Raw genomic sequence first — 72,089 nt, 5'->3', positions numbered from 1 at the left:
CTAACACACCGCGGCATTCATCTTGAACGTAGGAAGTCCATCATACCCGTTTTCATTCACCCAAATAAGGATATTTTTGATCAAACGACAAAGACTTGGATACTCCAACAACATACAACACGACAACTCAGATTTTTCAACAACAATCACTTGTCCCTAAGAACTTTGAAAGTCTTAGATGTCCATTCTAACCTTTGATAACTCCGTAAAAGATGGTTAGGTCCTCGACCTATGCTCATCAGAAATGGTGAATCAAACTCAACACTTGGAATGTGTTTGAGATGTATATCGATTTCCCTCAGCACATTTACTCTATGTGTCAGCCCATCTTACTCCACGAAGTCTGGCACTCCACACACCAACACTTCTATCCGGAATTCTGGTGCTTCTACTCGCATCGACACTTCCTCCCTTGAAGTCCAGTGCGACTTCCACCCTCTTACATGGGTAGCAAGCTCTCGTCCATCATGTCTCTGAAAGGCTTGGACTTCATCAAGCACTTATTGGTTATCTCTTCAATGGTAGTCCCCAAAATAATGTTCATCTCCCTTGCAACATCATCAACAAACTGAATGGCCGTCATGGTCTTAGTCGCTCCCTGACTGTCTCGAAACAAAGGCACAATACATTTCCGTCGGGAGTCCAAGATACACATGACATCGACAAAAGGAAAGACAAAAGCCTTCACACAGTCAAGGAAACCCAACCCGATGACAAAGTCAAAGTCATCTAATGGGATCACCCTAAAGTCCTCATTACCGCTCTAGTCACCAATCTGCAGCTCTATCTTCCTGGACACTCGTAATCTCTTTAGAATTGACAGTCTTGATCACCCCCTTCGATGGCTCGACTTTCAAACCAAGATTGTCGGTAGCCTTCTTTGACATGAATAAATCGGTTTCCCCTGTGTCTACTAAGGCAATTCTCAATTATCCCGTAACATTGATGTTCACATATATCAACCCATTCTGCTTTCGTCCTCCACTTGTCTTGGTAGAACTCAAAATCATTGAGCCAAGTCTCACAGCCTCATTGACCCTGTATTCACTCCTGTTCTTGGGTAACTCAATCCTGGGTTGGTCCATCTTCTCGGACGACTCAGCTTTATCCAGGCAAGCTTGCAACTTCTGTGGCCCCTTACTTCGGTGACCCTCCGTTTGCTCATTTCTTTCCATCGTCTTAAGGCACCTTACATCTTTGCTTGTGCCAACTTCACACATGTCTTACCCAAACTTGTTTTCACCACTTGAACGATCAGTGCTCAAATGCTCATCATTCAAACAAACTTTACTTGAACAAGAATCACTCGAAGAGCCTTGCTCCTCATCATTTGACCGACCCTCATCTCGAATTCTTTGGCTACTACCCATGGCTTTCAACTTCGATTTGGATGTCTTTTTTACTCCAAGTTCTATGATGGACTCAGTGGCTATCAAGGCTTTAGACAACTCCTTGATTCCTCCTTTCTCCATCGTTGTCTTTGTCCATGGCTTCAATCCATTTATGAAGGTAAAGAATGCTTCTTCTTCAGTCAACTTTGGGACTTGGAGCAACATTGGGTTTGGGCAACTCATCCTGCTTCTGGTTCTGACTAACCTTGGTAGAAGTAAACACCACTGAACCAAGCGTGGAAGGGTTGCTACTCTCGGCCTTGTCTATTCCCTTGGTCTGCTTGATTCAGTTTGGGTATTCCCGCACTATGTATGGACCTTTGCACTAGAAAAACTCCATTTGCTCTTGTTTCTTTACCCTCAGCTTTCTTGCTTGGCCCTTGGCTTTCGCACCGAGCTTTACTTCGTTGGTGTAATCTCGCACCTTGTGTTTTCCTCTATACTGGAAACACTTCAATGGCTCTCGCTTCTTTACCCTCGGCTTCCCAGCTTCGTCACTAGTATTGACACTGAGCTTTTCTACATTTGGGCAACTCCTGGCCCTATGTGCTCCTTGACATAGGAAACACTTCAGTGGATCTCGCTTGTTTACCCTCGGCTTTTTTGCCCTACTAGCATACACACCGAGCCTCGCTCCTAGCTTGACTGCTTTGACTCCTACAGTCACACCATCTTTGGCTACTTCCCCTTCTGACTTGTCTTCTCCTCTGACAATGGCAGCAAGGCGATTCTTCTTGGGAAATCCTCTTATCATGTGAGGACCATCACAGAAATAGCATTTAAGAGGCTTGCTACTCACCTTCTTCTTTGATACGGACTTGGCCTTGCCATGATTCCCCGATGGATTTATCTGACCACAATCAGTAGATGCCACTTCTTGGCTACTCGAAGAGCTTTCTCTGCTATATATCCACTGTCCATTGTCATGGACTCCCCCATTTTCACCACTATCTTCAAGCATGGGTTTAGACGACTCATATTTGGTTGGCTTGACTTCTCCAAGCTAACACCTTGACTCGGCTACAGCTCCGGCTTCCAAACAACTCTGGGCATCACCTTGTTCACTAGAAATCATCACCCCTAGTCTAAGTCCTTCGATAAAGGTCTTGAGCACACCGCCATCACTCATTTCTCCCTTTCACATGAGTAGCTCACTCTTGAGCCCATCCATCTCTTCCCTCAAGGCCATCACCTCGACCTTGAGTGAATTACTTATCTCTATTAATGTCCAATCGTAGAGACTCTGTTATGCCACATCCTTGAATCCATCCCTCATAGATTCTAGCTGTTCAAGACAGGACTCCATAACTCCTTGGACCTCATTAGCTTCCTCCGCGAAGCTTTCAAGGTTCTTGATCTTCATCTCCAACGATCTTGGGATAACTCCCGCGCTTTGTTTCACTATCTCAATCCCAACACCATGGCTCTCCACGCCATTCTCTGTGGGAACAGCTCATCTTTGTTGTGCCACCATGCTTTCTTTCCACAAACTTAACTGGAACACTCGTTGAATCCACAACAGCTTCCTTTAACTCGCTAAGATGTTTCTTGTAACAAGACAAGATCGGATCACTGTTGAATCTACAACACCTACACTCTGACTTGTTCTGACTCACTTTTACCAAACATGTACAAAATGATTGTTGTCTACCTGTAACGACTTGCTCTGTCACTTCTTACCACAAAATCTAATTGGTACACTCGTTGTTACACCAACAACTCGTTCTGACACCACTTGAGGTGGGGCTACGGCTACAGCTACAACTACAGCTACAACTACAGCTACAGCTACACTCTGATACCACCTGTCACAGGGCTAGACATCTGCTAGTCGATTCGTGTGGCACTTAGATGATTTTCAGGTCGAAATCAAACCTAAGTCAGCCTTATCCACGTCCTTATGAGTCTTTGGCTCACTAAGCGACGAACAAACCACAAAGGCACCTGGGTTAAAGTGGATCTCCAAAACACGATCACTGTGGGAACTTTCTAAGTTACCAAGACTTGGATCACTTTGGCACTTTGAAAGAACTCGAAAGGAACACTCTCGAGGCTATCTCAACCCTCACGCTCGGTAACACAAGCCACAAAGGCTTCAGCTCAAAGGAGAACAAGCCGACAAGGCTAGAAAGCTAGCAAGCTAGAAACTAAAGAACTCAGAGAGTGTAAGAGTAAATGCCTGAGTTTTATTACTCTGAAGAGAATGGAATAGATGGAATTTGATGGAATGATTACAAATGAGGGGAGGAGCTCTCTATTTATAGTTGAGGCCCTCAAGATCTAACGGTCTAGATCAAAGTACATTGATGAATTATATTGAATCCTACTTTATTCAGAACTCTATCTCTAAGTTATTTGAATTCAAATAAGACATTATCCATAATTAAATCCTTAATTATTGGATAATATTATCCTTTCTAGAATCTTCCAAGGAACGAGTCGGGTCTGATGGTTCTAGGCAAGCCCGACTCTCTGTATTATTCTCCTACAGAAATCTGTGCATACATGTCTCGATTCGAATCCATGAGCCTTGACAAAATTGCTCCCATCAAACATGTAACACCCTCGTCACTTCTCTCAGACGCCTCGGATTTGATCCTTCATTGACTTGTAAGCATTCTCCAAGAACAAGGCCAACTCATCATGCCCAATAAGACCAAGTCTGCACAATAGAACCCCTCTTATGAACATTTACGCCATTGTCAGTGGGCCCAAAAGTTTAGTACGTGACACTTGACTACTCTTTCATTAAAAATGAAGGGATAAACTATATGCGTAAAAGAGGTTTGAAAAGGGTTGTATTTTAAATCAACTTTAAGAGGGCCTATGATACTGTCGATTGGCATCTCCTGATAAGGGTGATGAAGGAAATGGGCTTTGGGTAAAGGTGGTGCTCCTGGACATCAAAATGTATCTCTTCTGCCTCGATATAGGTTCTTGTGAATGATTCTCCTTCAGAGAGTATTTCGATGGCTAGAGGAATTTATCAAGGGTGCTCCCTAACACCACTATTATTTAATGTTATTGGTGAATTACTTAATCGCATGCTCTCGAATGCAGTGGAGTTGATACTGTTCAGCGAATTTTTTATCGGTAGGAAGGACAATTCAATTATGTTATCTCATCTACAATTTGCGGATGATTTAATCATTTTCTGTAGTGCGTCACTTGGCCAGATCAAGAATGTCAAAAGAATTCTTTTTGTCTTCGAAGTTGCCTCGGGTTTACAGTTAAACCTCACAAAAAGTACGCTCTTTGAAATTAATATTGAAAAAACAATCTTGGATCTTTGGGTAACGACTATTGGGTGCGAGGTAGGTTCTTTCCCCACAACATACCTCGACCTCTAGCTTGGCCCCAAGAAAAATTCTCTCTCGATATGGGAGCCTATGATTCAAAAATTTCATACAAGATTGTCGAGTTGTAAAGCAAGCACCCTTTCTATAGTTGTTAGACTCGTTCTCGTTAAATATGTTTTTAAATACTTGCCGATATGTTTACTTTCTTTGTTTAGAATGTCACAGAAGGTTACTAGGAAGTTGTATTCCTTGATGACAATTTTTTATTGAATAGTTTTGAGGCGAGGAGTAGGACCCATTAGATAAAATGGTCATCGATATATACACCAAAGGTGAGTGAAGGATTAGGCATTTTGAATTTCCTAAACTGTGCCTTGCCTGGTAAATGGGTTTGAAAATTCACAAATGAAAGAGAAAGCTTGTGGAAGGGTGCAATTTATTCAAAATACAATATGGATGTTGGGGCTATTTTTTCGAAGAATTCACAACCTTATTATGTTTATTGGTTATAGAGGGATATCACTAAATATTTTTTCAAGAGTATGTAATAGGGTGTTGTCTTAAAGACAATTTCCAATTCAGGTGGGTAATGGAGATTCAATTGTGTTTTGGTTTGACTATTGGTTATGCAATGTCCCATTAAAAACAAAATTCCCAATTTTTGCTCTTTCCAGAAGTAAGAATGGTAAAATTTTTGAGTTTGGAGTTAAGAATTTGTCGGGCGGGGAATGGATCATTCCCTTACACAGAAGATTATTCGATTGGGAAGTAATTCAATGGAAGGATTTATATTCACTGGTGAATGGCTTCAAATCAAGCAATTCGAAGTCTGACTGACTTTCTTGGTTCTCTTTTTTTCAAAGTTGAATATCAATCCACCCTCTAGAGCAAGTTTATATGGTTGAGATTGACCCTACCAAGGGTGAAAATTTTTGTTTAGAAAGTGGTGCATATGAGAGTCATTGTCAAATCCGAGTTGTTAAAGTGAGGAGTCACTGTCATCACGGGTTCTATTTGCCCTTTGTGTAGGTCTGAACCATAAACCATTATTCATCTCTTTATCAGTTGCAAGGTTGCTTTAGATCTATGAAACATGTTCTTTTGATTCTAGAATATTTCATCGGCTATCCCAGGTGACATTCCCACCTTCTTAATTTCATGGTTTGTTACTGCCCCTCCATCGGAATCAATATGGTATTTTGTTATGTATGTTGTCTTTTGGTCGATTTTGGAATTATAAAAATGAAATATTTTTCGTCAATCGCTCCTAACCAAGTTCAAGCTTGTTTCTTGGTTCAAAGCCAAAGTTCCATCATCTTCTATCCAGTTTGATTGCCTTGCGTGTGATCCATCGCTGGCTGATTCAATCTCATTCAAAAGTTCTTCGAGTTCTATCCCAACGCCTTGGTCTCCCCCATTTCCTGATTTTTTAAGAGTCAATGTTGACGAAGCAATGAAACGTGATTGGAGTTTTGGGGGAATATGGAACATTCTTCGTGATTCAGATAGTAAATGTTTGACTTCATTCTCTAAAGTTGTCGGAAAATGACCCCCGTTCTGGCAGAGCTTCTAGCAATTAAGCTCGACCTTATGTTTATTTGGAATTCAGATGTTAGTAAGAAGTTTAGGTTGATTTTGAAATGTCCTTGCAAGATAGTTCTAGATTGGATTGCCCACCCTTCTTTAAGCCCTGGCCGTTTCATTAATCTTGTACGGGATATTGAAGTTGTTGCTAAGGCTCGAGCTGTTATTCTTCACCATGTTAGTCGGTGTACTAATTTCAGGGCAGATGGGTTAGCCAAGCTAGGAATTGGATAGTGGGTTTAGTTTTCACTACAGAAAAATGGGTCTTTAACGACAGTTTTTGCGGCGTTTACAGCTGAAACGCCATAAAATGGTAACAGTAACGGCTTTGTTGAACAAACGCAGCTATAATATCGTACTTTAGTGGCATTTTTTCTAACATGTCCGATATAAACTCGTACTTTAGTGGCGTTTTTCAAAAAACACCGCAATAGGATATATAAATAATGGCATCTTTAGAAAAACGCCACTAAAGACTCGTACTTTAGGCATTTTAAAATAAATGCCGTAATTTTTTAGTACATTAGCAACATTTGTATGGTAAGCGCCACTATATCGCGTACTTTAGTGGTGTTTGTTTAGTAAACGCCGTGGTTTCACTGTACTTTAGTGGCGTTTGTTTATGAAACACTTCAATTGTTCATTCGTTTATCTCCCCCGATTCCAAATCCTTAATTTTTCATCCCCTTTCTTTTAATTTTACTCCCTAACTCACGACCATCGACACCGCCCAACCAAGCCAAGATCTTCCGTGACAAGGTCAGGTGGTGTTACTGCATCGAAGGTGTCAACCATCTCCAGAAGTGTCTCCACCTCGTCCGCCAGTACCTCGACGCCACCCGCGACATCGATTGGGGCAAGGATGGAAGCCTTCCTTCACTCCACGGTCCCTTCATTCTCTTTAAAATTCATTTACAACTTTTAGTTTATATATTTTCAACTCGATTAACTGTCATTTTTGTTATTTTCTCTTCGCTTCCTCGATTCTAAAAAAGATCAATGTTTTCGCATTGTATGATATATAGTTTTTCTATTATTTGTGAGGATTGTTTCTTTTCTAAAAGTTTTTAATTTGAGTGTAGACACCCGTTTTTGTCCGGGTCTTTTTTATTAGTAATAATTATTATTATATTGTTATTATTTTATTATTATTATTATTATTATTATTATTATTATATTATTAATATTACATTTACATTTTTGTTGTAGGCCAACCCAGCAGCCCCAATCTACAGGCCCAATCCTGGAGCCCAATTACAACATCCAGCTTAACCCGACCCAGTACTAGGCCAAAACAAAGGACCCAACTCAGCTAGGGTTTCACCCTATTCTCCCTAGCCGCCTTTAACCCCATCCATTAGATCTGGAGGAAGATCAACGGCCCAGATCATCCTAGATTAGGGTTTTTTAACCCTAATATATCAACATCAGCTGCCAACACCAGCTTAGCCACCAACGCCAGCTCAGCCGCCACTCAAGATGAACCTCTCCATCATCGACCGCCTCTGACGCTGCCGTCGACAGTTTTGACCGAATAGTGACATAATAAGCACTAATCAGTCACAGATCAAAGCAAGTCAATTTGAAATCATAAAAACCCAATAAATAATGAAAAAAAAATCTAAATAATATCCTAAAGTACATCTAGCCTCTGTCGACCCTATATTATCTGGCAACAAAACCATTAGTCACGCATCAACATAAAAGAGAGAAGCAACGATGGAAGGAGCATTCGGTTGGGCTTGAAAAAAAAACAGAAAATAGAGAGAAAATACGGAGGCATTCGGGTTTGGGGAAAACAAAAGCAAATAAGAAAAAAAAAGGAAGGTAAAAGAAAATAGAAACATACCTTATAGATCCGACTGTGGAGGCTTCATCGGAGCCAAACGTCCCTCACCGAAGGTAAAAAAGAACTTTTCTCTGTTTTGGGGCTTGTTGGGTTCGAAACTAAAGGGTTTCTCTGGGTTTAGGTCAGCAAAGAGGGTAGCTCTAGGGGCGAGAGAACCTTCTCTAGGTATGGGTTATTCCCCGTGGCCACCGTTCTACTGTGGCAGGGGAGTTAGGGCCTCTGTTTTAGGCAAAGGGAAGAAGGAAATATGAGAAGGGGGAGGGGTATCCAAACGGTTAAGAAAGAGAGAAATGAAATATTAGGGTTTTCTAAACCCTTAAGTTGGTTTATAAATGCTCAGCTGAACGACATCGTTTGTAAGGAGAGGGTTTTAGCATGTTTAGGTTTGGGGTTTACTACAAGAATAGTCCTTGTAACTTTGTAACCTCACACCCTTGTTCTTGATGTTTGGGGGTAAATCACATTTTGGTCCCTGCCTTTTGTAATCTTACCCATATTTATCATTTATTTTCAGGGTAAATCACGGTTTAAGTCATTCTCTGTTTGTATTATTTTATTCTAGTAATTAATGAAATTGTGTGATATTTTATCTCGAGCACTTACATTTCAGCATTTATATTTAAGCCACTAGTTTGTTTATTTTACCATGTTTGTTTATATCAGACATTGGTCATATTAATTGTGATTACTTCATTCTAGTCACTGATTTAATGTGTTATCATATTTTCTTAATATTTGAATTTAGCTATGGTATTTGTAAATTTATTATTTTAGTCACTATCCATGTTTTATATAATTTTTGTCTATATTTGATTCTGGATTTAATATTTTCGAATATTTTAATTTGATCATTAATTCCATGTATTTTATAATATGTCATTCGAATTTGGCCACCATATTTGTAAATATTTTATTTTAGTCACTGTTTTAGCATTTTTGGTGTAATTACTTTTTAATCCTCCATGTTTTTGTGAAATTTCATTTTAGTCCTTTAACTTTCTATTTTTGCTATTGTAGTCCCTTATTTTCTTATTTTTACTTTTTAGTCCTTAGGTTTCTGTTTTTTGCTAGTTTAGCCTCTAAGTTTCTGTAATTACTATAATAGACCTCTAATTTTCTATTTTTGTTGTTTTAGCTCTTTAAGTTGTTATTATTACCATGTTAGTCCTTGTAATTATAAATATTTACTTTTTGATCATTTTATTGGGTAATTATAATATTGATTTGGGTTTATGTCAATCCCTTTTGTTTGTACATATTTTTACATTATGTATTTATTTACATCATATGTGAATAAATATGTTTAACTTTATTAGTTATAAATATTTTGTTTCGCATATTTTATTTATATTTGTTTCCATTGTATTTCTTTATTTAAATATTGTATGAATATGTTTCCAGATTGGTATTTGTAGAACGGGCATAGAAAGTATCACTTGATCGAAGTGGTACAATCTAATACGACGTTCGAACTAAATGTAACTTGAAATAAATCATTTTTTAGTTTTTTAATTGTTAATTCATTTTTATTTTACACTAAACAATGCAAGTTATGTATTTTATTTTATTTTATTTTGCACAACTGTCAAATTGCAATTTATATTCGATATGCATCTTTTACATATTCGATGATAGAATATTCTTTAAGAATGAAAAATAGTTGAAATAGTTTTCCCGACGGAGGATTGCTAATTTCAAGATTTTTTATCGAGTTAAAAGATTTTCTTTAAATAATTAATTTGAAGCAAATTAATCAATATTCGATAAATAAATTGTATTTTAACTTTATATTCGATTTTTAATTTCCACCATTTACGACAATGTGTAAGCAATTTCAGTACCAATTTTGGGCATTGTTGGGGTGCTTATCCTTCCCCACACGTAACCGACTCCCGAATCGTTTTTAATCGAATCTTTAGTAAACGCGTACCATTTTTGTCTTAAAAAATGATTTTTCTTAAAATTGTTTTAAAAGACGTTTTTAGGTATTTGACCTACCTAACCCAAAGGTCGATGGCGACTCTATTCATTTTAATTCAAATTAATTCCAAATCACCAATTTTTCCAAATTAAAGTCATAATCATTTTTTAAAACAATAATTAATTGTATTACCTCAAAGAAATGGTTATGACAGCTTGGCTACTCTGCTGGGGACCTTTTTAGAGAGTCAAGCTGTAGGTCGCTTACACATTGTCGTTGTGATCGAAATTATGAGTTTGAGTCTTTAGTTAACTTCTGATTCGTTTATTGAAGTTTTTAATTACTTCATTTTTATCTGTCATACTAACAATTTAATCTTTGTTTTCAGATTCGTCAAGGTTTTATCAAGTTTTTTTCCTTGTTTCGTTTTCCTTTTAAGTCGACGGTAGGTACGTTCCTCATCACACACATCACGTGCATTTGCATAGTATAAGCTCTAGACACGAGCTTCGATCCAAATTAGTTGGGGTGATTGCTTTACTCTCATAAGAATTTATTCTTCGTACGAGTTTTAGCAAATAACCCATGGGATACATACCTTATACCTTCGTAGGGATTTATTCCTCGTATGGGTATAAGGAAATGAATCCCCTAGAATTAAACTCGTTCCGTTCGAAACCTATAATGGGTGAGGATCGAGGGTCTAGCAGTCCAAGGGGGCACCGACATCAAGGACAATTCGAGTACCCTTTTTTTCTGTTAGAGCTGAAACCATACATATAGTGAACCTTAGAACTGTCACCATAGGTATAGTCATACCGAACCTCTGTCCGTCAGTAGGTACCCAACTTAGGTGTACACAAAGAAGGAGCATTTCTGAACATTTCCTTTTTACTTTAAATTTTGTTGAATAAAAGCATGCGAACTAGATACCATGCGGTTAGGATTATTTTCTTGAATTAATCATTGTGGGTAGAAAGCATGTCCGGGGTAGGATTGCTATTTAATTAAAGCATGTTCGGGTAGATATCATGATAAGGTAGGTGTTATATTCATCTTTGAATAACATTTTTATCTATATCTATTGTCTTACCTGTACTAACTGATTTTTTTGTTTGTGTGCACTAATTTATTTCTTCTCTTTTGTTTGTGTCATTTTTAATCATTCTTTGCATTGCATTGCATGGTCATGACATAATGCGAAAGGGTTAATCCACAAGGTTATATCCATGAGAAAATCTTCTCAATAACAGATACAAGTTTTCAATCAAGCAGTCACATATAAAGACATGTATCGAGGGCTTAAAGAAGTTTAGAGTACCAAAATAGGACTTGCTCGATGATCGTGCAACATTCCAGACTGAAATAATGATCTATTGATCTGATGTGTAATCCAACAGTAGATTTTTTATCTACGATCCTACCAATACAAACCACTAAAGAGTGACGCACTAATTTCAGCACCTCTGTGGCATTAACGGAGTTTAGTTTACCAAGCATTGATGGGCATCAATTCCAAATACAAAGATCCAAGATGAAGTAGTGAGCTCGAAGATTGTGCAACATTTGAGATTGAAACGATGATCCATTGAGCCAAGGAGTAATCCTACAGTAGATTCTCATCTACGAACATTCTATCCCTAACCATCAAGGAGCGACGTATTGAATTCACCACCGTTGGGGCAGTAACGGAGTTAGATTACAAAACGCTTAAGGGGCATCATTTTCGAGGACGAAGATCCAAGACGAGGCAGTGATCCACTTCAGGCTCAACATCTAAGCGAAGGCATGTTTGTGAAGTGGAATGTCTTGTAATGTGAAGGCTTTTATTTCTTGTGAAAATTATTCTATGATATTCATCGTTGGGATAAACATTTTTGCATCTGCATTTGTATCTTTGCATTTTGCATATACATTTCATTATTCATAAAAACATGGAATTAATCAGTGGAGGATTCGATGAAGTGGTCCTAACCACGTGACACTACATAGAAGCAAGATTATAATAAATCAATACAATGGAAGCATATTTACTTGGTTGTATGACTGAGCCTCCTTCCAGGATGATCTGAGAAAGAATCCCCCATATCCTGAGGTCTATGATGTTTATATAACGTAGGAAGCTCCAGATATTCAGCTGAAAACTGTAAGGCACTAAAGTGCAAGATCCATAACATTATGGATTCAAGAGCATGGACAATCGAAGAAAGATGGGGGCATTGTATCTACTATTTGCATCCTTAAAGATCATTTTGTTTGAACTCATTTTTTTTCTATCTTTAATATTTTTAATCTTAATGATTGAATTTATGCTGCTTTCTAAGGTGGAATAATTGAACATTAGTTCTTTGAATATCAAATGAATTACGGATTCTTTTAATTCTTCAAGAATTATGGATTTTTGACATATGGCAAGATTAGACCTTTCTTATAATGTCTAAAAACCCCAAAATAAAATTTCTCGATTCTTTATCCGAAATAATTCCTGGTCACTACCAAAGAACTATTTTTTTGACATTCCCTCTCTTTGATACATTGAAACATTCTTTTCAAATTTGAAACATTGTATATATCCTTTCGATATACAAAAATCATACCCATATATTTTTTTGAGCCAATAAATTCACATCATCGTCTTCTTAGACGTCAAACCAACATTTTTCTACCGATAAGACCTACAGACATTGAGTACAAGGTTGTTCACTTGAACATGAAGCTTCCTATAAAAAGACAACATGGGGCATATCACATCAAGTTTATGAAGATGAGTTTGTAAAATTGAGGCATACTGGGAGCAAGAAGAAGAAAAAGAAATAATTTTATCATGCATTAATTATTTTTTATGTGAATATACAATTAATCCTGAAAATCTATCCCCCTGGGGATACCTCTTCTGTAAAGACTTCTGTGTATGAGATGATGAACAGCTTTCTTTCTTTATCCCTTCACAACAGGAGAAAATATATATCCCTTGTGTCCCCCTTTAAGCCTAAATTTTATTTTCTTTTGATTCAACCCTAATCAAGGATCACCCTCCACACTAGGGGGTAAAATGGAGGAAATATGCTCGTATGAGTGAAGACATTGATTCAGATGAGATACCGAAAGTTGAACCAAATGCCAAGTGCAAAGATCAAATCAAAACAAAGAAATACAAAGAGCAAAGAGAAAAAGAATAAAAGAAAAAAAAAGATGACACAGAGCACAGACAATGAGTCCCTCGACTCAAATGATGCATCGAGCTTCAAATCGTGAGATTGATCAAGCACAATCACTCCAGAATCACTTCACTCGAAGATCATGAAACATCAAGAGAAAATAAAGAACTCATACGAGCAGATCCAAATCGAGCAATACCATATTAAAGGCATCAGAATGAATTGATCATTGGTTCAATTACCCTGAAACACTTATTTGGGCTTATTTATCACTTTCTTTCATAACCATGAACCATGGCCTACATTACGTGCCTAAAAATTCCCTTCTAATCATACATGGATTTCTAAACAGAAGAGACTATCTTTAGATTTCATCCCGCTCATCAGGATTAATCTTTTATTTTCAAAAGGTTTTCTAAAATCTTTAATGCGTGGTAGATAAACAATAATAAATGGGGGGTTCAAGACGTAAATTCTGAGTAACGTCTTGAAACCAAAGGAGGATTCGAGTTGAAAACCTAAAAAGACGGCTCGAATATGAAGACAGTGCAACTGTTGCATAGGAGGCGATCACACAAATCCCTTGATAAGGCATCGTACAACCAAAATAAGATCATGAAAATATATGAGAACACCATACCTTTGACCAAAGACAAAAACCTGAGACTTTTTTATCCTTTTCTTACTTAACCATTTCTCAAAAATAGCAATAATCTTGACACTTGTCAAATAACTATAAATTATTGAAGGATTAACAGTGTAATTAATTCTTTGATATCCGATGAACTTTTGTTTTATGATATGTCAATTATAAAACCTCGAAAGAGGCAATATTTTGATTAAATATTTTTTGCAAAACTCTTTTAATTGATATTTTCATACTTTTGAAAATAAAATAAGAAAAACGTTTTTCAAACAAGACAATCTCTGGAGTGGATCTTGATAGTTGACATATGGCTCTCAGACACAAAGCTCATGCTTAGAATCAGTGCTGAAGCAAGAAACATTAAATGTTGGGGCATCTTTGGAGATTCACATCGAATATTGGAGGCATATCTTGGAATTCAACGAAGATTTCTCTGAAGTTCAAGATTGAAGCTGGGGAAAGAAAAGACAAATTTAAGGGGTAAATTTTGATGGGGCAATGAAAATAAATTGTCTCAGGTTGAGGTTTGCAAGAGTACACCATAGTGGAAATACAAACAAACTGAATCAATTATACAGTGAAGACTGCTCTCGCAACCATTCTCCTTTTAGATCGAGAAAATCATACATCAATACATACATACATATATACATACATACATGATACATAAAATTTGCATCAAACATTTATCATCACGTGTATTAAAAACATTTTTCGCCTCACTTGAGGACAAATCAAATGAATTTCATCTTGACATCCATCATAATATTAAAGATTAGTCATCCATAAATAAATCATTTTGATCTTTCAGGAAATAAAAGCTCGAAAATGACCAGATGTCTCTAACTTGAAGAAGCAATTATTTGACTTCATGAAGTCAACAATCAAGACATTTCCTCAACATGCAGGAACAAGCAGACTTTCTATCACCTTTGAGGGCGTTTTTCATTCGAAAACAAATTATGTCTCCCTTGAGATATTTTTCCACAAATTTTGAGAAGTTTAAAACAATTTTTTGTCTCTCTTGAGACAATTTCTTTTGGAAAATCATTGATTTTGTTTCTTTTGAAATAAAATTTTGTCTCATTTGAGATAGTTTCATTCGAAAACAAATTCTGTCTCGCTTGAGATATTTTTCCACAAATTTTGAGAAGTTTAAAACAAATTTTTGTCTCTCTTGAGACAATTTCTTTTGGAAAATCTTTGATTTTGTTTCTTTTGAAATAAAATTTTGTCTCATTTGAGACAGTTTCATTCGAAAACAAATTTTGTCTCGCTTGAGACATTTTCCCTTTGAGATACAAATTTTGAGTTCATTTCACATTAAACAAAGTTGATCTCACTTGAGACAATTACTTTAAAAACAAATTTTGTCTCGCTTGAGACAATTTCTAAAAACAAATTTTGTTTCGCTTGAGACAATTTCTATCAAAACAAATTTTGTCTCGCTTGAGACATTTTTTTTCTTTCTCTAATATACAAATTTAAATTTGTTGTACTTGAAACAAAATTATTTCTCACTTGATATCGCTTTCTCAAAAAAAAAAAAAAACTTCGTCTCATTTGAGACATTTTTTTTCTATGAAATAAAAATTTAAATTTGTTGTACTTGAAACAAAATTAATCTCACTTGAGATTTTAAAATGATTCATCTCGTGTGATACAATTTCCCCTTTAAACACAAACACCTTGAAATTGTTTCCCTGGAAACAAAATAGACAATCTTTGAATCTTTTTCTCTTGAAACAAATTTTGTCTCTCTTGAAACAATTTCTCTAAAAGCAAACATTATAAATGTTGTCTCATTTGAGACACTTTTCCAAATTATGAATTTGTTTCACTAGAAACAAACCATCATCTTTGAGTTGTTTCTTTTGAAACAAAGAATCTTTGAGTCATTTCTTTTGAAACCAAAATCTTTGAGTTTGTTTCTTTTGAAATAAAGTTTTGTCTCTCTTGAGACAGTTTTTCTTAAGAAAAATCTTTGAGTCTGTTCCTTTTGAAAAATCTTTGAGACTGTGTTTCTTAACAAAATCATCTATGATTCTATTTTTTTAAAAACAAATTTTGTCTCCTGAGACAATTTTTAATGAAAAAACCAACCTTTGAGATTGTTTCTTTTGAGAAAAATCCTTGAGTCTGTTTCTTTGGAAACAAAATTTACAATCTTTGAGTCTGTTTCTTTTGAAACATCATCTTTGAGTCGGTTTCTTTTGAAATCATTATCCCTAAAGATGGCCATAACTCTTCATCACGTATGAGCAGTGTCATCTCCTGACCATATCTCTTCATCACTTAGGAGTCGTGTCACCCCTAGATAACCAGCCGTCCTCATCGCGTAGGAACCGAGTTATCACCCTTCCTAAAGATGTCCAAGAACTCTTCATCACGTATGAGCCATGTCATCCCCTGACCATACTCCTCATCACGTAGGAGTCGTGTCACCTATAGATAACCAGTAGTCCTCATTGCGTAGGAACTGAGTTATCACCCTTCATAAAGATGACCAAGAACTCTTCATCACGTATGAGAAGTGTCATCCCTCGACCAGATTTCCTCATCACGTAGGAACCGTGTCACCCTTAGACGACCCGAACTCTTCATCACATATGAGTAATGTCGTCCCCAACAACTAACATTATCCAATTTCTAAGTTTAAAAGGGAGAGAACCAGACAAAAACGTGATGTTTTTTCGTCTTTGCCCTATTCTTGTTAACACAAGAATATGCAAAGAGGGGCAGCTGTAGACACCCGTTTTTGTCCGAGCCTTTTTATTAGTAATATTATTATATTATTATTATTATTTCATTATTATTATTATTATTAATTTATATTTACATTTTTGTTATAGGCCAACCCAGCAGCCCCAATCTACAGGCCCAATCTCGGAGCCCAATTACAACATCCAGCTTAACCTGACCCAGTACCAAACCCAAACAAAGGACCCAACTCAGCTAGGGTTTCACCCTATTCACCCTAGCCGCCTTTAACCCAATCGTTAGATCTGGAGAAAGATCAATGGCCCAGATCATCCTAGATTAGGGTTTTCTAACCCTAATATATCAACATCAGCTGCCAACACCATCTTAGCCACCAACGCCAACTCTGCTGCCACTCAAGCTGAACCTCTCCATTATCGACCGCCTCTGACGCCACCGTCGATAGTTCTGACCGAATAGTGACATAACAAGCACCAATCAGTCACATAGAAAAGCAAGTCAATTCGAAATCATAAAAACCCAATAAATAATGAAAAAAATCTAAATGATATCCTAAAGTACATCTAGCCTCTGTTGACCCTATGTTATCTGGCAACAAAACCATCAGTCACGCATCAACATAAAAGAGAGAAGCAACGATGGAAGGAGCATTCAGTTGGGTTTGAAAAAAAATAGAAAATAAAGAGAAAATAAGGAGGCATTCGAGTTTTGGGGAAAACAAAAAGCAAAATAAGAAGAAGAAAAAGAAATGAGGTAAAAGAAAATAGAAACATACCTTATAGATTCGATTGTGGAGGCTTCATCGGAGCCAAACGTCCCTCACCGAAGGTAGAAAAAACTTGTCTCTGTTCTAGGGCTTGTTGGGTTCGAAACTAAAGGGTTTCTCTGGGTTTAGGTCAGCGAGGGTAGCTCTAGGGGCGAGAGAACCTTCTCTGGGTATGGGTTACTCCCCGTGGCCACCGTTCTACGGTGGTCGAGGAGTTAGGGCCTCTGTTTTAGGCAGAGGGGAGAAGGAAAGATGAGAAGGGGAGGGGTAGCCAAATGGCTGAGAAAGAGAGAAATGAAATATTAGGGTTTTCTAAACCCTTAAGTTGGTTTATAAATGCTCAGTCGAACGACGTCGTTTGTAGGGAGAGGGTTTCAGCATGTTTAGGTTTGGGGTTTATTGTAGGAATAGTCCTTGTAACTTTGTAACCTCACACGCGTGTTCTTGATGTTTGGGGGTAAATCACATTTTGGTCCCTACCTTTTGTAATCTTACCCATATTTATTATTTATTTTCAGGGTAAATCACGGTTTAAGTCATTCTCTGTTTGTATTATTTTATTCTAGTAATTAATGAAATTGTGTGATATTTTATCTCGAGCACTTACATTTCAGCATTTATATTTAAGCATTTATATTTAAGCCACTAGTTTGTTTAGTTTACCATGTTTGTTTAAATCTGACATTGGTCATATTAATTGTGATTACTTCATTCTAGTCACTGATTTAATGTGTTATATTTTCTTAATATTTGAATTTAGCCATGGTTTTGTAAATTTATTATTTTAGTCACTATCCATGTTTATATAATTTTTGTCTATATTTGATTCTGGATTTAATATTTTCGAATATTTTAATTTGATCACTGATTCCATGTATTTTATAATCTGTGTCATTCGAATTTGGCCACCATATTTGTAAATATTTTATTTTAGTCATTGTTTTAGCATTTTTGGTGTAATTACTTTTTAATCCTCCAAGTTTCTGTGAAATTTTATTTTAGTCCTTTAACTTTCTGTTTTTGCTATTGTAGTCCCTTATTTTCCTATTTTCACTTTTTAGTCCTTAGGTTTCTGTTTTGTGCTGGTTTAGCCTCTAAGTTTCTGTAATTACTATTTTAGACCTCTAATTTTCTATTTTTGCTATTTTAGCTCTTTAAGTTGTTATTATTACCATGTTAGTCCTTGTAATTATAAATATTTACTTTTTGATCATTTTATTGGGTAATTATAATATTGATTTGGGTTTATGTCAATCCCTTTCGTATGTACATATTTTTACGTTATGTATTTATTTACATCATATGTGAATAAATATGTTTAACTTTATTTGTTATAAATATTTTGTTTCGCATATTTTATTTATATTTGTTTCCATTGTATTTCTTTATTTAAATATTGTATGAATATGTTTCGAGATTGGTATTTGTAGAACGGGCATAGAAAGTATCACTTGATCGAAGTGGTATAATGTAATACGACGTTCGAACTAAATGGAACTTGAAATAAATCATTTTTTTTTGTTTTTTAATTGTTAATTCATTTTTATTTTGCACTAAACAATGCAAGTTATGTATTTTATTTTATTTTGCACAACTGTCAAATTGCAATTTATATTCGATATGCATCTTTTACAAATTCGATGATAGAATATTCTTTAACAATGAAAAATAGTTGAAATAGTTTTCCCGAAGGAGGATTGCTAATTTCAAGATTTTTTATCGAGTTAAAGGATTTTCTTTAAATAATTAATTTGAAGCAAATTAATCAATGTTCGATAAATAGATCGTATTTTAACTTTATATTCGATTTTTAATTTCTACCATTTATGACAATGTGTAAGCGATTTCAGTACCAATTTTGGGCGTTGTGGGGGTGCTTATCCTTCCCCATGCATAACCAACTCCCGAACCGTTTTTAATCGAATCTTTGGTAAACGCAGACCATTTTCGTCTTCAAAATGATTTTTTTTAAAATTGTTTTAAAAGACGTTTTTAGGTATTCGACCTACCTAACCCAAAGGTCGATGGCGACTCTATTCAATTTAATTCCAAATCACCAATTTTTCCAAATTAAAGTCATAATCATTTTTTTTAAATAATAATTAATTGTATTACCTAAAAGAAATGGTTATGACATTTCGTCTATGTTTGTTTTATTAGCTACATTCTGTTACTTGATAATTAGCAAAGCGAGTTGTAGAAGTAACAAAAAAGTTGAGCGTTGAATAGTTTTATTAACTTCTAGTTATTTGCGGGAAAGAATGGCTAACTGTCCAATCAATTTGGAATGGGCTATATATGCAATGACGTGTGCACTAGGAGCAGAAAATATATTTATAAAAGAGCAACTTCAACAAATACAGTTTTACTTGTGTTCAATATTTATAGATTAGATTTGTGCTGGTGGGTCAGATAAGTTAGTTTATTGTCTTAAGTGTTAGGTTTAAGGCTGATTTCCAATCTTAGGTTAGTTGAATTTAAAGGAAGAATAAATAAGTTGCATTTCTGGATCATGAGATTCAAGATATAAGCTACTAAACTAAACTTCACACTTCTGGCTGAAGTTCCTGGTTTGACATGATATAAGCTAGTTTCAGTCTCTCTTGGGTTGTGTCATTAATAGTCAAAATTTGCTGCTCACGAGTTATGTATGCTTTGATACTAGTTTAAGTACTCTTTTTCTCCTTCTATTGATTAAGGGATTTGTAATGTTTCATTAATCTTAAAGGTAATTTTAATGAGGTCTTCTCTTCTTATAAAAAAAAAACTCAGGAGCTCTAGGCTCTATGTTGTGCTTCTTGCAAAAGGCGCCCACTTCCTTGCAAACTCTGCAATTTCAGAGAGGGCTTCAAAAGTCAACATAGTTGAACCATCATCTGAAACATAGCAGGTTACTTTGTCCACGGGATAACCGACTGCAAGGATTGACAAGACGGTGTTTGCAGTGACAAGGGGAGGCTCTTTGACTGGATCTACAGTACTGACAAAAACATCTACAGGGGCTAGTTGTGATGGTTCCCCATCTCGGTCATATCTAGAAAATAGAGCCAATCACTATTAATAGTGTGATAACAGACAGCATAACAAACACACACAAGCAGACAGAGAGGGAGCAAGGTAGTTTGCCAGCCTCAAAAGAAATAATCCATCAATGAAATAACAGAACTGACCTCAAAGCTAGCCTGTCAAGGTAGGTCTCACGATTTATGGGATACCATTTTGGAAACTGATCTAGTAGCCATGATAAGGCAAACCAAATCTCACAGATAACAGATGTTAGCCACAATGGATATGCATCTTTCACTGGATGTGTTGCACGATATTGCAAGAAAAAACCCAAAATGATGAGACGAAGAATGATGACAACACGCTAAGGGTGCATTTGGTTCACGGAATGAAAGATTATCAGTGGGAATGTAAGATTACCAGGGAATAGGATCACTGGGAATGTTGTATTTTGTGTTTGGTTAGTTTAGCAGGAATGTAAGATTACTGTGTTTGGTTAAAAGAATAAATGATTATTGAAATGAATATTTGACCAAATTATTCTTATTATATATTTTTTAACAAGTTGAAAAATATTTATATATTTTCTTTAAAAAATTTAAATTTATAAAATTTATATAATTTTTTTACAAAATTAAAAATATAAAAAAGTTTAATGAAAGGGTAAAAAAATTTTTAACCCCTGAACTTCATATAAAATTTTAATTATAGAATTTTTTTGTAAATCTAAAATAGTTTAAGGATAAATTTGTAATTTAACATCGTAGAATTTTTATTATTCAATGACAGAAAAATGATATTTAAAAAAAATTTAAGGGTATTTTAGTCCAAAAATAATACCTAAAGAAATGGAGGTAATGACATTCCCGGTAATATACCCCAAAAATCCACTATTGGTAATCTTACATTACCGGGAATGAGATTCTCGAGCAAATCAAACGGGGGAATGTGGATTTCATTCCCATGAAAATCCCACGTTCTCCCATCCAAACACACCCTAAGGGGTCAGGTGAGAGGAAGAAATTGGCACCACACGAATCAAAGGTTGACGAGCATCGTCAGCTCTGCAGAACAAGAACTGTTAAACTTGAAAAAGAAATGAAAATGTGAAATGCATAGATGACATCAACTGAGCAAAAAAACATATCAATGATGTCTAGTCAAAATGAATTAACACAATTTGCATCTAGAGAAATATGACACTGACAATACACCAAAATCAAATTTAACCAAAAAATATGAGTTAAAAAAAACAAAATTGAAGATGAAAAATATAAACTTAATGAAATTTATAAGGTCCTAAAGATATATACAAGCACTCAAAGGAACATAGTAAACTGATTTAGGTCTTATTCTAGTCAAGATAAACTTACATTTGCAGTTCCTCTCCATTTGAACCAGTTCCTCTCCATTTGAACCAGTTCCTTCTAGATCTCCCTTCTCTTCAGTGTATTTATTGTTCATATGCAACACATTTTTATCCTGTTTGAGTTTCCAACTTTCAACCCTTTCCTTCCAATCAACATTCCCAAGGCCATAAGAATTCAAGTCCTTTGTTGGATCCACAATTCTCACAGGAACTACAAGAACAGATGCATTAGCAATTCAATAAACCCTTCAGGGGGTGTCTTCTAAACAAACACAATAACGTAATTACCTGGTTGCCTTGGGTCAACATAAGGTGACGAACTAACATTCTTTTCAGAAGGGTCCAAAGGACCCGATGTCATTCGCACGGATTGATTATCAGGTGTAGCAATTTCTCCAAAAACCTGAAAATGTTGACCTATCAGTTAGAAAGAAATGACCATTTAAGTAACAGAAAGCATAAATCACCAGAGACTATTAGCAAAAGCTAGTTACTTTCCATAATACAAAAAGCTTTTCTTATGATTTAACCAAAACATGTGGGGCTATACATAAGAGTTAAGTAGCTAACAAGCAAAAGAAATAGCAAGATTGCAATGCATATAACTGTTGTGAACATATGAAACGTTTTAAATGAAATTTAACAAGAGGTTAATAAATCCTACAAAACCAACCAAGCATGAAATGGTTTTATCAATTAAATATGATTAGAATAACCTCCAATGGATAACTTGATTTTTCCAACTTTGACATTGAAACTCAGGAATTGAACAACACTGCTCGATCACCCAATAGACAGATGAAAGGGTATTAAAAGAATAAAAAAATAATCACATCATGGTAAAGTTCATGCAAACTTCTTAGCATGAATAGGTACATAATAACATAAAATGCCTACCGTACAACCATTGGTTAGAAGGGGAATTGGTTGTTGAGATTCATGTCTTGAGGATGAAGAAAGATCCACATATTCACCCTGCCATTGACGCTTTGCCTTACCGTGCCCGTGAGGATAGTCAAACTTATTTTCCAAATCATCAACATTTTGTTACGGAAAAAAGTTGTTGGATAGAGCAAAATCGCAACTGATAATTTGAAAAAATAAAACTGAAGATAAAGAATACACAAAATTTACGTGCAAAACCCCTAAAAAATATAGGGTAAAAACCACGGGCAAAGGTAGAAGAATTTCACTATGAGAAAATAAAAATTACAACTTCTCTCTATATAACAAGGAGAAAACAATGATAATTATCTCTTGATAAAAAAGAGAAAACAACTTTCAAGAAACTCTCTAAATTCTCTAGTATTGGGAGAAAGCTAGAATGATTTGGGATGATTTTGAATTTAAATGGGTTAGGGTATTTATAGTTGAAGCTTAAGGGTTAATCTTATAAATATCCTAAAGTTCAGGGACTAAATGAGTAATTTCCCTATTACTCAAATTCAACAAAAATCAGCTACTTTTCGGTGGGATTTTTTTTTCAACTTTCCACAGAAAGTTTTGCACCGAAAGCAATTGGCAACTTGCTGGACTTTTCAACAATCTCTCACTTGAAGATTTGATTGGAATAATCATATCTTCACACCATTCTTTCTACCTTGTACCATTCATGTTGCTTATGTCTCTAACAGGCCACAAGAGGATCAACACCAAGTAAATTTATTAGTATTGATCGCCTTTGTTATGAAATTTGTTATGTTGTCTTTTGTATGGATTTTCTGCATATCTATCGTCCCTTCTTTCACCTTTTCACGAATGATGGTACTGAACTCGTATGTGCTTTGTCCTTGAATGAAATGTTGGATTCCTTGTTAGATGCAAGGCGCTTTGACTGTCATAAAACAGAGAGACATACTCTTGATTGAGTCCAAGCTCCTCCAATAGCATCTTTAACCAAATTGCTTCTATATTGGCTTGTGTAACTACTATATATTCTGCCTCTGTTGTGGATGTAGCCACAACTGACTGCAATTTTGAAACCCATCTTACAGCTCCACCAGCAACTTTGAACACATATCCTGTAGTAGATTTACTTTTATCCAAATCTCCTGCATAGTCAAAATCGACATACCATTTGATAAGTAAGTTTGATCCTCCGTAACATAATGCAACATTTGAGGTCCCTTTGATGTATCTCAAGATCCTCTTTACTGTATTCCAATGTTCTTTTTCTGGATTCGCCATGTACCGACTAACCACTCCCACTGCTTGTGTAATGTATGGTCTTGTGCATATCATAGCTAATATTAAAATTCTCACTACCGATGCATAAGGCACTCGAGACATCTTCATCCTCTCTTCTTCACTACTAGGACTCATACTGGAGGATAATTTAAAGTTAATAGGAAGAGGGGTAGAAATTGACTTACAATTTTTCGTGTTGAATCTTGACAAGATATTATTCAAATAAATCTTTTGTGAAAGCCAAATCTTCATATTACTTCTGTCTCGGTGAATTTGCATCCCTATAATCTTGTTTGTTGATCCCAAGTCCTTCATTTCAAATTCCCTAGCCAATTGTGCCTTTAATTCTTCAATATGATTTTTGTTGGGTCCTACAACTTACATGTCATCCACATACAACATCAATATAACAAAATCGTTATCACCAAACCTCTTGAAATAAGCACAAAGGTCTGTGTTAAGTCTGTTGTATCCAAGACACATAATGAAGGAATCAAATCTCTTATACCAACATCTTGGCGCCTGCTTTATATCGTACAGAAATTTGTTCAACCTGCAAACCAAGTTCTTCTTTTCTTTTTCTTCAAAACCTTCAGGCTGAAGCATGTAAATCTCTTCTTCAAGATTTTCATGAAGAAAATCTATTTTAACATCTTGATGCTCTAGATATAAGTTCAATGTAGCACACATTGCCAAGACTACCCTAGCTTTTGTTAATAAAACCACATGAGAAAAGATTTCATTGAAATTAATACATTCTTTTTAAGTATATCCATTGACCACCAGTCATGCACGATACTTCTCCACTTGATCGTTACCATTTCGCTTGATTTTGAAGATCCATTTGTTACCAATTGGCTTCCTTCCTTGTGGCAGTGGCAAAAGGTCCCATGTAATATTTTTATGAAGGGCTTCAATTTCTTCTTGCATCACCATCATCCACAGTGAAACATTTGAGTTGTTTATTGCCTCCTGGTATGTTGATGGCTCACCGTCCTCTGTTAAAAGGCAGTATGCAATATTTCCTTCTATAACATAATCTGAGTGTCATTAGGACGTCTTCTCACACAATCTGATTGACGAGTTGTTGGAGCTTCAGAACTCTCTGGTTCTTGTTCATCATGTGATGGTTCTGCTTTAGAAGAATCTCCTTGCTCAAACTCTTTTTCCACATGTATATGTGTAGTCTCTGTCTTTTCAGCGCTGCCATCATCTTCTTTTCTTTGTTGTTTATATTCTACAAAGATAACATCCATACTGATGATTACTTTGCGAGCAGTGGGATCCCACAAGCGATACCCCTTTACTCCATCAATATACCCCAAGAATTTACATTTCCTGGATTTTGGATCCAACTTTGAAAGTTCTTGTGAGTTGTACATCACTTACACAATACTTCTAAATACATGGAAGTTTGAATAATTAGCTGGTTTACCAGTCCACATCTCCATTGGCATCTTCAACTCTTTTGCAGTTGATGGAGCTCGATTCACCAAATAACAAGCGGTATTGATTGTTTCTGCCCAAAATGACTTTTTAGGTTTGCAGCCCTCAACATTGCTCTTGTTCTTTCTAACAAGGTTTTGTTCATCCGCTCTGCCACTCCATTTTGTTGAGGAGTGTTCGTCACTATTAACTGTCTTTTGATGCATTCTTTCCTACAAAAGTCATCAAATTCTTCACTTGTGTATTCTCCTCCATTATCTGTTCTGAAACACTTGATCTTATTTCCATAATCAAGTTCCACCCATGCTTTGAAGTTTTTGAAAGTTTAAAACACGTCTGAATTCTTCTTAATAGGGTACACCCAACATCTCCTGGAGTAGTCATCAATAAATGAGACAAAGTATTTTACTCCGCCTAGGGATGTAAATGGTGCTTGCCATACGTCAGAGTGAACCAATTCTAGAATACTTTTGTCTCTATAATTTGACGTGTTGAATTTCAACCGTTGCTGCTTACTTGTTATGCAATGCTCACACAAAGTAAGTGATATCTTTGTTAAGTCTGGAAGTAGCTTTTACTCCACAAGAACTTTCATTCCTTGTTCTGACTTGTGTCCAAGTTTCTGATGCCATAGTATTGCAGAATCTGAACTACATGAGGCAACAGAGGCTTCTGCTTCTAGCAAAGTTTCTCCCTTCAGCATGTACAAGTTTGTTGTTATCTTTTCGCCTTTCATCACCACAAGCGCTCCACAGAACACCTTCATGATTCCTTTCCGTGTTTTAATCTTGCTTGTATTATTATCCAACAATCCGTAGGATAATAAATTTTTCTTCAGGCCTTTCACGTGCCGTACATCTCGAACAACTTTAATTGTCCTATCATGTATCTTCAATTTGATGATTCCCACGCCAACGATATCTGAGGCATGATCATTGCAACTATACATACTGACTATAGGAAGTTGCTTTGTTGAGTCCCTTGGCTATTTAAAGTTATAAAATGGTCACTTGACTATTAATTATATTCTAATTTCGTCTTTTGCTGTTAAAATTTTGACGACAATATGAATTGTATGTTAACCTCCTGAATGAAATATGATAAAATTTGATCTTATAATCTCAAACGATTATCATAATTCAGTCAACATATAAATAACCAATTAAATGACCGTTAAATTTTTAATGACAAATGATGAGTTTGGAACATAATAAATAGTCGAGTGACCATTTAATAACTTTTAATAATCGATAGACTCAATAAAACAACTTCTTATAATCAATAGACTATTTTATAACTTTTATTAATCAAAGAATTTAATTAATCCTGGTGAAAGGTGAGGTTGCTTTATTGAACCTTATTAATTTATTTTGCAATATGTATTTGAGTACAAACAATATCAAAATTAATTATGTTAGTCGGTAACGATATTGGGTATAAAAAGAAAAGGTCAATCATGGCGTTCGTTAAGCAAGTGGACAAAGTTTGTAGGGGTGGGTACAAGATTTGAAGGGCCATTTATGTTGTATAAAGCCCAAGGCCCATATAAGGTAAACATTTGTTTGTTTGTAGATGGGTTCTGCCTTGGACCGAACGCCATCTCATCAAACATGTCCCCTTGTTTTTAGTTATTCAAGTCCAAGAGAACGGACCCCCCAATACGGCAACCCAAAAATATAATTAGAAAATAGAATAGTAAGATTTTTAATTTGGGATCTACAATATTTTTTTATAATATACGAAACTAAATGACGACCCAATAATTTATTTTAAAAATTTTTTATTCATGATATGATAAAAATTAATAAAAAATTATATTTTATTGAAATTTGTTACCTTGAGATAATAAGTTTAAATAAATAATATATATTGAGATTAATTTGTCACCTCAACATGACGAATTCCTTAAATCATATAACAAATACCGTAGATCTCAAATTAAAAATATGATAATCCTATTTTGGCATTTATATTTTAGCATAGGAACTAAAAAGCCCAAGAACACAGTGTTGCGTTCTCTTACTTTATTCCAAATATGTTGTGAATCCACTTGTACCACAAATGTCAAAGCCTCTTCATTTATAAAATATTTAAACATTAATTAATCGAATTATATATAAAACGGTTAATCCATTGAATTAATTGAAATTATTTTACTCGTTAAGAGGAATAGTTTGATTCAATATATTGGGTAAACTATGAATTTAGCCATCCAGCTATTCGCATGGTTATGTTTTGGTCACTCAACTATCTTTTTTGTCAAATCATATCTAATGTTACGTTATGGTTTTATTTTGGTCATCTACAGTTAAAAAATTGACGACATTTGCTTTGGTTTTCGTACAAAGACCCTCATAACATTTATTTTCTAATTGCTTTATTGGTGGTCAAGTATTGTCAGATCCCTTATTTACTAAAATATTGTTTGTCGATATAATCATAATGTGTAGTGAAGCAGTTTGCCAAATAGTTTGGTTCACTCACCACTCATTTATTATTTTGTAAAGTGTTTCGTTTGACAGAGACAATGAGTTTTTATGAAGGTTATTGAGTTTTTTTATTTTGGTTGTTGTTTTCAAGGGAATGTTTCATTTTTCTTTGTATCTTTGGGTCTAATATTTTTATTTTTTTATGAATTTTTTGGTGACTATTATCTCCATTTTTATCTCTATGCTTGTAACAACCTAAACCCGAATGGGACTAAGGTGCCACATTGGATGCCGATACAACCCCTTATTTTCAAAACCTGTTTATTTTTCTTTCAAACATATTGAAGGGTATCAATAATAAACATAAATAACAGTTATAAAACTAGAGCTCCATGACAGATAATTTTAATCAAAATAATACAAACTTTGTCTCATAAGTCTGAATACATAAGTAAGGTCCTATGAATGCATATGCCCACTAAGCTATGGTACAATACACTGAAGGAAATGGAATTGATGCTGCGACGAAGCTCCACGAACTGCTCATCTACTGACCTACCAACGGAAAACATTCGAAGGTTGAGCTTACAAAGCCTAGTAGTATAATCTCTAATCTAGAGTAGCATTATGAGTTCCATAAACATAACCACGCTAAAGACATGGTACTAACTAATAGCCAGGTACATGCATGATCTTGATCAAGTGCTGCTTACCTAGGGCTTAACTGTTCTATCACTAGGTGGGAGTCTCATGCTTCCCTTAATTCTATGTTAAAGGCCTCTCCATGAGTACACCACTAAAGGGTCTTTAACCCTAATGGTTGTAATTGCTATGTATTATCTGAATGCGACACTGATTCTATGCATTATCTGAATGCCATACTGACTAATATTTTGGTCTCACATTGCCATTAGATACTAGTTAACAGAGGGAACCCGATGCCACACAGCATCAATACAATTCCCACTAACTGATGAATGATCTTCTGGTCCTCGCATATCCATCAAGTAGATCATTGAGGGGGAATCCGATGTCACATAGCAATCGGTAATTCCAGCTCTACCAAAGCATTGACTAGGTCTCACACAACCATCAAGCCAAGCTTTAAGGATTCTATTGTACTGGACTGATGCAACTATACATGCATACCTAAGGACCAAAGGCTACACAACACTGACATCGCTAACCCACTCCTCAAGAGTGTTTTGGCCTCGCGCACTAGTTAGCTCCTGAAGTGCCTCGCACATTGACAATGGTTCACTAGGGCCTCATCTAGAACGTTATACGAAGGTTTATTAGTATGTTAATGTTGTTAATTATTAAATTGTTCTATTCTGGTCGTTCGCTGCTTAAAGGCATTTTAGTTATTTATGTCTCTAGATAAGTCTTTATGTGTTTCATGAGTTCACGACGATTACTATGTTGATCATTCGCTATCTGTAACATAAGTTGGCCCGATAACTGGCTCGACTTCAAAATTAGGTAGCAACTCCCTAATCGCTCCTATTGCGTTTTCATTCACCCTCGAATTGAAGGGACAACTGTACATTCACTGACATTCTTGATATACTTAACCTCGTTATTTCGTAATCTGATTATCTCATCATATCGTTTTTCGGTACACCCTCTGTAATGATCCTTCTCTTTTAGATGTTTAATATGTGGTCTATAAGTGTAATTTGGTAATTTTGGCTCTCAAGGGCATTTTAGTAACCTTCCACACCCATGTTAGATTCTTGATCTCAATTGATATTAAACTCCTCACTCTTGAGTCTATTTGACATCTTGAAGTCACTCAACCTCTCTAGGTATTGATATCAAGCCTTCGGTATGGATACTCAATTTTTTGGGTATGGAGACCAGTCCTTCGGTATAGAGACTAGCGGTCGTGAGATCGATCATTCAGTATAGATACTACAACCCTCAATATCGATACTATGTTATTGGTATCGATACTCCTCCCCTCGATATCAATACTCCCTACCTAAAATCCCTAATTTTTGCCCTAAATCATCTAGTATCGATATTGTTCATCCCAATATCGATACTCGAACCCATAAATGGTTTATTTAGACTCGAGAAAATACCTAAAATACTCCTAAGGCTATAGTTTGGTTTCTAATCGTGTGCTGAAACTTTAGGGAGCCAAGTAGGGTCATAAAATGTCTTAAGAACACATATTTTACATCAAAATCGTCATATATGGCTTAAATCAAGTATAAACCCTAAAATACTTAAATACTCAAGTCCTATCAAATCTTTACATTTAAGAAAGCCTTAACACCACAAAGGATTAAAAAGACTCTACCTTGATGCTAGGATCCAAAAATGAAGCTCCTTGCTTAGTGAAACTCATTTTCTTGGTGATTTGGATGAAAACCCCCATTTTCCTCTAGCTAGGAAATAAACCAAGACTTGATTCATTAAAAGTTATTGGAGGAATTTTGAATGAATTTGAAGCATGAAAAATGGCTCAAGATCTTACCTTTATGCTATGGAAATTTGGAGAGAAAGTGGGAGAAGGAAAATGAGAAAGGAAGAAGAATGAAGAAAATAGGAAGATGAAAAGAAATAAAAGTCTTCATTTTTAAAAAATGGAAAATTACAACTTTTGCTATCCCACAACTTCCATTATTCAAAAATCTCCATGTTGGTTAATTGGGCCCGATTCCAACCCAATTAAGCCCAATGCCTTAAATTATTAAATCCACGAGGCCCATTTACATATCGAATAGACTCGAAATTACTAGCCCGAAATTTGGGGTGTTACAATGCCTGAATGCGTTGTAATTATGATTAATTCATTTGTTTTTATTAATGAAATCAATTGTCATGTTTAAAAAAATTAACATAATTGTTGACATGGCATCTTTTTTATTTTTTTAATGATAACATGACATTACATTATTGTGATATGCTAACGTCACCATTAATTTTTTAATGACAGGTGACAAAAATAAAACCAAAACGTAATGTTAGGTACAATTTTGAAAAAAAACAAATAGTTGGATGGATAAAATAAAAGCACACAAATAGTTAGATGACTAAATACATAATTTACCTATTAAATTAAAACCAAAATGTACATACCCCTAGTTTTAACATAGACTTATATTATAGGTTTATTGCTTTTTCCTCTCTCTCGTAAGGATTTTTTTTTCTATAGAGGAAATGATTTCAAACGTTGAAAACCTATTAAAAATACTAAGTATGGAGAAAAGATGCATGTGAATGAATTATTTATATTTAACAAGAAAATAAAAAGAAGAATGAAAAGAAAAGAAAGATTAAGGCAGAAATTAAAGCAATTCCACTGTGAAAAAACGCATAAGAAGAACGCCCCCGTTTTAAATAGCGTTCGTGGTCACGTTTTCGATCGCATCGCGTTTATCACGGTTGCGAATATAACGTATGCTATTGCAGTCATTGCGGATATCGCGGTCGTGAATTTTTTTCGAAGGAGCTGATTTTTTTAATAAAAAAACTTTAAAAAAAAAATTAAAATAACGGAATAGCAGTCCACTATTTCAGCGATTGGTCGTGATCCGTTAAATTACGCCCGCGATCTGCCACTATTGGTATGATCCCGCTTAACACCGTTATTTTTCGTGATAGCAGTTTCGGACACCGTTGCGACCGCAATATAACGTCCGCGATACCACTATTCGACTGCTATTTGAAATCCTGTCCCTAATTAAGCTTTTGCAAAACAGTGCAGTTGCCAACTGTGAAAATGGTTTTTTTTAAGGATTAAAAAGTCATAAACTTTAACCAGTTTCAACATTCTTGGTTTTCGAAAGTTATTACTTAAAAAAAACCCAATAGAATCAAAAGTTTTTAATATTTTTATATTTGAATTCTAACTTATTTTTTTTATATATAAAAAGGTTTTGATCTTTTGTCATTGCTTTTAATATTGACCATCACAGATTTGATTTTTTTTTTAAAAAATAATTTATCAACTCAAAGTAAACCAAATTTCTTCGATCTTCAAGGGCTTTGGAGGGGCCCTAAAGGATGCTTTAAAATCATGATTATGCTCTTCTTTCATCTACCAACATACCCCATAAATGGTCCTTTTCTTTTCTTTGTTACTTTTTGCCTATTCAATATCCTTCACCTTAATAGGTTTAATACTAATGAAGTAATTTACAAAATTCAATTTCATTTGATAATTGATTGATGTTAATATATTTGAGACGGATAAATATAATAATTAATATTAGTGTTACAATTTACTTTTTCTTTGATTTGGACGAAAAATCACTCATAATAATGATCGAAGGAGTCCGAATATGATGAGCGCTCTTGGAGACTTCTATGGGAGAATGAAACCCCTAGAGAGGAGGAAGAGCAAGGAACAAGGCTCACGCAATAATTGACGAAAGAAATTATTTTTGTTTGGGGGAAAAGGGTAAAAGAGTTTTTTATCTCTAAAATTATAATTTCTTATGCATTTAATGTATTTAAAATTATAATGAAGTTCATAAAAATAAATACATTATTAAAATATTTTTAATATCCATTGATACAATAAGCTATCTATTCGAGATCATTCAATGATCAGTACGAGGAAAATGTTAAAATCATCCAAGAAACTCGAACAAAAGACAGATACAAACAAATCTGACTGCATCGACAAACGAACCACAACAGAAGATTAAGCTATTGAAAGACAATGACTTCTGCAAATTAGGATCGAGCGTTCTGAGAAAACTATCTACGAACACAAACCGTGTATCCAAGTCCAATTCGAGGGTGCAAACCAGGGAAGATCAACATGATAACAAATAAACGTCATTTTATCAGACAAGATGACGTCAAATCTAACCTTAAAAAAATAATCAAACGACCGAAAGTGTGCCATAAAAATATATCATAAAGGTAGAATCATTAGAAACTAAAAAACACGAAAAATAAATATGCATATAAAAAATAAATAAAAAATGAATATATTTTGATTTATTAATAAAAACTCGAATAATTTGGCTTATATATTATTATGAGCCTAGCAATCTTAACAAATAATGTTAAAATTGATAAATATTCAATATTTGAAACAGGTTATTGATTTTATTTTGTTAATGGTCTTTTTTTTGGGGTGATTGGTAGACCAATCATGGGTCCTTCTACATCTGAATAGAGCCAACAAACATCTCTCGTATTCCTTTCATTGTTGAACAATGTTTGCAGCAGGTGCACTGAAAACGGGGGCAAAAACACAGATAAGCACGTACAAACTATAGCTCCGGAAAAATCAAAAGTTGATTGATTTGAATGGTAAAATATTTGGATTTTATATATATAAGTTATAGAATTTAAATTAGTTGTTGATCTTAAATTTTAAATAAATAAATTATGTTTCTTAGTTCTATATGAATTTTTATCATTAGAAACTAACTTATAAAACTGTTTAAAATGCAAAATACCTAGAAATTTAGTCAAATTGACCTTTGTTTTCTGGGGGTTAAATTCATCTATGATCTTAAAAAATTGGATGAAATTGACTCATGAGTTTGAAAATTTTAATCAATTTAACTTTTTTTACGGTTTATAAATTTTACGAGATTCTTTGATCTTCTAAAAATTTAAGGATTAATTCAAATTTTTTTATTAAATTTTAAAACTAATTTGATTAAAACAGTTAAAACCTGATTTAATTAGATTTAGAGATTAATCTAACAAAAAATTTAGCGAATGTTTTTATGTTAAAAACTCAATATTTACCCATGTTAGTTAAGGTGGTATTTATAAGAAAAAGGAAAGTGTATTATTTTAAAATTGATTAAAATTTTCAAACTCATGAGTCAAGGTCAATTTGAATAAATTTCTAGGTATTTTACATTTTATACAGTTTTATAAGTTGCGTTACGGTGATCATCTTCAATATTCTAGAGTATCTTCATCATCAAGGTTTGAGGTTGATATTTGATAAATATGGTGAGGTGGTTGATTCTTTCATCCCTAATAAAAGAAACAAGGGAGGAAGTAGGTTTGGCTTTGTACGCTTCACCAGATTGGAGGATGCGAGGAAGGCTATCATCTATGCTGATAAATATACGATTCATGGTAATAAAGTTAGAGTTTTCATGGTGAGATTTCAACCCCGTGAAGCTTTTTGGAGGAAGAAGTATTCTGGTCCAGAATCAGCCAAGACCAAGAGTAGAGTGGAGGAAGATAGTCATTCAAAGACTCCCATTGTCGGTTTTTTTGATAAGGATAAGCTATTAATCCTTAGAGACTGCTTGGTTGGTTGGTGCAGAAAATTTATAAAAATGAAAGATTTAGCTGCTATTATATGCACAAGGAAGACATATTTGGTTCAAAAATTATGAGGTTAAGCAAGTTAGCAATTTTAATCATATTTGAAGATGAAGAGAGTATGGATTTTACTCTAAATAACCAGATGGGGGCATTGAAAAACTGCTTTGACAGAGTGGAAGTGTGGTCGGAAAATTTTCAGTGCATCAGCCGTCGGGCATGGCTATCGTGCAAAGGGATCCCACCGTTTGTGTAGAGTCATTCCACCTTCAGAAATATTGCAGGAAAATGGGGATAACTTATCTCCATTGAGGAAGGGACCTTAAATCCCGACTCGTTTGATAGGGTTTTGTTTCAGATTATTACGAACCGCCAAGCTCGTGTGGAAGAAACTTTTGATTTGAAAGTCGGGGAGAGGATTTTTACAATATATGTTTTTAAGTTTGAATCTTGTTTCAGCCCAGAATCTGTCTGGTAGATTCGTCTTGATGGAAAAGTAGTTGTATACCCGGTGTCCACGGTGTGGAGCAAGGTGGTGTCTCGCCAGTTAAGTCTCCCGTGATGGATGAGACAAGATTGTTCATTGATGGCTCACTGGCAGGGGGGCGGAGCATGGTGCGCTGACGTTGTGGAAGCGGCTGATGTTTCATTGATTGAAGAAATACAAGCTGTAGGCATAGGTCCCGAGGAAGACTTTAATTTGGCTGCTCCGCATGCGTCGTTCTGCCAGAGGAGCGTTTTTGTCAATGAAAGGGAGACAATAATTATGGGGCTAGTGGATTGTTAGGTGGAAAGGAGGGTTGTTGTAAAAGAGTTTACGCACGATGTCCCTATTGTTGATTCTATTGGACCAAAGATCAATGATAGTGGATGTTTATAGCACTAAATAGAGACTTGGAAATGGCTCAATCCCAGATGCCTAACCACGTTAGTCCCAATACACATGATAATATTTTTTATAAAAAGTTGTAAAAGGGTCGTTCGTGGTATGCACTCCCAACGTTTTGAAAAGAAAGTTGAAGTTTATGAGGAGGCGAAAGGTAATTCAAGCTATCAGAAGAGGTGCGGCTGACCGAGGTATCTCTACAAGGGTGAACTCTGCACATCAGAAGGAGCTTGAATTCAGTTGATCAGATTTTCGAATCAACTTTGTTTATGATAGGAGTTTGGGCATTTGTTTTGGTCCTCGATGTATCCAAATGTTTCCAGTCTTCTGCTCGTAGCACAGAAACATTTACAGATTGTGGGTGGTGATAGGGTTTTGATCTAACCATTTTCATTACTGTTTTTCTGCTTAGATTCTTCTGCTTTTTCTTCTTTTTGCGGGTGGTCTAGCTTGAAGCTGTTGTTTCCTTGTCTGGAACCTGTTTTCTAGTAGCTCTGGTGGTTTACATCGCTTATCTTTGTGGAGATTCCTTAATTAGGGAGGATCCACAAAAAATAAGCAACAAGATGCTTCAGTTATGCTGGATGGTATCGTGTAGCCTTTAACCTTTGGGATTATGCTTCGGTCCTTGGATGAGTCCGTTGGCAGCTACAGTAAGTTGGGAGCTGTGTTCTTATTATTCTGCTAGTTATTGATGGCCACTTTTCTTAAGGTTGCATGGTTCTTCAGAACATCGAGATTCTTGTCCTTAATTCATCATTGGTACAATTTTTGTAAGTGTGGTTCTCTAAGACTTAGGGTTAGGCTTCGCACAAGCTCTGGTTGCGGGTGATTTATGTTTGATGTTTTGGTTTGTTACTTTGGTCATGTTGTCGGTGTCCGATCTCCTTTTAGTTCTTAGTTCATTTTTATAGTTTGTTTGTGTTGAATTTCTTAAAATGGTTTGGGGTGTTGTAGGGCTGGAGTATGGTTCGTGTGATGTTACAGTTTTGTGTCTTTTTATTCTTACAACCTCAAGGCACACTTTTTTTCTTCTATTTAGGATTAGAGAATTTTTTAATGAGGTCCTCGAGGTGATGTACTTTGTAAACGTTCTTAATACAAAGTACCCTCTTTAAAAAAAATTAAAAAGCTTTTTAAAAAATAGTAATTAAATGAGTTTGAATGTTAATGGCAAAACGACAATATAGAAAACTTGAGAAGATTGTGCAATGGGAAGTACTTTTACTTCACAATCACAAACATCAACAAAAGCAAATGAGGATTGGAGAGTGAAGTAAGGTAAAGCTAAGCTTAAAGTGAAACAAAGAATCTCACTAAAAGCTAAATCATGGAGTGTAGTAGCATACACACACTAATGACTTGCATGCCTACTTTTTGACCAAACAATTTATTTATAGATAATTATTTTATTAAATCTAGAATTATTATATTAATTAAATAAAAATCATTTTAAGCCATCCTTATACTACTCTCAAATCTTTGGCATTAAAAAAGGAACACTTCTTTATAGATATTAGTTTTATCCTCCAATCCCAAAGTGAACCAAAAATATAAAGAGGGAAACATTGAAGTTTACTTTCAAAAGCTTTGGAGTCCTATGTAAATTATTCACTAAACATTCTTACATGTACAAGTTTGATTACGTATGGACGAAACTGAGTTGAACTATGGGTGAGGTTAGGTTAATTTCGAAACTAACAAGGTCCTAAAATAATTATATTATAAAAATTTTAAAAAATAAGATTTAATTTCATTAATTATAAAATTAAAAGATTTTAAAAATAATCAAATAAAAAATAGAATCATAATTTAATTTCATTAATTAAAAAAATTACCTTAAAAATAATTGAATAATTCAAGCCTAGCTTTATTATTTCAAAATTATCAATAGCTTAAAACCTAATTAAATCATCAAAGTTGGGGCCATATCCCTCCCACTTATAACGTGTATATGTTCCTTGAATTATTCAAAATGTAACCCCATCCAACATTCATAAAACGATAATTAAATATTTTTTCCCGAAAACTAGACTACATATTGAATATAACTTTCCATTGTTTCTCATAACTAGTACATTGAACGTTGCAAAGTACAACATATATTGAAGATATTATCTCTTCCTTTTTCTAGTCAATGCCATATAATATTAATTAGGGTAAAGTACACGAATGATCTCTCGATTATAAGGTGATTGACTATTAGAAATTACAAAATGGTCTTCTGATTATAGGACATTACTTTGTTGATTCTCTCAATTATTAAAAATTATAAAATGATCACCATACTATTCATATGTTTCAAAATTATCTTTTTCTATTAAAAAATTGACGATATTCGGACCTAGACGTTAACATGTTGACTGAGATATAATAAAATATGATCACAAAATCTCAAACAACTATTATATCTCAGTCAACATGTTAACGTCCAACACAAACGACCATTAAACTTTTAATAGAAAATGACTAGTTTGAAACATATTAATAGTCAGGTAACCATTTTGTACATTTTAATAGTTGAAGGTTCAACAAAATAACTTTCTATAGTTGAAGGATCATTTTATAACTTTCAATAGTTGGGAACTTAATAAAACAACATCCTAAAGCCAGGGACTGTAATATCCCAAAATTTTGGTTAGTGACCAAAATGTAAATTTTGAAAGTTTCATGGCCAAAATAGAAAATTGGGAAACGTTTAAGTACCTAAGTGGAATTTTCTCAAAAAGAATTTTTATTCCATAAATGGTTTTAGTTAGTGACCAAAATGTAAATATTGAAAGTATGGTGGTTGAAGTATAAAATTGGCAAAATTTTAGGGACCTAAGTGGTAATTTTCTCAAAAAAGAATTTCCATAAATGGATAGTTTACTCTTGAGAGTGGTGTTTTATTGAAATTATAATCTTGATATGGAAATTGTGTTAAAAATTAGAAAGTGTTAAAATCTGGTAAAAAAATTCGGTAAATCAGATCGAATAGAAATTTTGGGAAAATTTGAAGGATGATAAATTAGGCTTAAAAATATTATTTCCATATTTTAAAATGATGGAGAATAATATAAACCATTGGATTTGAGATTTAATTCTATGTTAAATTTGGATCGTTGGATTAAAGTGGCAAGATTATAATTTTTGGAAAATTACAAGGGCAAAACTGTAAAGTGGGAAATATTTTGTCCATCTTTGACTTTTGAAAGATGATAAGGTTGAATTGTCTTGGTTTTATGGTAAATATGAAGTTTCAATAAGGGTAAATTAGTAAAGATATTTTAATTTTAAGGGTAAATTGGAAATTTAACATTTAATGAATTTTTAATTCATTATTTAATAAAGAAAGATGAAGAATTTTCAAGGGAATTTCTTCATCTTCACAAGCTTTGCCGTGAGCCTTGCTCATGTAAGAAAAAAATTTCTTTTGATTTTTGAAGCCAATTTATTAGGAATTTGGATCAAGCCGTGAAATAGGAAATTATTCTATTCGAAAAACATTATCATTTGGTACTGTTATTGCTTGCTAATTTGGTTTGTGTTCAAAGATCCCAAATTCTAGGGTTTATGTTTACATTAGGGTTTATGGAATTGATGATGAATCTTGTTGTTTTTGAGGTTATATATTCATTTTCAAGCTTATATGATGATTAAAACATGTTAAATCTTCCTAGAAATTGTTCTTTAAGATTCAACCAAACTATAAGTTGGGGCAAACTTTGTGTTTTTATGAAATTAGATTAGGGATTTGATTGTAGAGATGTTGTAAGGTTGGATGGAGGTTGATTTCATGCTTTAATCGAATCAAAATTGAGCAAAATCATGAAGGAAAAAACCTACCCTAGAAACTTCAGAACATTCGACCATGGCTTGTATGGATGAGAAAAATTATGGATAAATTATGTAAGGGCTGGAAATGATGTAGGAAGTATTCTACAAGCCTTAGAAAATTTTGGAGGACCATTATGTAATTTTTGAAAAGTTAGGGGACTAAATCAACAATTTTGGAAAACTTTTGGATTGTTGTGTAATTATTTAATAGTTGATGTGATATGCTGGAAATTAATGTTTGAGTGTTGAAATTGAAGTTAGGTTTAAATCACAAATATGGAAAGGTTGGAAGCTTAAGTGAAAATATTTTGTGAAGCTGGGATAAAATGTAACTTGATTTGCACATTAGAAGTATTAAGGTCAACATTTATGTTGTGACATGGAAATTATATCGAATAAGCATCGGAAAATTTGTTAGGAATTTATTTTCCAAAGTATGCCTATGTTAGTAAGATTCTAACATTTGGTTTGAATTTGTATATGTTTGGTAATGATGTTTATTTAGAGATTGAGTGCTTAAAAGAAAGATCAAATATTATTAAAGCTAAGGAGAAGCTTAAGGATGAAATGGGAAATTCTAAGGAAGGTTGCAAGCTAAGGAGACCATGTGTGTGCAAATTTAATTTGTACTTATGTAATCGAACAAACATTGGCCTGCGATGAGCCAGTGAAGAAGTTACTATAGTAAGGAGTGACTCCTAAAATGTTATGTGATTTGTGATGCATGCATATATGAGCATTTGGTGAGCTAATAGAATTAGTGAACAAGTTGAAAATGCAAATTGGTGAAACCTGCTTAGAATTTATGTTCTGGACAATAAGTTTATAAAATCACCATAAATTATAAAAAATTATAAGAGGATGATTTTTATATTGTTGGACTATTATAACAGTATAGTTTTGTTTAGAACAAACAGAAATTGATTTCGAGGTGTATAAAAAAAGATATAATTTTTTAACCAATGATAGGTCAAAAAAAACGGGACAGCAGATTCTGCTCATAATAGATTTTGTCAGTCAACTTTGAAAATTTACCATAAATTGTAAAAATTGAACTAGAAGGAGTGCCTTATATGTATAGATTTGTACTTGAGTCTTGTTTCCAGTGGTATAAACGAAATAATTTTTAAAGGTGTATATTAATACAGAATAATATTTCTTTACAAGTAGTGCAAACTGCCGGAACATGAAATTATGACCAATTTTGGGATTTAACCTAAATAGAAGCAAATGATCAAGTTAAAGCTTAGTGAGACTTATATTTTGACTTGCATATAATGTCAAAATGAGTGCAACGCATGCATAACATTATACATGGATGTTTTATACATCATTGGGTAGGACTTGCGATAACTCTACCTTGTTTATATTAACATGTTATTTATGTCATTTATCATATATTTGACATATTCTAAATATGTCAAAGGTTGAATATAAAACACATTGATCATGGTTATTATACATTATGTTTATTGAGAATGTTATTTCAGGTGTGAATTGCCTAAAGTTAAATTATGATAATACACTTTGCTATGGATGGAATAAAAAAATAGTCTATATGTCCAAGTAAGTCATTGACACTACAAGAAAATATACCTTTAATGACATACGAACAATAACACACGCTAATTTATGACTTGCAAAAAATGTGTGTCATAAAAAAATGTCATGTTTTTTAAAATATGAACGATTTATGACTTACCATAATGTGTGCCATATTTAATAGTCATAATCCAAAAAATTTATTAAAAACACGGAGTACACTTTTAATTATGTGTCATCTGTAAAAGTTGTCTTTTAATTTCCCCCCATTATTTTCATCTTTTCCCGCTTCTAGTCCTGGCCTCCTCGATAATCAATTCACACATGCATATGCTTCCCCTCTTTTTCTCTTTTTTCCTCCTAGATGGTGAGAAGAAAAAGATTGAAAAAAGGTTCAACACGGATAACATGCAAATAAATTATGCATAAGTTTGTAATTTGATCTTCTTTACTGAGTTTGTCCTTTTTTTTGTCTTTTTTCCATCTCATTTCCTTGCCATGATTGCTTTCTTCTCTTCTTTTTTTCCCATTGAAGTCTGGTCATGTTTTCTCGTGTAACCAAAACCTTTTGAACAAATTATCTACCCCTTGGTAGTCCCTCCCCTGTTTGGCTTTAATCATCGGTTGTAAAATTAGCTTCTGAAGGAAATTTAAACTTTGGTGTACAAGTTATAAAAGATGTTGATCTCGAAGATCTGAGGGAGCTAGGATCTGATACATATGGTACTGTTTATCATGGAAAATGGCGGGGAACATATGTTGCTATAAAGAGAATAAAAAAGAGTTTCTTTTCTGGGAGATCATCAGAAAAAGACCGACAGGTTGGTCTCCAGCGATATTTTTCTTTCTTTTCTCCCTTGTCTTTCCAGTTTGTGATCTTAAAAGTAGGAGAGCTATTATTGAACTCATAAGAAGCTTCATAATGATTTAGGGTTTAGATTTAAGGATATATATATGCATTAAACACTATACCAATTCATCTTGAAGAAAGTTTGTTGTGTTTCCATTTGTGCTAGTTATTATGTTCTACAAATTTTGGCTGTCGGGAATTCTAAAGAGGAAAAAATGGAATATAGTTTGTTGGTTACATAGCTTGGGTAGTGCACTTGCATTTTGGGTTTCAGTAAAAAATCAATAATAAAGGGGATATGAAATATTAATATTTTTGTTATGTCATGGAAGTTAAATTCATGGGATGTAACCTTGCCCTTCTTCCTATTGGTATATTTTCAGCCTTCTTTTCTTGAATTCTGTTGAAGTGTTCTATTCTTATTACAATTGGAGATTTATAATCTGCTTTTTTCATTTTCATAAGCTTGTCAATTCTTGAGTTAAAGTTGTTTTTAGCAGCTATGATATTTATTACAAAAAAGATTAGCTATGATATTTAAATTGTTCTGCTAATCACATGTTTTATCAAGAAAGGTTAGCCTGTATTTTTTTCATCATTGCTTCAAATTTTAAATAGTATTGGGAGGAAAGTAGAAGATGGCTTCTTTTTCTATCCCCCTTGGTGGGATTTGCGGTTGATTGAGCAATATTAGGGCAACTGACTTAAATTTGAAAGAAACAACTGAAAATATACAGAGATTCGAGCCCTCTGGGATTTTGTAGTTTTTAGATCTTTCAACCAATTTTGTAGTAATATTCATATCAGTTTGAGTTATTTGCATACCCAAAGCTGATAAATGTTTGGTTGTACCAGATTCAAGACTTTTGGAGAGAAGCGCAGATCCTCTCAAATCTGCATCATCCAAATGTGGTTGCGTTTTATGGAGTAGTACCAGATGGAAGTGGAGGAACATTGGCAACTGTAACTGAATATATGGTAAATGGATCACATAGGAATTTCCTAATTAAGAAGGAAATGTAATATTGATTCTCTCTCTCAATTTTATCGTCATTCACTCATTAATAATGCACTTATTGGCTGTTTTGGAATTCTTATACATATCACTTGATATTCACAAAAGGCTCATAATTGCCATGGGTGCTGCTTTTGGCATGGAATACTTGCATTCCAAAAACATTGTTCATTTTGATCTAAAATGTGGCAATTTGCTTGTCAATCTAAGGGACCCACAACGACCCATATACAAGGTACTCAATCTGTTAAAGACAAACACCGTTCTTGTGGGCATTATGATTTCAAGGTGCCTCACGTGATATTATAAACCATAAATGATCAGAAAGAAAAATTCTTAGTTCTGGTTAACCCCAAAATTATTTTTGGCCCAAGATGATTGGTGATCATATGTATAGAAAATAGAATTATAGAATAACCTTAAACCTTCATGTTCCCCTCAAAATTAGTCTATATGCTGTAACTTATCAAGTTATCATGTTAGGAACTAGGACGACTTATGTCTCTGAAAGGTTTTTGTTTGCTCTTAACGTGAAGTATGGCTATTGCGTGTTGTTTCTGCAGATCAGAGATTTTGGATTATAAAGAATCAAGCGCAATACTCTAGTTTCTGGAAGTGTGTGAGGAACCCTACCATGGATGGCGCCAGAACTTCTAAATGGTAGTATGGAAAAGTCATTGATGATCAATCAAATGTTGTTTCGTTGAAAATGAAGATCACAAAAGGTTTATGTGAGTTTTAGGGTATAATACTACATTTGCTATTGCTCAGTAATAGTATAAATCAACATCCCAAACAACTCGTGTATAAATTGAAGCCATGTCAAAAATTGCATACACTTAACCATCTTTCCTTTCCAGTTTTTCACTCTGTCTGAAAGCTAAACAAAAGCCTTCTGTTTGATTACTGAATTATGACTGCAGGAGGGATCGTGAAGAACACGCTTCGACCTCCTATTCCAGAATATTGACATCCTGATTGGAGGAAGCTAATGGAACAGTGCTGGTCTCATGATCCTGAATCCAGAACATCATTTATTGAGATAACAAAGAGGGTTTGTATTTTCATTTGATTTTTTATTTGATTATCAATATATTTTAGTAACTTAATTTGGTTTTTGGTTTTTATAGAAGACATTGGGTGTTGGCGGTGATAGATATGAAAGCAACAAGTTGTTATTATCTTGATTCCTTGGGCCCCACCAATGTCCATCAGTAGTTGAAGCAGATTATTGATGCGTAAGTAACATAAATTATCGAAACTTTATAGTATATTCTTTGATATATTTCATCAATTTTAATAGGGCAATGAAATTATACACTGCTCAAAGTGGATCTAACAAAAGGGTTAGCCTCAATTGGATCAATGTTTTGGTGAGGACTTCGATCGATCATTCCTTGTTTAAATTGCAACTTTCATTTTGACTAATCCTTTATTGTAAACTATTTGTAGTGTCCCCGTCAGTCTGGAGGCACCGAGTGTGGATATTCTGTTTGTAAGTTCATGAAAGAGATAGTCGAGAACGACTTGAAGTGCTGGTCAATAAGAATGTAAGCAAACTTTTCTGATACACATCTGTCATATCATACATACACATTAGTCATACAACTATCATATGGACTTGAAGTAGGATGTTATTCTAAACAAATAAATGCAAGTACTTGTTAGCAAGGCTGAAAACTATGAATTCGTGTCGTGATAATGTATATAATTTATATGAGAAGTTTTACTAATTAAATGTGTAAAATTTATTTTTACATATGCTTCAAAGAATGCATATGTAAAATTGGTCATTTTAGTACTCTTTGATAGTTATATACTTCACTTTAAATAAGTATAAATTATATACTTATTTCATATTTTTTACTTAGGTTGGCGATGGGAAGGAAGAATATACGGATGATGACATTGATGATATTCACAAAGAATGAGTATCTTATGTGGCAAACTTTATTATGCCGTGATATTTTGTATAGACATATGATTACAATATTTTTGATAACTTAATGTGAATATATTGTATGCAAATGGATTGCTTATATAGAATATGATATATATATTCAGTATTATGAGGCATCAAATGTGATTTAGTTTGATTATTTGTCAATCTACAATATATATATATAATTTACGAAATACAATAACGACACACGAATCTGTTTCATCTTTTTAATGACTTGTTCTTCAATGACACACAATGTAAGTCATACATGCGTGTCATAAATTTATGACACACAAATGTGTGTCATCTTCATTTATAACGGGGGCTTCAATGACGCTCAATGCGCGTCATAGATTTATGACACGCAATTGCGTGTCATCTGAGATTTATGTCAGTGGCTTCAATGACGCGCATTTGTGTGTCATCTGCACCCATAGATGACACGCAATGAGCGTCATTAAAGGGGTTTTTTCTAGTAGTGTGAGGGACAGGGTATAGTTGACATGCCATAGAGTATAGTAACTGCAAGTTTATATTAACACTAATGTGTAAGGACACTAAGTGTAGGTGGAGGGCACAACCTTATGTGTCATATCCGAATTAGCATTAGAGTGTAAACCTAGTGTAGGTGGTGGGCACGACCTTATGTGTTATATCCGGATTAACACTAGAGCGTAAGCTTGGTACAGGTTTTGCACTACGGTGCATATACCCAGGGTCCTCAGGGTTTAAATTGGGCTATGGTGTATTGGTTAATAAAGGGTAAACATGCAAATAAGATTACGAACTTATGAGATAAATGACAAGTATATTGGTAAGAAATTTGATATCCGATTATATCATGTTAATAAATAGTAACATGGTTGGAATACATGTAAAGTGATCATATTGCATTGAATATGGTTATTCATTTAAATTTATTTGTTGCATTGCTTTAAATATTCATATGATTTCCTCATTAAGTGTACACTTAGCGTGTGATAATTTTCACGCGTAAGAAAAAGGGAAGAAAATGGAATAAGGAGCTGAGCTTGGCATCAATCACCAAGGAAATATTTACAGATAACAATGATGACATCCTACTGTGTTATAAAAGTCACATGTATAAGAGAATGAAATGTCTGCAATTTCTTAAAATAGTTAGTATTAAATATAATTAATAGTATGAATAAATATTATGTTTTTTCTCTGAATAATTATTTTTATAATAATTGTTCAAGTTATGAAATTTGAGATGTTTGAATGAAACAAAATTTTATTCAATTCAATTAAAGAAATGTTTTGAATTTCTGATGTGACATCTGTAACTTGGGTTGGTTCGTGTATACGAGTTATGGGTGTTACAAGTACTATTTATATACTTTACACTATTGATTATTAAGCAGCTGATTAATTAATTATGAAACACGTTGGTTGGGTGTATATTTACTTTATCCATGATTTTGAAACTAATTTTGACATCATAATAATTTTTTATTTATTCACAATTTGTAATTTTTAATATAAATTTTTAATTTTTTTATTAAATTGAAAGGTATTACTAGATATAATTATTTGAAACAAATATACCTATATACCAGCGGGTATTACTTGTTCTCTTGCATTGGTTTAAACAAAAAGATCACCATTGTGGTCCAAGAATAACCGTCTTCAATTTTGCTTTGCCTTTACAACATGGTTTTCAGAACCGGATCGGTTAGTAAATCGACCATGTTATCAGTTCACTAGTTCAATCGGATGAACCAGTTCGATCGATCGAAAGAACCGAACGACGTCATAATTATTTAAAAAATTAAATAAAAATATCAAAAATATTTAATAAAAAATAATTTTTTATATCACAAATTATATTCAAAGCAAGTCATAACATATATAAGTTAAAAACCATAAAATCAAGTGAAACAAAATGATTCAAATTAACTACAACATAATATTTAAGGTAAAACATATTAAATAATAAATATAATTATATAACTATAATTAAAAAATAAATTTAGGGCTAAAAAAATCATAACAAAATGATATTGTTTGGTTTATTTTTTTTAAAAAAAACAATCCCACATGGCTAAGAAACATATAAGAGCATCTCAAAAGTTTAAAGAGTAAAAATATGAGAACAAAACAATCCCACATGACTAATAAACATAGAAGAGCATCACAACTAACTTCTATAAATAATAGAGGTAATTTGGCATTCAAAATCATGGAGCCTTTTGGTGAGTATTGAGTGAACTATTCTTTCACTTCAATCAAGCTTGAATTTTAGGCTTCAATCGAGCTTCTAATTTTTTTTGAGTTCAAGCCTTTTTGAGTTCAAGTTTCAATATTATATTTCGAGTTTGAGTTCAACTTCATAATTTTTAGCTCGTGAGTTTGAGTTGAGTTGAGCTTACTTTTAAAGTTTTCAAGTTCGAGTCGAGCTCAGCAATACTCGAGTTCGACTTGTCTCGTTTAACAAACGATATCGTTTGGTTTAATTTTTTAAAAAATAAAAATAAAATTGGCTGTTTTTTTCGGTTTTCAGCCGGTCCGATTAGAACGGTTCAACGGTTCTGACCGGTTCACTAGTAGCGGTTCAACCGGTGTAGATTGAACCGGATTAGACAACGATTCTCGATTGAACCGGTCGGTCTGATCCGGTTTTCAAAACCCTGCTTTACAAAAATCACAATAATCAAATATTCCTTGGACCATTTTCAAAAAAAAAAAAAGGAGTTTTATCAAAGAGGAAAAGAAGAGAGGCACAAAAGACACTGATATAACATCGCTGATGATACCATAACATCAATTACATGCATGCCTTATGTACTTTGATATTAGCTTAACTACTTCATACATGATTCATCTAACATAAACAAACAAACAAAACGAAAAGAAAAAAAGCAACAGCTAGGGTTGCCTTGTCTCATCGATCTATCTCCTGGGACTGCAGCAGTACCTGAAACCATACTCATATTTAGAGACAAAGTCTTTATTTGCGAGGAGATTAATTTACATCTAGAAGAAGAAGAAGAGGAAGAAGAGGAAGAGGAAGAAGAAGAATATACCCAATAATGAAAATTTCATTTTTATTAATTAGTATGAAGATTTGTGGGTCGAGTCCCTTGGTGCATTGCATCTGAAACATTCCATCCTGCTGGCAAAGTTGTGCTCATTGCAACCCGACCTTATGTTCAACCATGTCAACAACTATTCATCAATTCTTACGTCCAACTTCATGTTCAAACATGCTTTTATATATATATATATATTGTGTCAATGAAATGAACCTGATGCAAATCCAGTCTCCAGATTTCCAGTTAGAGCGACTGGAGCTGCCACTGCCAAAGCTAAAGCCCCTCATACGTGGGATGTCACCTTCAAACCCTCCAGACGGTTCATCTTTGGCTGCACCACATTTGAAGCAGCTTGATCTGCTGGCGAAGTTGTGAGCCCCGCAGTTGCCCACACTGCAATACCAGTCACCGGGCCTAACATCGGGTCCAGTGAACCCGAACGACGACCCGGACCCACCCCTACCATCAAAGCTTCCATAGTCGCCTCTCTCGCCACCGGGTCTCGGTTCTCCACAGCGCTGGCATGAGTCCCTCCTTTGGAAGTTGAGGTGCTGGCACGAACTGCAATTCCAGTCTCCTGGCCTGTTCATATTTTCTCCTCTACAAACACAGTTAAACAAAATAAATAATCAGCCATGCATGATGCATGCAATAACTTGATAATGAAGCTCTGAAAACGCAACCCCAAACCTAAAAATGCAGAGAGATGCAGACCTTGAGAAAGCAGGTGACAGTGACGAAGATATGATGTTGTGGGTTTAATTTAATAAGGGGGGTTTGGGTATTTATATAGCGGATTAGACCTTGAGAACCGGGCGGATTGAGGAAGTAGGTTGGCTGGCCCGTGGAGGCCTTAGGGTTTTCTTTTTCATATTCATCATGTCACTTTAATTTCCTTGAACAGTGGAATCACAATAAACTAAAATTGGAAAAGAAGAGAAAGGAAATTTGAAATTAGATTCCAAAGGGGAAGAAAAAGATTCAAAAAGCCCCAACCTCAACTCCTTTTTAGGGTTTCTAGTTGCATGTAAATGAGTGGCGAGTACATGAGCACATGCAAATTAATAATTTCATCATTTTATTTACTTCCTTATTTGCCCTTCTCTCTGCATGTTCCCCCCCCCTTTATACTCTCAACTCCCTCCTGATATTGATTTTCTCCATAATTTTAATTTAATTCTATATGAAAACAAATAATCACAACAAAATGTAAATGAAAACACAAATATATGAAAATGCCAAGCCTAGTTCGATCTGATAATAACAAGGGCAACTCTTAACTCGGCCGTATTAGGGTCCTCACTCTTATCAGATTTGGATAAGGAGGAACAAACTCAGTATTTCTAACCAGACAACACGAATATCCCACAACTCTCTAAAAGAACCTCAGAGAGAAAAGGGACCCCAAATCGACTTATTCTTATCTTAGAATGACCCAAGGAGGGCTTCCTCTTTCCTTTTAATAATATTACTTTGAAGCATGCCCGTCCCTTAACGGTTGCTATATACCATAAAAATAGGGTTGCTTTTCCATTTTTTTTAATGAATATTCCTTTGTTGATGTACTTGTGATTTCATTTTTTTCAAGTTAAAAAGGAGGAAAACAAGGTAGATTATATCCTACAAGTCGAAAAACTCTCAAGCCCTTTAAATAATTGTCAATTAACTTCGGTAATGTCATTAGAAAATTCATGAAAGTAATGCTTCTAACAATACAATTTGCCCCAATCATGGGTAAACTATCAACAACTTCTAGATAAATATGTTGGACTCTCACACTCTATGACTTGTCAATCTCATGTTTAGAGATCGTAATACCCCGAATGATACTAAACTGCTTTTTTCTACATAAACCATGTCTTGGGCAGCGTCGGAATTCCGTAAATATTATTATATATAGTACATTTTGGATAACTCAATGAATTATATAACATTGAGCGAACCTAATTCATCGTAGAATTGAAGAAGCATAGAGATCATAAATTTGTACATAAAATATGTTGATGCCACCCGTGTTCGTCAGGTTTTGATCATTTCCATGGAGATGTAGTCCAAAAGATGCAGCCAAGTTAAAGCAAAAGTTATTGCATGGCCACAAGGTACGTTATAACCTAACTTCCATTAATATATTGTACCTGAAAATATCAAAGGAAATCCCATCTTTTAAGTTTCGGGAAAAGGAAAAGAGTTTTTGCCACCAGATTTGTTCAATAGTTTATATCATTTTAAAAATAATTTCATGAACTAATTGATTTTTTTCAGGTTATAATAAAATCAATAAAATTTAATTCAGATATAATATTTATATACGATAAAATTCGTACATTATTGTACTTTAACTTTGTCACCGAACCACTATCTTAAGAAGCCGTTGATTTAAAATTTGAATTTAATATTTAGAAGTATATTTTGCTTAAGGAGAATAGATATGTTCAAAATTAAAGAAAGGGGAGGAAATGGTAGGGTTTCGATAAAGAGAGTTGGAAGCTGAATGATGAGAAGACAAGTCTTCGAGGATCAAAATTTTTGATCGTCTTTTCTCTTCACTGCTAATGGCTTTTTCACTTTTATTTTCTTTTCCCATCATCCAAACACAAATTAACTCCCAAAATTAAAAAATAAAAATAGGAGGGGAGAGAGAGAGAGAGAGAGAGAGAGAGAGAGAGAGAGAGAGAGAGAGAGAGAGAGAGAGAGAGAGAGAGAGAGAGTCAAATTAATTCCCCACAATTTTATTGGGGAATGAGTAAAGAAAAGCTGTAAAAGGCAAAAAGAATTGCTTCCATGCATGAACGACCAGTGCTCCAAACCAAACCATATTTTATTTTTTTTTAAATCGTTAATGTGTCTAATTTACATAACTAATAACTTTATACCTTAATAAATGGAAATTAATTATTAAATATAAAATAACATGTTTAAATATGATCAATATAATTAATATAAAAAAATATATCAAGTGGTCTTATCGATAAAAGAAGAATATTATTTTACTCATAGTTTTACTTGGAAGGTTTTAGATTCAAACAATTACGTATAATGCAATTTGTCAATTGATTAAATTTTTTTTATATAGATAAAATCTTTTAATCCCTGTATATTATTAAAAAATATAATTAATATGAGACATGACGTGTTATATTTATAATCTTTAATTAATATATAAATAAATTCGTGCATAATGAATTTTAAGGCGATTTTCCTGAAAAATCACCCTTAAAAATATTATTTTCCTGTCAGACACCATTTCGACTTTATTTCCTGATCTAACACCCTTTGCAGGAAGGCGCGGCCCATGCATCGCGCCTTACGCTGATGTGGCGCCATGTGTGGTAAGGCGCGACCCCTGCACCGCGCCTTATGCTGACATGGCGACACGCTGGGTAAGGTGTGATGCATGGGTCGCGCCTTCTGCCACGTAGGTGTATAGCGCGGTTCATGGGCCGCGCCTTCCTGCAATTATGACAAGCCTCAGAATGGCACGATGCATGGGCCGCGCCGTGTATAATTGCACCCGCACTTCTCGGGTTTAAAGCGTCCCCTCTCAGCTATAAATATTCCTCCCCCCGTAAACTCTCTCACAACTGAAAACTAATACAATAATCCTCTCAACCAGTAAATAACACCCGACAATTCTCTTATATTTGATTCAGAAGTTCGTTCGATCTTTCGTTATAAGTAATTTTTTATAATTATATATGATTATTTGAAGAAAATATTGTATTAATTGTTTTCAATTAATTTTTGTGGTTGTAAAATTGGAAAGCGGGAGCATACATCGAAATATTTTTGTCGATACGGTAATAATATAAAATTATATTATTTAAATTATTTACGTTTTTGTGTAAAAATTTTATTTTCTTATATTTTAATTCATATATTAGTTATTTAATTAGGTTTGTTTCAGGTTTATTTTTTGTAGATGTAAGATTGTCTCACTTTCAAACTCTAAAAATGGCGCGAATTTCAGCTATTGTTTATTATGATGGAGAAATTCGGGAAGATAAAACCAGAGTTGTTTTCGTATCAAATCATTATGTTAAAATATCCTTCAAGAGAAACATAACTCTTGAGGATATGATAACGAAGATTTCAAGGAAGATTCATGTTGGAAGTACTAGAAGAATGTCGTCGCTTCAGTACAGATTTCCAACATCATTGCTGCCATTAACTTATACAGCGTTCGAACTATTGAACAATGATGATGTTGAAATGATGGTTGATTCTCAAAATAATTATTCAGACGCCGCTACGGAGATGTATGCAAAGTTTGTTGAAGTACGTGATATTTGGGGTCTGTCATTAAGCTCCCACTATGGGCTAGCTGATCAAGTTGACATCCCGACTACAGTAATGTGTAATGATTTTAATGTCATAATGGGAAATCTGCATCATGGTTCCGTCCCATCAACTTCAATGAGGAGACATTCATCAACAACTCTTTACGATATGTACCGAGGTGGGTCCACGAATAATCCGTATGGCAATATCGCTTTCAGTTCAAGGGGAAGACATTCATCTACCAATTTCTTTGACCTTAATATGGAGATGCCCTCGACGCAACAATCTGTGCAGTTTTCATTTGACACGATGGCTTCAAGCTATAATGGGAGACATTCGACTGTGAGCTTTTTCGATCTCAATGTCGATATGCCATAGTTCAAGGGGAAGGCATGCAAGTAGTAGGTTCTTTTACCTAAATGTGGAGAGCATGGAGGAACTATCTTCTCCACCAAAAGAACCGCTTCGTGAGCTAGGTGCGGATGGTGCTGAGACTGAACTATTCATTCACCCAGAATCACCGCAGTTCAACTCCGATAATAATGATGATGTAGATGAAGTTCCCTTAAATGTGGCACAAACTGAACTTCCAGCACACATGTATGAAGCTGACTATGGTGCAATGCACGAGTCAGAATTTATGGATATACCTCATCTCGGTGGCTATGGAATTTACTCATCAATAAATAATGATGAGTTATCTTTAGGCATGGAGTTTTTAAGCAAAGAAGAAGTGATGATGGCTATAAAAAATTATAATATCCGTAATTTTGTTCAATCTAGAGTTGCCCGCTCTACAATAGAAAAATATGTATGTCATTGTGCCCGACATGAAAACGGATGCAATTGGATGGTTCGCATATCGAAGAGGAAGATGAAAAACAATATATGGGAACTAATAGTATACAACGATCCTCACACATGTTGTGCCGGAGGGATCAACCAAGATCATCCCAACTTGGACTTTGAAGTGATCTGCCAAGCCATTATGCCAATGGTAAAAGCAAGCTCATATATAACTATTGCAGTGTTGATTTCTGCTATACAATCACAATATAGGTACGTTGTCTCCTATAAAAAAGCTTGGTTGGTAAAACAGAATGCCATTGTCAAACTTCATGGCGAATATAATGCATCTTACAATGAACTTCCAAGTTGGTTTAAGGTGGTGCGGAGGTTGAATCCTGGGATAATTGTGGACTTCGAAACCTCTCATGTATACCATAATGATCGAGTTCTTTGCGATCGATGCCAATTCTACCAGGGTTTTTGGACTTACCCACAGTGCGTTCATACTGTCAAATACTGCAAGCCTGTGGTCCAGATCGAAGAGACTTTCTTATATGGAAAATACAAGAAAGTTTTACTATTGGAAGTTGTCCAAGATGATAATCGCAACATTCTTTTTGTTGGTTTTGCTCTTGTTGAAGGATAAGATACAGATTCTTGGGCTTTTTTCCTTCGAAACTTACGCTCACATGTTATCACGAGAGAAAAAATCTATGTCATTTCAGATCACGGAGCTGGGATCAAAGCAACAATGGAGTCTTTGGGTCCAATGTTGCAACCACCCTTTTTCCAACATAGGTATTGTATCCGATACATTGCTACGAACTACCATGGAAGGTTCAAGAAGAATGATGAGCGTCAATTACTTTTGCGCATGGGTAAGTGAAACTGATGTAGTTTTTTTTCTTCTTTCGATCATTTTCATTTTTTATAGAAACAAAGTTAAGTTATACGTTTTATGCTCAGGTTACGAACTACTACCTCAAACATTTGAATCCATACTTCAAGATTTGCGGCGAAGAATGAGGAAGGATACGATTATATCAGCCTCATCGATAAAGAAATATGGACAAAAACATATGATGATGGATATCGATATGGACACATGACAACTAACTTGGTTGAGGCAATCAATTCAACCTTAAAGGGTGCACGTCACTTACCTGTAGCGGTTTGGTAAAAACTACATATTTTCGTTTTAGGGTGCTTTTTGTGAAGCTCAGGGGACAAGCTCAAACATGGATGCAAGGTGGTCATGTCTATCACCCTATATTAGTTACAGATCTACAAAAAAAATTGCTGCATCAAATGGAATATCTGTAACAAGCTTCTCTAGAGCGCATGAATTGTTTCGTGTCACAGAGTTACCGCGATCTCTTCAAGGGATTGAAGTTGTGTCGTTAAGAGTAAATCTACGAGACAAATGGTGCGACTGCGAGTTTTTTCAAGCTCTGAAGTATCCATGCTCTTATGTGATAGCAACTTGCTCGTATACCCGTAAAGACTATAACCGTTTTGTGGATCCCGTATACCTACTATCAGAAGTGTTTAAGGTATACGAATTTGAGTTCCCCCAAGGTAATGACAAAGAACCTGATGAGGTTCAGAATTGGGTTCCGATTGTACCATATCCGACTTTATTGAGGGTGCGTGGTCGTCCAAAATCCACTCGAATTCATTGTGATATGTATATTCGAGAAACATTTAGATACAAAAAAATGTGGGCATTGTAGAAACACATGACACACTAGAAGAACATGTCCACTTCTTTTGTCATCAAGTAACCATTGATGAGAAACTGATGTAGTTGTTGTTTATCAAATAATAACCACTGATAGTTAATGTCATTTGATAACCACTAATGACGATTAAAAATAATTCAATGAAAACGGGATTCGATGTTGGCGTTATATGTGATTATAATAAAAGAGATAATAAGTGACAAACTTAAGAAAGTTATCGAACATAATTATTAAATTTTATTCAACTAATAGCAATTTGGTATTTGAATATAATTTTAAATACAACAAACTTACAATAAGTATTAAATGGTAAATAATAAAAAAATTACAATAACTGGTATTAAATGGTAATAAACAAAATTAATTAACAAAAAGTCCAACAAAATTAAAAAAAATTAAGTATTAAATGATAAATAATAATAAAAATTACAATAAAGAAAGTCCAATTAACAAGTAAATACAAATATAATAAAATATCAAAAACTATCGATGTCTGCGGTGCGAATGTGTTCCGCAGTGCGGTGGTTGTCGGTCTCGAGGAGGATTTCTTCGTATAACTGGTTGTGACTCCTCATTGTCATCATCATCACCATCATCATCATCGTCATCGTCATCGTCATCATTGTCGTCATCGTCGTCGTCAGGAGCAGATACATTTTGTTGATGAGGAACTGATGACGATGTAACAACTCCATAGAATAAGGACCCTGGAGGTGTATGACTGACTAACCCACCTCTCATAGAAAACTGAGAAAACTCAGAAAAACAAACATCGATGAATGATAAAATTGTATAGGAGGTACCTGTGATGCGACCATCGGTGATGAGGTTGCACCCGCTAAATAACCAGCATATGAACCCCAAGCGGATATGTAAACATAGACCCATAATATCCTCCAGAAGGGGTCATATAACTCTGTGATGGTTGCGACGATGGCATCTGGTAAGGAAAAGGCGGTGGCGGCATCAGATATGGTTGCGGGGTGTACGTCGCTGTAGACGGTGGTTGCTGTGAAGGTTTTGGTGGTACAGCTGGCGACAAACCGAAAGCACATGCTCTCGTCCATGAGTCAGGGGACGATAGGGTTGCGACAGTGCACGTCTCTATCGGCGTCGATGCATGCTCTGTCCTCGTGCAACCTCAGAAAACAGAATCAGTTTCCCATTGTTGTTGAACCACTCATAATAATAATCTGCAACCGTCAAGTGGTCAACATAAATGGACTCTCTATGGGGAAGGCGCCGATGTCAATCCTCCCACATCATGACCCACTCGTAATGCTTCACTAACCAATATGTATCCGCCTTGCCGCGTTGATATGTGTTATGCAACTGGTCTATATTGCGAGGTGCTTCCGGAATTAGTTGTATAAAACCAAATTACCGGAACACGTGATCAGTGGGGTGCCACTCGACAATCGCATAACATATCAGAGGGACCACCGCCATCCAAATATCTAATGGGCCCCTCAACTCAGGTGGGATGCACATCCTCATATCATCATTAGAATATGGAGCTCATTCAAACTAAAACAAATATATAATTCTTATCAAAATAATAATCTAATTATATAACTATAATACAAAATCGATTTTCAAACATTAAAATGCATACCTCTGTGCCAGCTTTCTGATCGATTAGTAGCCTGATTATTTCTAATTCATCAGGTAGATCCCGATGATTTTTCCTGTTAATAGGCCACCTATTCAAGGAATTTTTTTATTATACACTGGATAAAATGATTAATATACGAAATCAGTTTTTAATTACCTTAATAGTAGCAGAAATACGAACGGTTTCTTCACAACAGGACACAAAAAGGGCAAGTGATACCATGCCCAAGACTGCAGCAGAAGGAGACATTCGCCGATAGTATTTTTCCTGTAGTCAGTCGCTCGACACATATCCCTATACAAGAATGCCAAAACTGCCGAGTCCCAACTTAGTGATCTAGCAAGATGAAAGTCGCCAAGATGTCGTAACCACATACAATGAACTTGGTTACACGATTTGTTCGACATCAACAACCCTTCTATCAGTTGCAGTATGCATGCCTGTGCATACATTTTAACTTGATCCTCTGAGGCATCCTCACTCAAATTTCGAAAATTTACATTTAACCAATTTAACGGTATCCGACCACCGTTAAAATTTCGCGGGACACCTTCTAGTTAATTCTGGCTCAAAGTAGTCCAATTACCATGCGCCATCCCTGAAATCAAATCTCCATCCACCGGAAGCCCCAAGTGCATAGAAACATCCTCAAGCGTAATCTTGCACTCTCTGAACGGAAGATGGAATGTGTGGGTCTCCGGCCTCCACCGCTCGACTAATGTAGAAATTAAGTTTGGTTCTATCTTACAATGACCTTCATATCTAGCTATGTGACCGAATCCATCCTCCACTAAATACGGCTAGACACGGGTAAATATCGTTAACTTAAGGTTCATAATAAAAGGATCTAATATACGGTCGCTCTCCTAAAATATTAATAATTACAAAAATTAATTTATAAACTAATAACCATGCATTAAATAAATAAATTATTACTAATAATTTAAATTAAATTAAAATGTAAAAATGTTACTGTATCAACATAATGACTCGATATATGATTTCCATCCAAACGAAGCAGAATGCCTTCCATTTTATAACTGCAAAAAAATTAAATAAAATATTAAAATAATTAATAATTAAATAAAATACTAATAAATATTAAATATAATAAAATATACCTTAAGTTGAGAGGATTTGAGAGAAATTGAGAGGATTTGAGAGGATTTGGTGTGATGAAAATAATTGAGAATTGAGATATTTATAGGGGTGGATGGGGGTGTGAACAGTCGAGTGGTTGGGAAATTAATGGAAGGCGCGACCCATGCACCGCGCCTTTCTGATGCGTATCAGATTTTCAGGAAGGCGCGGTCCATGAACTGCGCTATACACCTACGTGGCAGAAGGCGCGGCCCATGCACCGCGCCTTACCCAGTGTGTCGCCATGTCACCATAAGGCTCGGTGCAGGAGTCGCTCCTTACCACACGTGGCGCCACATCAGTGTAAGGCGCGGTGCATGAGCCGCGTCTTCTTACAAAGAGAATTAGATCGAAAAATAAAATCGAAATAGTATCTGACAGAAAAATAATATTTTTAAGGGTGATTTTTCGGGAAATTCGTCGAATTTTAACTCATGAAGTTAAAAATTGGGAAAGATTTAAAAAAATGTGGAAATTTGGGTTGCATGCACGTGAGCAGTTTTATAGATGGGGATGTATGACGTGTGATAACAATGATAAAAGTTAGCTTTGTTTTCACTTTTATTTACTTTTAGTTCTCCAACGTTCAAAGTTGAAAATTCCCAAATGCCTTTCTTCACATCACTTTACTCATTTACTTCTTAGGATCCAAAGTTTTCCTAGTCATTTTCGGAACTTAGTAAAAATTTAAAAATATATTTTTATAAAATGAAAGCATATTTCAGAACTTTAAACAATAAATTCAATATTACATAAATAAATTATAAAAAAATTATTGAACTTTGTAAAAATACATTATTTTTATTTGATTAAAAATACACCTTAAATACAACTAAAAGATAATAAACATAAAAAAATGAATGCATGTATGATACATAGCTTGATTTTAAATAATAAATAAAAAAAGAAATGTATATTATTTTATTGTTAGATTGAGAATAAAGAAGACTAAAAATTAAAGAATATTTGATAAATTGAAAAATAAATTTGAAAAAAAGAGAGAAAAACATGATTAAATTTAATTCCAAATTGATTGAATAAGTAAGATAAATGAAAAAAGAGGGTCAAAATTAAATATTTTATGAAATTATAAAAATTAGTGCCTAGATTATAAATATAAAAAATTGGTTAAAATTAATTAAAAATTGAATGAATTAATAAGAGAGATGAAAGAAGAGGATAAAAACTAAAATTTTTATGAAATTATAAAAATTGCCTAGATTAAAATTAGGATCCCTAATTATAAATAAAAAAATTAGGGCCCTTGAGTGGTTACTCAAGGTGCTCCCCCTTGGAGCCAACCCTATTAGGATCCGTTTGATAATAATTTCTAAAAGCAATTTTCGCTAAAGAGTCTATTTTAACCACAAAATCAATATCAAACGAGTAAAAAAATGAAAAAAATACGGTGGAAACGGTGATTTCAAACCAATCGCAAAATATTTTTAGCTTTTTCAATTCAACTTTGAATTTGGAAGCAATATAATTTTACCCTTCATAATGTATGTGCTCCACTCAATTATGTATTTATATTTAATTTTAATACTTTAATACTAACATCCTTAAAAATTATTATTTTTGATAATTTATTTTAATTATTTAAAAATAAATAAAATTCATGATTTATATATTAAAATTTAATAGTGAGTTATATAAAATATTTTTTTTATTATAATTTAACTTGATATAATTCATATATAATAATAATTTATTTTGAATTTATTATAGTTTAAACTGATATGTTTCATATATATGAGTGTAAATATAATTTAAATGCTATATTTTTAATTTACAACATACTGTCTATAATGAACATTTTATCTTTTCAAACACATTTTTTACAATAATCCAAAACATTTAAGTTTTAAACTGTACTCTTGTACAATACTTTTAATTTTTTTTCTACAACAGTTTTAAAAGTCACTTTTCAAAATATATACCAAACAAGCCCAAAAAACAAAATAAGAAGCAAACTTTGTGGACTAAGATGGGGAGGAGAAATGACAAGGCCCAATGTTTGGTTTAAGACCGAGCAGCTGAGATGTTGAAGATCTAGTCAGCCCAAGAGAGGAAATTAAGTTCGGATTATGACATCTAGTGAGTAGTTAAATTAAGCTTGAAAAAACATTATTTATTTTTAAAAATTAAGGAAAATTGAGGGAAAGACAAAAACCTAAAAAGTTTACCTGAAAAATCAAGATGGGGCGCCATAAAATAAAATGAAAGTGAGAATTATAGCAGAGAAATAAGGAAAGAAAGAGAAGTTTTGTTGGGATTGAAGAGAAATAAGGAAAGGAAGATGGGGAGGAGAAACGGCAACGTCCAATGTTTGGTTTAAGACTGAGCAGCTGAGATGTTCAAGATCCAGTCATCCCAAGAAAGGAAATTAAGTTCAGATTATGACATCTAGTGAGTAGTTAAATTAAGCTCGAAAAAACATTATTTATTTTTAAAAATTAAGGAAAATTGAGGGAAATACAAAAACCTAAAAAGTTTACTTGAAAAATCAAGATGGGTCGCCATAAAATAAAATGAAAGTGAGAATTATAGCAGAGAAATAAGGAAAGAAAGAGAAGTTCTGTTGGGATTGAAGTGAAAATGTAGGGGTTTTCCCCCAATAGTTCACGCGCCAAAATTAATTGACCCAATAAGTCATAATGAAATTTATTTCACAAACTACGATAAAAACAACATAATGAAATTTATTTCACAAACTACGTTAAAAGCAACAATGCAGAGCAAAATTATCACATCGACATGAAGAGTTTACCTAAAATATATTTTTTTAACTATCCCAGGTAAGTGGGCCCCATGTGGGTTAATATTATAATATATTTTCAGAAACTCATCACGTCGACGTGATGAGTCCCATAGAAAGTAATTTTTTAAATGTAATAATTAATTTAAAAAATAAAAAATCTAGAACTAGTCACGACGAGGTGACGAGTTCTTATGAAATTTAAAAGAAACTAGCCGTTGGGCAACGAACAACTTTTGAATTTTGAAAACAAATATAACTGTTGAAACTTCTCACATCAACAGGACGAGTTTCATCGAATTTAATTTTTTTGAAAAATATTTAATACAAAATAATAATAAAAGTTATTACAAACTAATACAATCCATAAAAATTATTTATATTTTCGTAATTCTTGATGATGTCGTGGAGTGGTTGAATGATAATGGAGTAGGGCTCGTCGATTTCGTCTTGGTCGTCCACCTTGATCGTCTTCATCTTCGTTTGCTTCTTCAATAGGAGGTGTATTGAACATCACTCTACTTTGAGACACCTTCGAAATACGATGATGGAGTACTTAAAGGTATTTGACGCATCATTGTCTTCATTGACTCGAATTGGCCATTGAAATTATAACCTTGTTGACCATATATAATATGATCCAATTCATCTGCATGTTCTGTCGAAGATGCTTGAGCGCTTCACATTGCATCCTATGAACCTCTAACCCAATTCGACTAACTCTCCATTGAAACATGATATGGAGGATAAAAATCATAACTGGTTTGAGCTGTAAAATATTCAGCATAAGCATAAGACGAAGATGTTGATGATGATCATTTCTTACCCTTTTTGAGTTTAAACTTCATTTATTCCCATTGTTCCATCTCTTCTAGTGTTGTTAAATATAGTTTCCCATTTGCTTCATAATTTCAGAGGTAGAGAGATGTCGAAATCAAGGTCAACAACTGTAATCTCAAAATGCATAGGGACAAATAAATGTCGTTTATTCCATTGCTGAATGTATACAACATGCTTCCTCAGTCAATTCTCTTTATGCTTCCCACACATATAAAATATTTGTATAGGATTTGGTTGATGGGACGAAAACTATCTCAACACTCTATCTACGATATGCATCTCAACAATCGCAAAGTGAAGCAAACGATAGATCTTATCATCACAATACATAATCCAAGAAAACTGTAAACATTAATTATAATAGTTAGTATAAATAAAAAAAATTAATTAATTTACTAAAATAATATTTATCGCATGTTGACCGGTAATATCGATCCTCATTCATATATCATTTTTATTTGCACCCAACAACTTGGTCTTGCTAATTTTATGTCACCATCTAAATACTATAATAAATAAAAAATTGAAAAAAGAAAAAAATAAATTTAAAATGTTAATAAAAATAAAGTTAAAAAAATTACCTTCTAACTAGAGGAAACTCAATAGGGATTGTTGTAATTGGCGTAAAAAACGGGAACCGCTACCACGCCCAAGACTATAGCAAGACTAGATAACCCGCAACATCGGCTTTTTGACCCCTTTCGACGATTGTAGACTTGCAAAGTTCTCAGTATAAAATGTCAAAATCGACGAGCCCCAACTAGTGTTACGACACTCAGTAAAATTATTCAATATTGGAAGATACTAAGAGTGCGCCAAGTTCTCAGATTTATCCGGTAAGAATATCCCTCTAATCAATTAGAAAAGATACGCTCGAGCTGCAAATATGACATCCTCCTCAGTAGAGACGTTAGTCACATTAAATTCGTACTCCAGCCAAGTTATTCGTATCCAGTATCTGTCTAAGACCTCTGGTGGTGACATCTTTCCCAAAACTTCCTCAACAATAGTGAATCGATTGTAATCGTTGTGCCTCACTTGTGCCGCACCATTAACCAGAACACTAAGTTGGTAAGCGACATCTTTCAACGTAGTTATCGCTTCACCACTTGAAAAATGAAAAATATGCATTTCGGACCTCCAACATTCAATTAGCGCCAAAATCAGTGTCGGGTTCACCTAAAAAACACACAAAAATATGGCTGGATACAACTCAGATTATTGTAGATATATAATAATCCGCTGATGCAGATCTTTAAGTGTCATTCCTCGTTGATGAAAGCCACGTTCTTCTTCCGAAATGAGTTCGATCGAAGAAATATGGACAATATCAAGGTGTAACATTTCATTTCCGGTAGACATTTTCAAGAATTCTACAAAAAATACATTTTTTTCTCATTTTTTCTTTACAATACACAATAAAAATTATAAACATCAAACCCCTATTTATAACCCCAAACCCAACATTTATAAACAAATATATATATATATATATATATATATTTAAATTCCATGGAATTCGTCATCTCGACGTGACGATTTTCAATTTGCCCATTGAAATCTAACATTTGTTGTTGCTCGTTGCCAATGACTATAAACGACTAGTTTTTTAAATTCTAGTAAAACTTGTCATGTCGCTTTTTAATTTCTTATAATTTTTAAATTAATTATTGCATTTTAAAATTACTTTCTACGGGACTCGTCAAATCAAAATGATGATTTTCTGAAAATATATTATAATATTAACTCATATGGGGCCTACTAACTGAGACAATTAAAATTTTTTTTGGTAAACTAATCATGTCGTATGACGAGTTTGTCATGCACTGTAGCTTTTGTCATAGTTTGCAAAATAAATTGTATTGTGGCCTATTCGGCTAATTAATTTTGGCACGTGGCCTACTGGGCAAAAAAAAACCAAAATGGAGAGCCAATTGGGCTTTAAGGGTTCTAAGAAAGAGAACATAGGACTAGGGTTCTACCGGGCTGTTCTGAGTTTTGACTTTGAGCCATCAACTAATTTGCTCGCGTCTCATCCTTTCGGCCTTCCTTTAGATTGCCCAACAGACTGTAATTCTTGCTTTAGCGAGTATTTTTTTTTTGTTTCAAAAGTAATTTGTGAACATTACATGATGTTATTATCATTTAATATATTAGATCAAATTCTGAACAAAATTAATTTATTGATTTTTTCTTTAGAAATTTGGTAAATAAATAAAATTTAAACGAATTTCTTCGTAAACATAAATTTTAAATGAATAAATAAAATTTAAATATTAGATCATGTCAAATAGTGAAATTTGATTACTTCAACAAAATTGTGTAGCTAAACTTTGATTTTGATGAATTTATATGGGATTTAAAGTATGATAATAGGCTAATGCTTAAATTCAAAGAAAATTAGTACTTCAGATTTTTATTCAAGGATAACAAACTCTTAGATCAAGTACTATGAGTAGAAACATTGAGTTACATATTAATTTCCACAATGCAATCTTTTAGGCAGAATATGGTCTTGTAAAAACTGGTTGTAACATCTGCTGATTTCCCCTGTATAATAGAACCATGCTCGTCTTCAATAAGGATTAATGTAAAGTACACTTGCAATACTTAATGTCACCACAACATAAGACGCGAAGAAAGATGCATAAAAGGCATTCATATCAATAAAACCATTGTCTGTTGATGCCTTTGGCAATAAAGACGGAGATGGTTTGGATGTTGAGCAGCACTTGGGCAATGGTTTACTGCATAGAAGAGGATTCCTCATGTAGCTAGTTTCGTCAAATGTTCAGAATTGTGCAATCATTTCTAGTGTACTTCCGAATAAGTTATTGTATGCCAAACTGAAATAAGACAAGCTATATAATCCCACAAGTTGCAGAGGGATTTTCCCGCTCAAGTGGTTGTAAGAAAGATCGAGATTCTCGATTTGTTTCAGAGCGGAAAACTCTAGAGGGATTGGTCCTATCAAACTATTGTGAGACAAATTCAAAGCATAGATATTTCAGAAATTTTCCACTTGATGGGGAATATCATCGATCTACTTGTTGCAAGAGAGATCAATTCCAGATAGGAATGTGAGGCCCCTTCCCTTGTAAGAGCAGGAATTGTTTTACCATGGAAACTTTATCGGTTCATCAATGGAGAAATAACTAGGACTGATAGCCGGAGCTTCAGCAACAGTAGAAAAATATCTGCGACTGCGATGAGAGCTTGAGCAACAATGGAAACATAATTGGGACTTGGGGCTTGAGCATCATTAGCAACATAATTGGGACTAGAAGCTTCAGCAATATTAGCAACATCACTGAGACTGGTTGCTTCAAAACGAGCATATCCTTGGGATATTTCGTTTAGTGCTGTAATCTTCAAACAAGGTGAAATTGTACCTGAAAGATTGTTATTGGAGAGATTAATCACTCTTGGTTGGTCCAAATTGCATAACTGAATTGGAATCATGCCTTCAAAATAGTTGTTATTCGGGAGAAGATAACTGAGTCGAGAAAATTTTCCTATCCAATTTAGAATCTATCCACTTAAGTGATTCTTGCTGAAATCTATATCACCAAGGCAATGCTGGTCCGAAAAACATTTGTGAGTTGCTTTTTAACTTATTTCTTGATAAATGAACTTTACTGATCGATAATAGGCTAAAGCAAGGTGGAAGAGTCCCAAAAATATTTATGATAATACATCCTAACATACTATTTTGGAAATAAGAAGCCATTGGCGCTTCATCCATATTAACTCCAGAGAAGGAAAGATTCTTCAGCAACGGGAGTAAGCCCAATAATTATAGTGAAACGGTAGAGCTATTATTGTGTACGAACTGATTCATTTATATCATTTAGAATATTTTTAATTAATTATACTTAACAAGGAGAAATTAATACATTCAAATTAAAGATGAAGTTAGGAGTAGTGATCAACATTTACTTTAATGTTGGAAAAACAATCACAAATTTATTTTACCACTACCTGAAGGGCAACTCATCTGCAACTCTTCCGAGTAGATCAAACCATCTACCTATGAACAGAATCAGAAATTGAAAAATCATTCTTTTAAAATAAAGCTTACATATAACATTCTAAAGGAAATAAAAGATAGAAAGAAAAATAGCTTTACCTCTGAGATCTATTGATCCTTTTAGATTAGGTCCTCCAAAAGACAGTCTTTATGTTTGAAAGCCTATCTAGAGGCGACAATATTCTATAAATTGGATAGCTTGAATTTATAACTCATCGTCCCATCATCATCCATTGATTATCATGTTAGTGAACGATAGAAAAAGTGTAACTATTAGTAGGAAATGTTGAACTTACAATGTTACAAATTTATCATGCAAAATATTGAAAAACAAAGACAGACCCCAGGAAAGAGAAACAAAAGAAAATAAATTAAATAATCAATAACACTTATGATGTAGTAAAAAGATTGAAAAACGTTAAACAAAGTATTAAAATTATAATATGAAACAGAAAAAGGAATTATATCCATTACCATGTGCCCAAGCCAAATAAAGTTGCTTGCTTAACTCCGCCTTTCTTTGCAAAAATTGTACAAATAAATGTATAATATAATGGTTGGCTCTGCAACACCTAATATCAACAAAGGCTACCCACCTAAAAAATTAGAAGAATGATCCCAAAAATATCTGTTGAAGCCAATGTTTCCACTGGGTTGAGGCTTGAGGGAGCCATCTAACAAAACAAGAAACGCATACTGTTAATGCTTATTAATGAAATGAAATGGCTATCATTGCAATAACTTCTTCCTAGATCATGATGACTATTTAGCATTCTGATTGGAGTATCTGTTTCTCGACTCAGTTGCCCAAGGTCCCAAGATCAATTCTTCTTAGCATCAATATTATCTCCCACGTGACTGAAATTGATGATTTAATCAAAAACATTTTGACACGATGTGGTGATAGCCTCTACGATTGATAGTTGCATAGGATAGATAGATGTCCTCCTTTAAACCTTCCCTTGTGACAATACGTTTACTTTACTGGCTAAACAATAGACACAATGTCCTTGAACCGTTTTGCCGTTTGTATAAACGATGACATACTTCACATAACTACCGTTCTGCGTTCTGCCTGGTTTTACAAGAGTTTGAGAGAACTATTCCCAATAGTCTCCTAGAAGTGACCCCGCTTAACTCTCACATAGGTGACTTATGTTGCTCGGCTCACCGTAACGGATAAAGGTAATTAAAAGCTTATGCTTAGCCTATACCACTTTTTTTATATCGATGTTTACAACATATTAATAGACTTCAAATAATGAACACTCATAGTGACCATACACGTGTTATGCAATTAGGTTGTTCCTTTGAACCTAGATCTTGGGATCTCCAGTCAACAAGGTAGGGTTTTTCTTCACATAACACCTTTAAATTTTCATGGGCTTTAGTCTCATTCCTTTAGATGTTTTCTCAACTTGATCTTGGCTTAAAACTTTGGTTAGCGGATCTGCGATGTTATCCTTTGATCTTACCAAACCAATAGAGATAACTTCATTTGAGATAAGTTGTCTAATGGTATTGTGTCGACGACGCATATGTCTTGATTTACCATTATACATGAAATTTTGTGCTCTAGAAATTGTTGCTTGGTTGTCATAGTATATACATACCGTTGGCACAAGTTTCGACCATTCTGGAATATCCTCAAGAAATTTCTAAAGCCATTATTCTTCTTCTCCATATTTGACTAAGGCTACAAACTCAGATTCCATTGTGGATCTAGTTATAATCGTTTCTCTTGAGGATTTCCAAGACACAACTCCCCCTTTAAAAGTGAATACATATCCACTTGTACCTCTATTATCTTGAATATCAAATATCCAACTAGCATCGAAGTATCCTTCTAAGACAACAGGATCTCTGAAATAATGCAAATCATAATCTCGAGTATATCTAAGCTATATCAGTATCCTTGTTATCACTTTTCTATGATTTTTACATGGATTACTCGTAAATCTACTTAGATTGCTCACAGAAAAAGCGTTGTCTGGTCTCGTACAGCTCATGAGATATATTAAGCTGCCATGACCCTTGCATATTGTACCTGGTGAACACATTCACCTTGATTTTTAGAAAAATGTGAACAAAAGTCTATTAGAGTTATGACTATACCAGAATCATACTTGTTAAATTAATCAAGGATCTTGCCTAAATTATGTGACTGTGTTAGAATGAGGCCTTCAGATGACCTTTTAATTTAGATGCTCAGAATCGTATCGGTTAATTCCATATATTTCATGTCAAATATTGAATTTAATATGTGATTGGTATGTTTTACCATTTCATTATTACTTCCTACAATAAGCATGTCATCAACATACAAGCATAAAATAACATTTTCTATGTTTGTAGCTTTGACATATACGCACTTGTCACACTTATTTATCTTGAAGTCGTTTATCATCATGACATTATCGAACTTCTCATGCCATTTTTTGGGTGCTTATTTAAGTCTATATAAAGACTTCACCAACCTATAGACTTTCCTTTCTTGACCTAGAACTACATGACCCTCAGGTTGTTCCATATAGATTTCTTTCGTCAAAGTCTCCATTTAGCAAATTTATTTTAACATCCATTTGATGTACTTCTAGATTTCACAAAGTTACAATTGTGAGTATCATTCTTATGGATGTTAATCTTGATACATGAGAGTGTGTATCAAAGTTGTCAAGGTATTTGATAACTCCGTAAAAAGGTCATATTTGGGACCTTTTCACTTAAGTTATTGATTGTCTAAGAGCTCATATAGGATCATATAGATGCATTTAGGAGCATATAGTTGCATGTGGTGGAAATATGTTTGTCGCGATATTTTATTTTGTAAACTGTGTTACATTATGGGGAAGGTGTTTTGTTTGATGATGTGCAGGATTTGAGAGCAAGGATAAGCAAAAGGGAATTGCCATGACATGATGAGATTACTGAGAAAAATACGATTGCCGCGACAACTCAGACGATATTTCTGGGCAGAAAATATAAAAGAAGATATTTTTAGTAAGATCCAGCTATCATTGTCTATATATGATTTCTACAATCAACCAAATATGAGGGGCCCATTATCATCTCTACACCATCTGTCACATAAAAGGAATGAACTTTAGGGTACTAGGGTAATTTTAACACAAAACCCTAGGTTCATTCCCCCCTATAAATATGAGATGAAGCCACAATGAAAAACAACTTTTTGATAAGCCGCCTTAAGCTAAAAATTCATAGAGAAAAGGGTCTCTCCTTTTTCCATCAATTATTTTTCCATGGCAATCCTCTGTTGACAAGCTAGAGGGAGTGACAAACTAGGTGTCCAAGATGAGCTAGATCGTTGGGACAGTTCGTGGTGGTCGAGGGGAGATCTTGCAATGCACGTTGAAGGCTTTTCCTCATTCCCTTTGCTATTTGATTTCATTTATATCATATGGGTTCTATGGATCAAATTATTGTCTTGCTTTATTGCTTGCAACATTCGAACCCCACCATGAACTAGTCTTATTTGGTGGGAGTTCCTTACGGATATTTGATTTTGCTTTAATGAATAGTTGTTTTTGTATGTTGTTATTTGTTTTGTTTATAAAGTTTAATGGCTTAAGGTTGTAGGAGCTATGAGAGTAGCCATTCCTTAGGAGATTACTAAGTGTTTGAGAGAAAGTCTAAGTAGCACATCCTTAGTGTTCAAGAGAAACTAGGGAGGAACCGTAAAAGCAAGGGTTTCTAGGTAGTAACTAGGCCTAATCCACCTTAGAGATAAGGCTAGGATTTCAGTCAACTAAAAGGAGTAGTGCACGATCGATAGGTTAGATGTTAATGCTGCCGCAAAAAGGTATTGTCGAGACATATCCTGTTATATGGACCAATAAGATCCCTGTAGTAGCTAACGCAAACCGATTTGCCAAGGCATCTTCAATCTGTTGAGTCCCTTTACTAGAGATAGCATAGGGCACCCTTAGTAAACTTTGTCGGGCATATAAGGCATAGAAGTAAGACCATTATGAGAGGCAGACTTAAATTTCCTAAGTGACTCCTATCATTCATTCCCATAGTAGCTTGTCGTGTGAGGAGTCTAAAGCCCTTATAATCAAATCTAGTATTTACAGTTTATTTTGCCTTTACATTTTTATTTGATTGCACTACAAACAATCCAATTTGACACAACATTCTCATTCGTTAATAACATCAGTACTTATACTTAGGTGAAATAGTAAATTGATGTGATTGAACTCATAAATTTCCTCCAATTCCTGTGGATACGATACTCACTCATCACTATATTACTTGTTTGATTGTGTATACTTGCACATATTTTCACGATCATATATAGTAGTCACAAATCGCAGACAAGTTTTTGGTACCGTTGCCGGGGATTGGCAACTGGAAGTTAATTAGTTTTTTCATAGCATTTTTAGTTTACTTGTTTATTTTTTATATATAGTTTTACTTTTTATTTTCCTGATCTTTTTTAGGTTTTTCTCGGTGTATGACTAGAAGACATTCAAACAAGCCATTAAAACTAGTTGAACATGAGATCGAGAAGCTTTTTAGGTAAAGAAGACGTGCTCAACGTGAAAATATATATCAAATCGAAAATCAAGGCATTGGTTATGAGGAAGATCATAATGCTGAGGCAATTCCAAATGCTGGGAATGCAGCCAGACCTCGTGCTAATTGTGATCACTTAAACCTTATCTTGGATGACTTAAATCCTGAAATTGTTCAGGCAGCCCATTTTGAGCTCAAACCTTTCATGTTCAATATGCTGAATTTCATAGGGCAATTTGGGGGCATGCCAAATGAAGATGCCAGAAAACATATTCGTAACTTCTTGGAGGTGTCGTTTCGTTTCGTCAACAAGAAGTACACGAAGATGTATTGAAGTTAAAGCTATTTCCATATTCTCTGCATGACCGAGAAAGGCTTGGTTGAGTGGAGTTCCAACGGGTTCAATGGAGTCCTGGACTGATCTGTGCTAAAAACTTTTACTACGGTATAATCCTCCGAACATGAACACCCAACTGAGGAACGACATCGCTTCTATTCGTCAAGATGATGACGAATCAATGTATGAATATCGGGATCGATATAAAGGATTGCTTCGTAAATGTTCGAATCATGGTTTTCAAGATTGGACGCAAGTGATGTTATATAATGGATTAAAAGCACCCACGAGGATGATGCTAGATACCTCTGCAAATGGGACATTACTTGACAAATCACCTACAGAGGCATTTGACATTTTGGATAGGATTACCAACAATGATTATCAATTTCCATCTACAAGGCTTGGACTTGGGAGAAAATCACATAGAGCATTCGAGCTAGACAATAAGGATATGGTGTCCACCCAACTTACTACTATCACCAATATGTTGAAGAATTTGCAAAGACCAAGTGAGGTGAGAGAAGTAAAGGCGGCCAATTCAACATATTTATTATGTCACGACAATCACCATAAGAGTAAGTGCCCGACCAATCAAGAATCCATCAACTATGTGGGCAACTACAATCGAGGTAACAACAACCCATATTCTAGCATGTATAATCCTTGATGGCATCAACATCCAAACTTTTCATGGGGAAATCAAGGAACCAACAATGCTAATCAACAAGTTCGACAACATAATTTCAATGACTCCTAAGGTTTTCAAATGGATATGCCATGGCATAATTATAACAAGGGAGGGCCATCTTCATCTAATACAAGTTATTTGGAATCCGCAATGAAAGAGTTCATAGCAACTATGAAGACAATGCTGTAAGACCATGCGACCTCCATAAAAAAACCAAGGAGCCCTGCTTCAGAGCCACAGTTCATCTCTGAAGGCATTGGAGGGTCAGGTTGGTCAAATTACCACGGAATTACAAGAACTACGACCAGGACAACTGCCAAGTGACACTGAAGTCACAAAACCTCATGGAAAAGAACAATGCAGTGTACTAACCTACGGAGTGGTACTCAGATCAATGTCGAAGACAAGTTTGGGGGAAGACCAAAGTATGATTTACCCCATGTTACCGTGTAAGCTGATCAAGAAGTGCTGGAAGAAACACCAGTGGAAGAGGATAAGGATGAGGGTTCATCAAGTAAAGAGACTGAGGGAGTAAACAAAAATGCCAAGCTAAATACTTTTCCCACCCCGTCAATACAGGAAGTCAGACCTCCGCCTCTTTTCCCGCAAAGAATGAAGAAGCATAACGATGATATTGAATTCAAAAAGTTTGTTGACATTATGAGTCAACTTCATATCAATGTTGCTTTTCTAGAAGCTATGGAGCAAATGCCGACATATGCTAAATTCCTCAAGGAGATTGTTACCATGAAAAGAAAGGCTGAGCAGTACGAGATAATTGCCACGGAAAAAGAATATTGCACTTCCTTAAGCAAAATGCCACCAAAAAGACATGATCCAGGCAGTTTTATCATTACATGTTTGATAGGAGACAAATTAGAAAGACACTATGTGACCTTGGCTCAAGCGTGAACTTAATGCCTAAGTCAATTTTCGTGAAGCTTGGAATAGGAAATGTGAGACCCACCTCTGTCATCTTGTAATTAGCCGATCGTTCACTTGTTCATCCCGAAGGCCGAATCGAAGATGTCATTATACAGGTTGACAAGTTCGTATATCCAGTAGACTTTCTGATTCTGGACTTTAAGGTCGATTCTACAACACCCATAATTATAGGGAGACCCTTCCTAGCTACCGGTCACATTCTTATCAACTGCAAGAAGGGTAAGCTAACCATGAGAGTGGCCGACCAATATATCACTGTGAATGTCTTCCGATCTCTCAAATACATGGATGATTCTGAAGAATGCCAGAGCATTTTAGAAGTGGATACATTAATAGGAAGAGAAGCAGATCAAGTTTACCATGACATTTTCAATCAGCTGGAAACTGATGAGAGGCTGTTTGAAGACTTAAAGGCCGAAGAGCCTAATAATTTTTCTCAAGTGGCTTGACGTTGGAGTGATTTACCCTATTTCTGATAGTTCTTGGGTGAGTCCCGTTCTATGCGTGCCAAAGAAGGGAGGCACGAAAGTGGTGACAAGTGAAGACAATGAGCTGCTACCAATACGCACTATCACCAGGTGGCGAATCTGCATGGATTGCCGCAAACTCAACAAGGCCACCAAGAAGGATCATTTCTCTTTGCCGTTCATCGATCAAATGCTGGATCGACTTACTGGCAAGGTACATAACTATTTCTTGGATGGATACTTGGGGTATAATCAAATTGCCATCGCACCAGAGGATCAAGAGAAGGCAACGTTCATGTGCTTCTATGACACTTATGCTTTTCGATGAATGCCTTTTGGACTCTGTAATGCCCCGACAACCTTTCAACGCTGCATGCAAGCCATATTTTCTGACATGGAAAATGATTTTCTGGAAATCTTTATGGATGGCTTCTCTATGTCTGGAGATGACTTTAAAAAATGCCTCGACAATCTGGAAAATGTACTCAAACGATATGAAGAGGCTGATCTCGTATTGAACTGGGAAAAATGTCACTTCATAATGACCGAAGGCATTGTTCTAGGCCATAAAATTTCTTCAAAGGGCATTGAAGTGGACAAAGCCAAGATTGAGGTGATCGAGAAACTACCCCTACCAATTTCTGTCAAGGGCATTAGGAGTTTCCTCGGACATGCTGGGTTTTATAGAAGATTCATCAAGAACTTCTCCACGATATCCAAGCCCTTATGTACCCTACTTCAACAAAATCAACCATTCTTGTTCTATCAGAATTGCCAT

General features: G+C 34.6%; 3 protein-coding genes across 3 annotated transcripts; 1 reads left to right on the top strand and 2 right to left on the bottom strand.

Annotated features, from left to right (window-relative positions):
- Nucleotides 1-21,292: 21,292 nt before the first annotated feature.
- On the bottom strand, nt 21,293-22,751 carry LOC120181898 (cellulose synthase A catalytic subunit 1 [UDP-forming]-like). Its single transcript, XM_039186929.1, has 4 exons — nt 22,608-22,751; nt 21,999-22,113; nt 21,715-21,921; nt 21,293-21,405 (listed from the first exon to the last, which is right to left on the bottom strand). Coding segments are annotated over exons 2-4 (282 nt in total). The 5' UTR covers nt 22,072-22,113; nt 22,608-22,751; the 3' UTR covers nt 21,293-21,403.
- A 10,823-nt stretch (nt 22,752-33,574) lies between these two features.
- LOC120181903 (serine/threonine-protein kinase STY13-like) lies at nt 33,575-42,729 on the top strand. Its single transcript, XM_039186933.1, has 8 exons — nt 33,575-33,584; nt 33,668-34,020; nt 34,208-34,279; nt 34,635-34,815; nt 40,917-41,101; nt 41,986-42,149; nt 42,254-42,380; nt 42,709-42,729. The coding sequence occupies exons 1-8, from the start codon at nt 33,575-33,577 to the stop codon at nt 42,727-42,729; spliced, it is 1,113 nt and encodes a 370-aa protein (XP_039042864.1).
- A 4,189-nt stretch (nt 42,730-46,918) lies between these two features.
- Nucleotides 46,919-47,971, bottom strand: LOC120181892 (transcription initiation factor TFIID subunit 15-like). Its single transcript, XM_039186924.1, has 4 exons — nt 47,858-47,971; nt 47,357-47,743; nt 47,135-47,253; nt 46,919-47,025 (listed from the first exon to the last, which is right to left on the bottom strand). The coding sequence occupies exons 2-3, from the start codon at nt 47,731-47,733 to the stop codon at nt 47,163-47,165; spliced, it is 468 nt and encodes a 155-aa protein (XP_039042855.1). The 5' UTR covers nt 47,734-47,743; nt 47,858-47,971; the 3' UTR covers nt 46,919-47,025; nt 47,135-47,162.
- Between the last annotated feature and the right edge of the window lie 24,118 nt (nt 47,972-72,089).

This window comes from Hibiscus syriacus, unplaced genomic scaffold (genome assembly GCF_006381635.1).
Source record: "Hibiscus syriacus cultivar Baekdansim isolate YM2019G1 unplaced genomic scaffold, ASM638163v2 tig00112604_pilon, whole genome shotgun sequence".
Taxonomy (NCBI): domain Eukaryota; kingdom Viridiplantae; phylum Streptophyta; class Magnoliopsida; order Malvales; family Malvaceae; genus Hibiscus; species Hibiscus syriacus.
This window is presented reverse-complemented; position numbering and strand designations above follow the sequence as displayed.

Excerpts from the sequence above, each read along its gene's own strand:
- LOC120181898 (XM_039186929.1), bottom strand. The coding sequence starts at position 22,071 with ATGACATCGGGTCCTTTGGACCCTTCTGAAAAGAATGTTAGTTCGTCA. Across the intron at positions 21,922-21,998 it reads TGTTGACCCAAGGCAACCAG|TTCCTGTGAGAATTGTGGAT; the intron begins GTAATTACGTTA and ends CTGTTCTTGTAG.
- LOC120181903 (XM_039186933.1), top strand. Across the intron at positions 34,280-34,634 it reads TCGTGCAAAGGGATCCCACC|GGGGGCGGAGCATGGTGCGC; the intron begins GTTTGTGTAGAG and ends GCTCACTGGCAG. Across the intron at positions 34,816-40,916 it reads AATTATGGGGCTAGTGGATT|CTTCTGAAGGAAATTTAAAC; the intron begins GTTAGGTGGAAA and ends TTGTAAAATTAG.
- LOC120181892 (XM_039186924.1), bottom strand. The coding sequence starts at position 47,733 with ATGAACAGGCCAGGAGACTGGAATTGCAGTTCGTGCCAGCACCTCAAC. Across the intron at positions 47,254-47,356 it reads GGAGACTGGATTTGCATCAG|GTCGGGTTGCAATGAGCACA; the intron begins GTTCATTTCATT and ends GTTGAACATAAG.